This window comes from Uloborus diversus, chromosome 1 (genome assembly GCF_026930045.1).
Source record: "Uloborus diversus isolate 005 chromosome 1, Udiv.v.3.1, whole genome shotgun sequence".
Classification (NCBI taxonomy): domain Eukaryota; kingdom Metazoa; phylum Arthropoda; class Arachnida; order Araneae; family Uloboridae; genus Uloborus; species Uloborus diversus.
Window position 1 is genome coordinate 79,489,353 of NC_072731.1, and position 72,089 is coordinate 79,561,441.

General features: G+C 31.5%; 1 protein-coding gene across 1 annotated transcript; it reads left to right on the top strand.

Moving 5' to 3' along the window:
- Positions 1 to 16,669: 16,669 nt before the first annotated feature.
- Positions 16,670 to 60,235, top strand: LOC129234672 (basigin-like). The gene is made up of 8 exons (XM_054868715.1): positions 16,670 to 16,898; positions 19,472 to 19,774; positions 29,864 to 29,978; positions 30,977 to 31,143; positions 34,095 to 34,208; positions 39,500 to 39,673; positions 42,088 to 42,223; positions 58,042 to 60,235. The coding sequence occupies exons 1-8, from the start codon at positions 16,829 to 16,831 to the stop codon at positions 58,094 to 58,096; spliced, it is 1,134 nt and encodes a 377-aa protein (XP_054724690.1). The 5' UTR covers positions 16,670 to 16,828; the 3' UTR covers positions 58,097 to 60,235.
- The last annotated feature ends 11,854 nt before the right edge of the window (positions 60,236 to 72,089 follow it).

A 72,089-nucleotide genomic window follows, 5' to 3' on the forward strand; every position in this document is an offset into this window, starting at 1 on the left:
GAACGGCATTTTCATTTTGTACCGTTTTTTCTATACATTAGTACATATTAAGTTCAGTTTCGTGACATTTCCGGCATTTGTTGACATTTTTGTCACATAGTGCACATACGTGACAGACTGTCAAGAGTAACGTTTAACACTAGATAATTTATTTCTATGACTATATGATTGGATATCAAAAGAAATCATGCATTTAATTCATTCGTCATGGAAATGATTTACCTGTTATGCGAAATCTTATCAAGATACATTATTCTTTCACATAATTTTAAAACCATAACCCTATAAACAGATTTTTGGCGAACTTTTATTTTTTAGTGTTCAAATTCTTAACGTTCTTTCTGGATTTTTCGATCTGTTCTGCAATAAATATTTTCAAGAAAATTTATTTGCATACTGTCTATTTCAGTAGGATACTGTAGTAACAAAGGTTATTTAAATCATTTATGTGGAATTAGGTTAAGGAAAAGTGTCCAGTCAATGTTGTTAAGTTCGTTTTTTTTTTTTTTTTCATCGAATTGAAAAACTGATATTTATTCAAATTCACTCAGAACAAGATAAATAAAATGTGTACTCACAGTTTATATCAGATATTTTTGATGTTACGCTGTTGCGGATGACGATTCCAAATGATGAATTACGCAAATAAAAAAAATACACATAACAAACTATTTGTTTTGCCCAAAATGAACACATGGAACGCAATGTTTTAGTTTTGTCGGCAGTTTTGTAAATCTCCGCAAGGTAGCGTATTCGAGCGTTGGAGTTGCGAATAATTTTCATTGTCGAAAAAAAAAATCGTCCGCGCATATCTTTATGTAGAAACATAAAGGATTTATCTGCCAAAAAATGAATACATAAATTAAAACTTTAGCTTGAAAATAAAATCAAAATATATTTAAATCAATTATTTCACAGTAAAAACCATGGCTGTGGAGTCCATCTGATTTTGGGACAAAAGAGTTAGATTCGAGAGCCGAAAGTTTTAAATTCAAAGACTCGGAGTTGAAATCGGTCATTTCCCCAAAAAGTCCGCAAGTCTACCAATATTTGCAGAGACGGAGTAGGACTTATTATTTGATACAGGAGTTGGAGTCAGAGTCGAATTTCCAAGAGTCGAAGTCAGCCATTTTTCCTCCGTGCATAAATTTTTATCAAAGCTACGAAGTCAGATTCAAAGTCGGGAAGTCAGAGTCCGAGTAATTTTCGGGTACAGGACCACAGGAGTCGGAGTCTGGAGCACCAAAATTATCGGAGTCGGAGTCGGGAGTAGGTCGTCAAGAGCTATTTCCAACAAAGTTTGTTTGAATTAAATCCGCCTTTAAGTTCGGAATCTATATTGACTTTCAGTTTCCCGTAGGCGCTAATGTTAAGAGATTTGAACTGTTCAAAATTGAACGAAAACTTGTTCAAATCAAAAAGATATTTACGATACATGTTTTTCATCAAAAGCTTTTCCCGACAAACTTTGTTTGGAGCCACTTCGCCTCTAAGTTCAAGATTTATTTTTGCTTTGAATTTCCCCGTAGGCGATAATGTGAAGTTCTTTTGAACTGTTCAAAATTGAACAAAAAATTGTTCAAATCAAAAAAATGAATTATGGGAATGAGATGTCCTCGCCGAGATCTTTCTAACAAAAAAAAAAAAAAAAATTTGTTCGAATCGGACTATTCATTCAAAAGTCATTAGGGGGGGGGGGGAGGACAGACAGACAGACAGACCGACAGAAATTTTTCCCCATCTCAATACCTTACTTTCCAATTTTTAATTTTTCAATATTTATCTAACTATTTTATTTATTTTTGACTTTTTTTTGTTTTTCGGGATATTTTTAAGATGCATTAAGCCTTCTTTCATGCTTTTTTCTTCTTTCTCTGACTTTTACCGGGAAAGTAAGCAAAAAATACAATAATCCAGGAGAAAAGATCGTTTGCACAACGTATATTTTGCGTTGAACATAACAAAATACAAGCTGTTTTGCTCTGAAAATGTTAGTCAGTTACTTGTGGTAATTGCCCAGTAACACATTTAATACTAGAGCCACTATAGTACATATCTATGTAATGGCCTTATTTAATACTAATTGAGGTGTGATGATATTTTGAGAGGGATTTTTTCCGAAGAAAAATTTCACCTAAATTGCTGAAATCAATACGTCTTCTCCTATCTTAAGACCTTGAACTTTTAGAACAGCTTGCTTTTGAGTAAATTATCGGATCGATGACGACCGGACTAGCATAAAAATATTTAATTTAGGATTATTTCCTCTTTTTCGTTAAATTCTGATATGTGAGAATTCGGTACTATGCGTCAGCACCGTAGGAATTTTTATGAGTCTCGAAACTGGAGAGTTTATTAAATGTATGGGTATATGAAAGTATTTATCAATATCTTCTCTGAGTTTTTGCTCGTATTTTTTCTACGTATCTTTTCTCTTTTTCTATATTTATGCATACAACCGTTGTTTAAAAATTTATGCTTTCGAAATTATTACATAAAATCTTAAATTAACTGATGGCTGAAATTTTTAAAAATATCCCAAGTTCTTTTCCTTTTTGTCAGACTACTGTTTAGTGTGAACCTTTTGTTTCGAGACAAATATTCAACTGTACAAAATGCATGGAACGTATTGGGTTACAATTTATATTTCTTGTAAAACAAAAAGTGCATACATTACATATTTGTAACTGAAAAAAAAAAAAAGGAAAAAGGTCTTGGTATATTTATTTAAGTTTCGTGTTTTAATTATTTTAATGTATGTAGCAGTTTCGAAAAAAAAAAAGCCTTTTAAAAATTTATTCATTTTTTGTACTAACCTCATGGTCTGTCTGGAAAATAATGTCAGTGAGTCGATTAGAAGACATTTTTTGACCTGACAGTTACAATACATTAAAAGGTTTCAAAACAGACTCCAGCTCAGTTCATATATAGCTTCCAGCGAGATTTCCGGGCATTAAAAGAGTCACGGTTGGTATTTTTCAAATGTTGGTCAGAACCTTCGTGCAAGTCTCTTTGACTTAGTCTAACGTCTCTCAATGATCGAAATGATGTTCTTTCATGATAATTTTCAAGTGGAGTCACACCTTTTTTCAACATTTTTGACCTAAACATAATCTAAAAAATATATGTGACGTCACGATTCTCTTTGCCCCCCTCTCTTCCCTCTTGTCATAAACTGTCACAATTTCAGCCCCCCCCCCCCCTTCCCCCTCTCCCTCTCAAAACGTCACACGTGGACAGCCTCAGTTGAGAGTTTATTTTGGAGTTTTTGAAGAAATAGAATGCGATTGAACTAGGATTACTCATTTCTGATCATTCCAGCCATTTGTCCGCTTACTCATTCCTGCAATCATACCGACTGAAGTCTTCTGTTTCCGACTTCAGTTGACTCGCCATCTCTTGCTAGCGCAACTTGCAACTATATCATATTTAAACTGGAAAGACAAAGCAAAAAAAAAAAAAAAAAACGATAAGAAAAAAAAAATACGATTCAATAATATTCATAGATTTTTCAGGGAATTGAGCAAAAAAGAAAAGGAATGAGACTAAAAGGTAAAGTGTAGGGATTTTTTTTTTCGTCATATTTGTTAGTTTGTCGCATATTTGTTGGTTCTCTCTGTTTTTCTTTTTATAGACGACGCTTTTTTCTTTTTTGTAAACCAAAAAAAGTAACTAACCAGAAAATTATTTTTTAGATTATACTACTAAAACATAAAAATTACTGTTGAAGTAAAGGTTAACGACGTAGCTGATCAGTAACGGATTTACCATGCCGCAGCTATCGTAATTGCAGGGGGCCCCACTGGTGTCCCTAAGAGGATTATTATACCTGTTTGTCAAATTCTTTTATTTCAAAAGTGATTTTCTGTGAGCCTCCCAATCCAAACCCCGTAAACACGCCACTATAACTAATTAATAACAATAACGTTTATCAGTAACTCAAGGGGATATTAGGGAAAGAGCCAATTTAGTGGCAAATGATACTGATATTTTTAGTAGCCATGTGTTTAATTCGAACGAGTACTGAAGTTTGACTTTTATTACAAGAGATAAGAAGCTAACGTTGGAGTGTGATTTTAGGAAAAATAATCAAGCATTTGAAATGGCGTGGCGTTGATCTGGCTTTGCAGCTGGAAGAAATAACGAATAAAATTTTAGTATTTTCTTGATATCAAGCGTTCTACAAAACGTCCCTAGTCAAGATATCTGTCGAGCAGTCGAGTTAAAGGAATAATTTGCTGAAGTTAAATGGAATCAATAGTAAGAGGCATGGAAGATGCTACAGATTACCTTCACCTATAAATAAACGCTGATAATAGAGATATTTTCCGGAGATTAAAGCAAAAATCAATACCATCTTTACCATTCACACAATATAATTTTATGACTGAAGATTAAGTACGCTAGAGCTTGATTTCAGACTGATGGAGCAGCAAGGGCTTACTGAATTGGGCTGAATTGCTTACTGAAAACAATTATCTGCACTTCTTTTCTATATATATTATTATTAACTACATATAAGAGTTTTACTAATGGAGAAGGTGAGATTGCGTTTTCTTTGTTTGTTTTTCTAATATAGTATGATAAATTTGATGTAGGATGTTGCCGGGTCGGAAATGTTTGACGTTGAGAGAAATTTCCATTCCGCTGCTTCAAGTTGGAGCCCTTACTTCAGTGCAAAAACTAATTAAAGGGCTAGAATTGTTTCACATTTTTGTCCCCTTCAGGCTCGGGACCGTGTCAACAGGTGTCCCTTCTCCCCTCCCCCTCCTTCACACGCCCCTGCATGTACTACATACACGTCTATCGGGATTATGCTTTTTTTCCTTCTTTTTTTTCTACATTGAAAAAAAAAAAAGGTTTTATCTATAAACTAAATCAATGGTGGTACGCCTCAACCGGTGGTACGTATTCCCTTATGAGTACGCGAAAATCAGTTACGAATCCGCGATTAACAGCGAAAAAATATTAAAAATTTTATTGATAATACTAGAATTTAATTGTAACAAAGATCAAGTAATGTCGTGTGACCCTACTTTGAAACAAAAACAGTGGCGCAGCAGTGAGAGGAGAGGGAGGGGGGAATTTCGGGGTTATACCTCCCCTAGAACTCTTGCCTTCAACACATATTGCCAATCCTAATACGGTAGTTTATATACACATACGGGTAATGATGGTCAAAAACCCCATCCAGAAGTATTTTCTGGCTCCGCTTCAAAACACAAGTTCTGCAATAGCTCGTTAATTAATGTCTACACTGGTATTGAAAAAGAATACAAAGAATAAGCAAACATTGTTGTGAAGTATTTCATGAAGTTTATAGCAATTAACCAGCTCATACAAATTTTCGGGTTTAATTTACTTGGTGACTAAGCATGGAAACAAGCTTAGTGTGGAGGATTTGCAGCAGTATTCGCGTGTTTAGTTTGATGCCTATTGTTCAAAAGGGTTGCTAATCTCTGCCCTGAACACGTATCCGCAATATTTTTGAAAATGTGTGCTTTAATAGCGTTAGTTTTATTATTTACCCGTTCTTTACTAAGACTTACTGCGCAGAAGGCTACTACTTAGCAGTAATAAGCCTTCTGCGCGATGTCGCAGAACAAAGATTCTTGACTTGATTTACGGGGGTGCTTGTTCATCAAAGAACTGCGGGGTTTTGAAGCAAAAATGTTGCATTCAATCAAAAAACTAGGTTAATGCCATGCATATGTACGTAAAAGTTAATTTATCAAGATTTTTACCATTTAGTAAGATTTCAATTTGTGCCCAGTTTGTGTCACGGCATACATCCAAACGGTATTCAACCCTTTTTCCTCCCTCAGCTAAGGAGTGATGTTTGTCACACAAGTGATTATCGTAGTATTGAAGCAGTAAACTGAAACTGGTGTGCATTAATTTGGACGATTTACTGATTTCTTCAAAATTCCATGACCTTATGTACTGTCCAACCACGGATTGCAACGAATTTTCAAACGTCCAGATAAGACGAATCTTTGTGGGGGGAAGTAAAAATTTGATGTGCGTATTCCGCTCATTTGAATGGAGACTCTGCTTCTGCAAAAGCTGACATCGGTAAAAAAATAATTGATTCGTCCATTTCCGGCTGTAAAACGGATGTTTGTCTTTCCATACAATCCGTGGTCAGACAGTAGTTCATACTGTAAACTCGATGTGATTTTTTACAGTGCCGGATTTCTTTTATGGACATACTGTGATGTGTGTTTAAAATATTGCCCATTTCAACATTAAAGGGATTTTTTCCTTTTTAGGTCCAGCTCAGATAATCGATTTTCCAGATGCGGTCGATGTCATTAAAGGCCGTTCCTTGACTCTACACTGCCAAGCTCAAGGCTTCCCGCAGCCCAAAATAACGTGGCTTATTGGTAAGTGAAAATGCGTTTGCAATCAACGAGCCGCTCATAATGGCCCAATTTCGAGTAGAATTGAGCAGTTTTATTAAGGTAATCGACCATGTAGTATGTGGAAAGAAACGGCTTCTGACTTACAAGAGGCAAAAGTAACTGATGAAGCAGAGAAACATGAAATATTCACACCATTTCTTCCGCACAGCGAATACAGTGTCTCCCCCCCCCCCCGCATATTGTTTCATGTGCTATAAGATTGATTTATCCCCAAACGTGCGTCGTGAAACAAATTGGATGTTTTTACCCAACGAACCAAACAAGAGGTCATCTGTCATCTGTAACGGATTAAGCGCAAGTCGAGTTTTGGACAAAAATGCTTTTCAATACCATCGGAGATCGAATGCAGTAGAAACTCTCACTGAGGGCAGTGATTTTCCCATAAATTTTTCTGGGGATATATTCCCAGTAATCCATTATGCACAATACATGTATGCAATCCCATACATAATATGTCCAGAAATTCTTGAGGGTATAACCCAAGGGTGACAGAGTTTCGAGTTTTCAAGGAGAAGAAAAAAAATGGTAAAATTGAAGTTTCTAATTTTTCTTATGTTGTGGGAAAATGTAATTAACATAAATGTATTATTTTTGGTTTAGAAAAATTTGTTGATAGAATCTGAATTACAAATGAAACTTTTTGAAGCATGAAGGTATAGGCTATAAGTCTAAAAAATACTTGAGAGTATACGGCGCATATGGAGTATATACACTATGGGAACACCCCTGACTAAGGGTATTGGACATTTTGTCCCTTAAATAGAGGAGTCCCTTCTTCTGAGGTATATGAATTAATGCATGCAGCGTTTTGACTCAGTATAATTTTGAACAAAACGTAAACTGTAACGATTTAAGATTGGACAATGAAAATTTTTTATACATATATTGTACTAAATAAAATTCAGAATTATTCAAAGTTTAAAAAGTTATTATTTAAAATTTTGAAATCAAATTTTGTAGCGTGCATTTTAACTTGCACGAATTATTTCGAAGTAATTTGCTACGTGGATTTGTTTGATGTCGTGGTCATGTAATTTACAATTCAATATAATTAAAATGTAATTAGCACATTTCAAGTTTTCTATACATAGCTTGTCATGAGCAGTCTGCTATCTATCTGCGCTGATTTCACGTAAATATTATAAATAACTGAGAAGAAAAGGTTTCAGCTTAAAATTTGAAATTTTTTGGAATTTTCGGAAAAAAAAAGATTCTTGATTTCTTGTAAAGTAAAGGTTTCTTATTCACTTATACATTCATTTTTGTTATTTTTCTCTGGGATTGTCCCTTAAACCGAGTAGTATCCTTTAATCAGAGGAAAATGCATGGAGGTTCCTGATTCAAAAGGACCGGGACCAGAAGAAATGTCCCTTAAATAGTGGTGTTTCTTTTTCGGAGACGTCCTTAAAATGAGACACTGACAGGCTAGACGTTTCAAATTTTTCTGGAGGGGGGGGGGGAGTTATACTCAATGTTCAACTGGAATTTCTTATGAGTTGCCAAATGTACTGCCCAAGTAATTTTGAAAGTTATAAATTGCTATCTTTCGCGCATTTCAGTGAGAAATTAATTGCTTTAACTTTTCATTTTTCACCAAATTTTCGGAATTGTTATTTTTCAAATTTTAGTATAATGATTCTCGTGTATGCTATCTCGTTTTCTGAAGTTTTGGTAAATCAAAACGGAAAACTCTGCCCGTTATAAATCAAAAACATGCGAGTTAAAATTTAATATTTTTGAAAGAAATGCTTATTTCTTCGCGAATATAAGTGGTACTTTCACAAAAATGTATAAAATTATTTTAAAAAGTCAAAAAAAAAAAAAAAAAAAAATGCTGAAAATCTGAGAAAAAACGCATGATATATAACACACATTTAAACAGCACAATATTATTATAGGAAAAAATAATAATAAACTTCAGTTTTTTCTCAAGTTTGAAAAATAACATGTAACCGATCGCACTCACTCTCTCTCTCTCTCTTACTGTAAAATGCATGTATAACTCTAATATTGTTTTTAAAGTATTGACATATACTTCCTTCAAGGCCTGAACCTTTTTTTTTTTAGGTGTTTTTTTTTTAATTAATATTAAAATTTTGGGAGAAAATATTTTTTAAATTGATTTTTTACTAAGTTTGAAGTTTATATCATATAACTAAGCCAGGCAAACAAACATGAAAAGTTTTATGAAAATATGTAAATAACTTTTTGAGATATCATGCGCACAGCGAAAAACAGATTTCTGCGAAAACGAGGTTTTAACAGCGGCTGTTAAAAGAAATTCCAATGCGGATAGTTGACTTTTTTTTACGATAACTCGTAAAGGTTTTCCGTTCGATAATAAACAAGGAATAAAATTGTTTAGAATTAAATAATGCATAGCATTTATTTTTTTCCAGAAAATCGAAAATTTTGAAGGTTAAAGGTCCTCCTCAGACCTCTGAAAGCAGTAACGTTCAGAAAAAATAAATAACCAAATTTTGTACAACATAAAATCATGGTCGTAAAACATAACATTATAACTGTTTTTTGACAAAAAAAATTAATGAAAGAGTTGTGAATGGATGTATGTTTCAGTATTTAACTAAATCATTGAGTAATAAATATTGAGTTAAAATTTACTGAAAGCCGTGGAAATCTATTATTTAGAATAGAAACACGATTTTCTGTATTTTAGAATTTGATTTTTAGTGAAGGTCGCAATATAGTTTCAGCATCAAAATGCTCAAAATATATTTTAATTTATGTTGGCATTTTATGAGGAGATCAAGAGGGGGCGCGATGAAAATTATGATTGAAAACTAGATCGCGAGTACTGAAAGATTGGGAACCGCTGATTTAGACTGCTAGCTATAGATATTTCCCTTCAATATTTCACGATCACTGATTCATGATCATATCTACACTTTCACAAACGTAATCATTAATCTTTTTTAATGATATTTTTTGCTTAATCGTATATCGATATCGAAAAACATCTGTTCCAAAAACATCGATGGAAGGAAAATATCGATCCTAAATGCCAATGAGAAAAATATTAATATTATAGAAAGTTGGTAAAAACATCGATGTTTCGAACTTGTTGACTTCGATGTCACATCTCCACCTTCGACAGTTTTCTTGAACAAATTTGAATAATGCTTTAAATTTCCAAAAAACATAAATGCGCACACACATTAAAATAATCTGAAACTGTCCAATAGCTCTTTTGTATATTTTTTCAGCACATCTTAATATACAAAAATCTTCTGTGCGGATGTTTGTCAACATAAGACTTTTAAATCTCACTGGATCGATTTTTATCAATTTTTTTGTGTGTATAATTAAGTTGTGGCAAGCATGGTTTCGAAGCGCAATGGATCGAATAGGAAACGTTTTTGTTAAATAATTAATTTAAACATTGGATTCTTATATCTCCCAAATGATTCATATTTATTTTAACTTATTGTTGAGCGAGAACTGAAATAAACATTTAACCCGTTTTCAAAGGACAATAAGAAAGCTTGCTCTGCTTTTTGTAATGAAATTTCCTACTGTGATATGTCAAATGAGAATAGATAAAACGTAGAGAGAGAGAGAGAGAGAGAGAGTGTGTGTGCATCCTTCACATTTCTTGAAAGCAACGATTTTAGGTGCCGTGATATATTTTGAAGTAAAGTACTGGAAGGTGTATTCTGTCGTAGTAGTTGCACCATGTGACCGGATCGGTGCTTTAGGTTTTCCTAACCAAATGATCAGAAAGTACCGTACCTAGCAACATTTGTTTCTCAGCTGAAATCTATCTGAGTTTTGGCACCAATGTCAAGAATACTTTAAGGATTATCTAACTAATCAGTACATTATTAAAGGAAAAGATGATGGAATTTAAAGACGAAAATTTTATTTTCGTTCAGATAAATTACAACAGGTTAGATCTGTACACAGAAGATCAGTGCAGTGGAAGATCTTTATCTTTGGTGGAAAGAACAAACTATGGAATATATGAAGTTTAAAAAGTTTTCGTTCAAAAGATCGGACAGCTAATCAGTCGGAGTTGGCGTCGCTCACTGATCGGCTGGATTACAGTAACGTGGTGGCTTGGCGACTCTGACTATAAACAATAGAGTTGCGTGATCATTTGTCTACATTTTAAAGCTACTATTTATTGTATTTTTTGTTTATTTGGCGAAATATTTCAAATTGCAAAGAATTGTTTTTCGTTTTTAAAGAGTTTTTAGTCATTTTAATTGAAGAATGTGTTTATTTTACATCGGGAGGTAGGAGGGATCAGTAATTTTCGCTTATTCAGAGAACTGTTTTTACCTTGATCATTTTTCTAAACGATATCCTTTCGATTGTTTTATTCTTTTTCACATGGGGGATGTTGCAGCGGGATTTCTCGTTTGTTCTAGATGGGTAGTTAGATTTTTACACTTAATATCTGAGGACGCTTTTTATTCTTTGAGTATGGCTGAAGGAACAAACCATCAAGTACGGGAGAAAAAATGGTTAATAATACAACTGCTCTGTGGGCAGATAATTCCAGTTGTAATAAATATACGCATTCTAACACCATAGCAGTGTAAAAAATTTTGTTTAAAAAATTTTTTCGGTAGAATGGAGTTCAAACACTTGATAGTTTATTGAAATTTTTTAACTTTTTAACTCACAAGGTTTGAACAGAACAACGTCTGTCGGGTCCTATAGTAATTTATTAAAAATTTAAGCTACTATATCAAATTAAATAAACAGGTACCTTGTTTATGTATTTATATAAATTTAACTACATGGTATTTGTTTATTGGTATCAGTCGCTTAATGTTATCGAAATCTTAAATTCTAAACTTCCGATGACGATGCACTCTCAGTAGAGTGTACATAAATGAATATTCCAACTTTGCAGTGCTAAATGTGAAAGAAAAAGCACACAATACAATTTTATTGTTAATCAGAAATTTAGGGGGAAAAAAACAGCATAAAGTTCCGAAAATATCGTTTAACAAAATATTCGGCCCATTCTTCTTCCATGGTATGACTTATAATTTTACGGCAGTTTAGGTATAAATATTTCGCAACTTAATGCGTATCTTATTACTTATCTGTTAGAAGGTGTAGAGATGAATATTTATTTGCAAAGAATGAAGAAATACTTCCCTCTGCTGTGCAATTCCTGCTACGTCTCGGAGGTCGGCAATAAAAACAGTTTTACAGAAAGTGTCGGTAGCGAATTTTCGCTTAATTTCCATAATGGGTTTAATTTCGGCGAGAAAACAAGGCCTCTTTTTTTTTATTGCGTCAAGTTTACCGAAATGTCGATAAAATTCATCCTGTGTGGCAACTGCTAGTACATTTTAGAACAGAAATATTCAACTGAGGCCCGCCTGTGTAGATTTTAATGGTTCGTCTAACCAGTGTTGCCAGATGGTCAAATCCAGATTTCCCCAATTCCCTTCCAATTTTTTCCCAAAAAGCGATGTTTTCTACCAGAATTCCCCAAATTCAAAAATTATTTTTCCACTAATATTTTCAGAAAATTAATCGACTTCCTCTAATATTTTTGTCTCTTGAAATTTTTTTCTCTCTCCAAATAGCCAAATTTTCTTATAAAATTCCCCAACTTTTTTTTTCCTTCCCATTTTCGCTTTTTTTTTTTTTTTTGGTCTTCTTTATCTTTATCTTTCTTTATTTGTATTAATAATAAAGCTGAAAGTATCTCTGTCTGACAGGATCTCTGTGACGCACATAGCGCCTAGACTATGTGCGTTTTTCATGAAATTTGGCAAAGAATTAGTTTGTAGCATGGGAGTGTGCACCTTTAAGCGATTTTTCGAAAATTCGATTTTGTTCTTTTTCTATTCCAATTTTAAGAACATTTTCCAGAGCAAAATTATCATAAGATGGACAAGTAAATTACCAAGCTATCATAACGTGAGCAAGCCAATTGGCGAGAAATTCATCATGCATTATTTGTAAATATACAGGGGAACCAAAAGACCTTTTACTTTTCTACTACGGACAAAGCCGTGCGGGTGCCACTAGTCATAAATACAAGCGCCTGAAAGATAAGAAATAGCCAAATGTTTTTTTTTTTTTTTCTACTCTACTCTGCTTCTGTATGTACATTTAAACTATGATTTTTGTATATATTTATCCAAGAACATTCTTTATCACACTTATTTTTACTCGTTTCACGTATCAACTAGTTACTCACACAGAACATTAATGCGAATTCCGTAGCATAATATTCCACATAATGCGAAATGCGAATTCCATAAAGTTGAGCAAAGATAAAACCAACGCTGTTTGATACAAACAATGTAACTACTACTTCTTGATGCGAATCTAAATACGAAAAAAAATTTTTTTTTCCTTGAAGTTTTTTTCCCCCAAGTTTTCCCCAAGAAAAATTTTTTTCCCCGAAGAATTCCCCTCAAAACCCATTTCCCCAAAATTTCCCCAGAGAGCACCAGATTTCCCCAAAATGGGGAAATTTTCCCCAATCTGGCAACACTGCGTCTAACAATTTAGTTTGAATAATTTTTTTTCCATATTTGTTGGCATTTCGATACCCACTACTAGTGTATCAAATGGAACTTATTGCGCTTCAATTTAATAACGATTTACAGGAGAAATTTTAAAAATTTAGACTATTAGATTTTTATTCATTGTTTGTTTAAAAAGATAAGTTTCCACCAATCAAATCTCATGTGCTGTTCACAACATCCCTTTTTGGCAGTACTTGGATCTGTGAGGAGTTATTCTCCAAAATGAAGAATATAAAGTCAAAACTGAGTAATCGTGTTTCCAACACTCATCTCGAGAATTCACTTAAAATTGCTTCATCACGTATAAAAGTCAATGCTGACAGATTAGTCAAAGAGAAAGTGTTAAATTTCTCAGAGCTAAAAGAAAAAAACCTTTTTGATCATTTTAATTTAGTTTTGTGTTATGTAACAGATTTCAGGGATTTTTTTTTTTAATCATGTTTGCTATTGACATCACATTTCGTGTGTAAATAGATACTTGACAACGTTTTAGCTTGAAGGAGACTTTTTTTACAGGATTTTAGAGTGTAAAAAATTTTGGGCAAGACTCATTCAAACGCTTTTTGACTTTGTAGTTCTACTGCAAAAAATAACTATTTAATGAATTACAGTTGCAGAGCTGAAATATTAATTCTGTAAAAGATATTGTCATCCAAAGTGGCTATGAAAATAATACACCTCAACAGCAACAAATTTGCCTGCCATCTTTTTTTTTTCTTTTTTTTTTTTCTGTTAGCACCCATTAGAAAGATCATACTTTTTCGTATCAGAATATTTTTTTTTTTTCGATGGTGTTCTTTCAGATAAGGATGAAAAACCGAGAGTGAAATTCTGTCAACAGTTCTCATAACGATTTGCCATGTTTAAGCTAAACTTGCAGAAAAATTGTTAACATGGAGAAGTGAAATTTCTAGAAAGTTTTTTTTAATTTGTTATTACATTCTAGTATTACCTTGGGTGTAAGCTTATGAATTTTTGTGTAACAGACATGCAAATTCTTGGCAAAACTGGGTGGTGACATTTTTTCCTGAATTTTAGGTTGTCATAAATTGTGAACAACTCTGTGTAATCGTAAAACTTTTCTGTAATGTTGCAACTTTTATTTTGAGATAATCTAAGACCCGTTAGCTGATTAAGCTGTGGATGCGATGCATGTGTATCACACTTCTTAGAAACTTTTTAAACCAGTATAATTGATTATTTTCTTAGGAAATCTACTGGCTGCAGACCTTAAAGAATCGGACGTCCGCATTACAATTTATTCAACAGACGGCGGAATGGTCAACTCATACTTGTTGATCAGAGATGTAACTATGATGGATAGAGGTCTGTATACATGTAGAGCAGAGAACTCCATCAACTCTGGATCAACCATGGAATACGACGAAGAGTCCGTCTTTGTTTATACCAGGGGTGAGTTAAAACAGCATGAATCACATAATGATCGCATTTACAAAGAGAATGCTAGGACCGAGGTGCCCTGGTTGCAGCTGGACAGTTCCGGGCTCGATGCCAGCCGGTTGAAGATCCTCCGCGTTCACTAATGATGAGTGGGGCATGTTAAACATGTCCTGGTCATGAAACATTCCACATGAATCAATACCTTGGGGGTGCTGAACCAGGAATTGTTCGGCTTCTGAGTCGATTCTAAATTTCGACTTGTTGATAGATGATGTCTGCTGTCTATCGCGTGCTGTCTGAGCCTAAATGGTGCTCGTGAAAACGGAAGCCGTTTCTCACTGCCTTAAATCGAATAGCAATCGTTATTTGGGCTCGGTGATCCGAGAGTGGTATTAGTGGTATCGAAGGTCCTGGACAGTTATGCAACAAAGTTATCTTATCGGCCGACCGATGAATTTACAGACACACACAGTAAAACATCAAATTACTCACAGCATAAGTTTGCAGAATTTTTTTTTTTTTAAATTTTGTAATAATTACTTTTCTAGCAGCGATTTTCGTATAGGTCGTTAAGAAATATACCAGGTTATTACAATATTTTCAGAGATAATTAAATGTTTTGTTTGCTTTTGTAAGGAAAAAAATGAAAAGAAAAATCAGGGTTTTTTTTTTTTTTTTTGTACTATTCAATTGAAAGATTTAATGCGGCCCAAACAGAGGCGGCCCACCGGGCATTTGTCCAGCTGCCCGCCGGCCCCATCCGCCACTGTATATTAGGGTTTAAATATGGGGCAAAGTCGGCAAAATGAAATGGTGAAGTATTACTCTGCTGTTATAACATATCCAGTCGGGGGGGGCGGGGGGGGGGGGAGGGTTACCGCCGACGGTTTAAGCATGTGATACTGCAGGCAATTTTCAAAAACTGATGCTCATTATGTAATATTTTGTTGTAAGTCAAAAATTATTTTTGTTATTACAAAATGATGAATTTTTTGTTATCAACATTTTAAGTGTTAATTGAGACCATATAATATTCGGTGCAGCATTTATTTAGCTAATAAAAAGCTTATTTGTATGTTAATTATTTTGTACAATTAGTCAAATGCATGCGGAGAAAAGTAGATGAGACAAGTGAAACAGTTTATTTCGTTTACTCCCCCCCCCCCCCACTCAATCATTTACTATATCACTTCAAGTAATCATTTATTAATTAATTCATTTACATTCCTTCATTTAGTAATTCACTTATTAATTCATTCATTAACTTATTTTCGTATACATTCCCTGTTTTACTCACACATTAATTTTTCTGCATATATTATTATTAATTAATTTATTAAATTATTCGTTTATTGTGTCATTATCTTTTGTTTTATTCATGATTTATTCAGTTCTTTCTTTTTTCAGCTGAACTTTTTGTTCTTTTGATTGATTCAGTTTCATTTTATTTACTGATTTATTTGATAAAAAATAATTTTTATGATCGAGAAAAAAATATTTTGATTTTTTTTTTTTTTTTTTTTCACTTTGCCCATGCAAAAAAAAGAGGGATGGAACTTTTTTTTTTTTTTAATTTTTTAAGGCGAAGCAAATTTACTGCCAAAAATAAAAAATAATGTTTCAGTACAAATTCTATTACAAAATTGTGTTCTTTTTCTTTATGTACTGTAATTTTCAAAACAAATTTATTTGTTTATTTTGTAAAAGCTCCAGCCATCTTAACTTTGCCCGACATTCCCCTATACATTATTAAATAGAAAAAAGTGGTTGGTATAATTAGTGACGAAAAAATAATAAGTGACAATAGCTTTTATTTATAAAAGGTTCCCCCCCCCCCCCTTCTTTTTTAAATGTTCAATTATCAGAATTGATTTTGTACAGGAAACGACTTTTTTTCTCCTCCCCTTCTCCCCTCCACACCTTTTCACATTTTCTTGACTTTCAATTTTTACAAAGAACGAATTTTCTTCATCCCTTCATGAAATATTACTTTGTTGTAGGCAGAAAACATCGAAGAATATTATCCCCCCCCCCCCCCGTTCTTTATGAAACCCAATCAAATCTAAGAATTTTTTTCAAAACATTTTTTGCTGCAGATTACAGCTTCATTGAAAGATGAGTTTCTTTGGGATGGATCCAAAATTTTCGTGTCTCTGTCTCTGAAGTAACGTAGGTAAAAATCACTTTGGAAATATTCTAAAAATAATCATCTGTTCAAAGCCGTTCAGTAAAACCACTTTTCCAGCGGAGGTTTATCTGGCAATGCGCACACCTTGTCGAAATGTAGGTCGTGTGCGCAGCAGGGTGCTTTCCGTGCGCAGTGTTGTGTTGTAGGTAAATCCTCTTTATGTTTGTTGTTTGTGTTTGTGTTATTGCTGTTTTGTTGTAATGGTAATGAACGCTGAACTTGAAACGATGTTTCCGTGAAGATCTCTTCTTCCTATTGATGCTGTTGCAAGCGTTTTCGTTGCATCTAAAATGGAGGAATTATTATTTATAAAACAGCTCGTACCTTCAATCATCTGTGGCCTTCTATGTTTTATATCAGGTATGTATATTATTACTTTCAAATTATAATTTTATAAAATTTCAGAACCATTCTTCAATATTTTAATTGAGCTCATTTATTTGTTCTAAGTTGCAATTGTGACAGAAAGTTCATTTCAAAACTTTCATTCAGTGTAAATAAACGTGGTGTTTCAAGAAATTTTTTTCCTAATATTCGGCTTTTTTCAAAAAAAAAAAAAAAAACATTATCTTTTTGTCAGATTTTGCTCTACGAGACTCTTCTCTTTATATAGTATTCTTGGTAGTTTCAAATACTAAGAGAGAAAAGGAAATATTGAAAGTGTATTTGCTAACTATTTTTAATTGTTCGTTTATGTTTCAAGGGTTGGCGAACGTCAACCTTTAGTACAAGAACCGAAAACCTATCGTTTGCTTTATATTTTAGTATTAGTATTCTGAAGTTGAGGTATTTTTGCACAAAAGCCTCATAGCTTCATTGTTTAAAAGGAGATATATATTTCGATTATTATTATTATTTGGAAATTAAGTATATGTAACACAATATACTACTATAAAATCAAGTTTTGGTCAAACTAACCAATCTTGCTAAAAGCTTAGGAACTCATCATCATTTTGAGTAATATATATATTTGAAGTGCAGTTTTAGTTAGCAAATTGACTTGTCCTGTATGTTTTACTTTCAAGTTTATTGCAATTTTTTCTTGCTATTATTTTTAACATGTATTATACTTTAACTTTGGGGAGCACAATTTTGTTTAATTCAGTTGAAAAATGTTTCATCAAAAATGGTGTTTTTGTTTCTTTTTGTTTTTATTTTTACAACATAAATTATTTTTATGCAATGAAAATGTAAGGGAAGGAGCATAGGAACTTTTTTGTTGCTTTCTAAAAACTCACTGTTGGTCCCTGGGCTAAAAAATTGCCACTTAACTATTGAATTTTTTAGCTTTTAAAATAAATTTAAGTTGAAATTGCTTCAATAAGTTTTATCAAATGAAAAGTTCATCAACCTTAAAAATAAATTTTATAACATGTTCACCTTTTAGGGAAAACATAGAATTGCATTTAGTGCAAGCTCTTGTCATGATAAATTGATTTCAGACAGTTCATGTGGTATTTCATAAGAACCTTTAAATTTTCTATTTGCCTAAAATATTTTCTGTATCTGAAACATTAACACTTTTAGTAATTAAATGAAGAATGCTTTTAAAATATCTTTATCATTTTACATTATTCAGCATTAAATTTGCAAAAAAAATTGCTTTTGTTTCAACCCCAATTTTGTGCATCATGGATACCTAGGTGCCATCAGAATGAACCTGTTAAAATCTTTAAAATGAAACTACCTTACACATTCAAAGCTTGAAAATGAATTTAAATTTTTAATTTTTTATTTCATAGATTTTTAAAAAGGAAGAAAATGTTAAGATATAGTTTTATGAGTTTATAATAAATATTTTTTTTTTTAATTTAACCATTTCAAATGAGGTTTGTCATTTTCCCAGGACAGCTGCAAAACCTGCAAAATTGGCTCGATTTTAAAAATGTATAAGGAACACTATAATTTTGTACATGATACAACTGAAATTTAAATCAAAATGGACAATTTTGAGACTTAATTTGGTTTTTCAATAAACTAGTTGATTAAAAATAGTTTGAAGTAACTTGAACAAAACTGGAAAAAGTTCAGAAATTGATAACATTTCAAAACTTGCTTTTTGTAATGCAATGTTAAAAGGAAACATATAGAAGGGTGTTCTGATATCAGCGGTGAAAGTTTTTAGTTTTTTGATGGATTTCCGGCTTTTTGAAAAGAAATGGAAACGGATTGAGACAAAAAAAAAGATAAAAGCTAAAATATAATAAATAATCTGAATGATTTAACAACAGAGAAAATTCACACAAATTATGAGCTTTTTTTTAAAATTGGATTTGTATGATGATTTATAAAGAAGAAGAAGAATAAATTTCCTTTTTGAGAACTTTTGCAACTTTGATCCCTGTCTAAGAGACTCTGTGGAATTTGAATGAAATCAAACTGTTCTATGTGTTTTTTTTTTTTTTTTTTCATATTGATCATAGTTTATTAGTCATAGTAAAATTATTCTGATAACATAGCCTAAATGGTATTACCACTCTTTTAAAAATTAACTATAATATAAGAAATGGTCATTTAATAGAGTTATTGCTGTTGTTTAATAGTTTAAACCAAAGTGAGTGAGTTATGTTATTGTTTTTTTTTTACTCTCCACTCATAGGGTTAACCAAAAAAAAAAAAAAAATGCATTTTACTTATACAGTAAAAGCAGTTAAATTACTGTTTGAGTGATGTAATAAATAGTAAAATGTTAAAAAACATAAAAATAAGTACATTAAACTTAAAATTACTTTTAAAAAAGAACTAACTAAATCTGATCCTTGTAGATAAAGCATATCTATTTTTGCCACTGGCTAATATTAGCAAAAGTGTATTTTTGCCAGGAAGGTTTCTTCCACCTTTGGCAAAAATGTGTCAACCCTAATTTCATAAGTATCTTTAATGTTTCATTTTGTTTCTTCAAGTTCTCTAATAAATTTTCAATTTCTTTGCAGCTGTTTCTAGTCTCAATTCAACATCTAATAGTACAACCTATGTTCAAAAGGGTGGAAAATTCATTCTTGCTTGTGAAGTTGCAGGACTGGATTTACACCTTTGGTACAAAGATGGAAAACCAGTTGTGCCAAATAATATCAATAAATTTCATTTGGAAACAGACTCTCCCACTTATTCCCCGTCTGAAGGTAAATACTACACAACCATGCGACTTATAGTAAACAGTGCAGATGCTGTTCATACGGGTAAATATAAGTGTAACAGTGATGGTTTACATCCTCAAAATGTCATCGTTATAACTGGTAAGGCATTATTTTATATTTTCCTATATTTGGGCAAATATGTAAAATTAATTATAATAGCTTATCAATTTTTGTACTTGTTAAAGTCTGTGTGTTACGAGAGATATACTGCCGTGCTAAGCACAAAAGTCGTATCTGCAAATTTTATCAAAATTAAACTTTAGTCACCAAGTGATTCTTTGTCATATATTTTACCTAAATACAATGTTTTATGGTCATTAATGAATGGGAAGTATTTTTTTTTTTAAATCTGAAAAAGTTGCATTTTTATCAAATACGTGGAGGCACACAACTTTAAAGCAACAATTTCTCATTTTTAACTCGGATGCAGATACAACATTTGCATTGAGCAAGGCAGTATAGCTAGGCTCTCTTTCAAGGCAGGAAACACTCCTCCTCGTTTTTTAGACGTGAAATTAATTCTGGAGGAGGAAAATATAAGAAAACAGTCAAGATAGACAATAATAACATGGAAGTATCAACCTATTAAGTTTTCCTATTTTGACTACTAGATATTGTTAAGAGACTTACAAAACTCAAAAGTTTACCATTGCCAAATTCAGAAATTGATTTTTAAATAAATCAAAGGGCGAACCAATTACCTTCCAAAGGAGTCAGCAATCATGGGAAAGTAATGATTGGAAAGTAATTTGGGATTATTACTTCCACTCAGTAAGTTAGTTAAAACCTACTCCTTTCAGAAAAGCTTAAATACTATTTTGTCTATTAATTTGTAGAAACCACTTATTTGTAGAACGAATCAAAATATTTTTTAAATTTTTAATATGTATTGTTTATTTATGAAAGATTAGACGCTTTAAAACGTTACAATTTGATAGTTTTAATATATGTATTTGAATATTGAAAAAAAAAGTGAACTGAATGATTTAGAATTTACGGTGTTTTTTATTGCTCAGTTAATTTTGTGCAGTTACTTTGTAAACAAAAAAATGAACTAAATTCGGTTTTCGTCAATTTAAATGCAGTCGTCACTGCCATATCTAATGCTAAATTTCAGACACACAAATACTAAAAGGCAGAATATAATTGTAATAAATAGTTTCCGAAATCATGATGCTTTTGAAACGAATTAAAGAGAATTTTTAAAAAAGACTCTAAGCCTTGTGTAGATTTAAAAGCCTCATAGAGATTCAACATGCCTTACAGATTGCCTGAAAAGTTTGTGACTGCCAATGTTAATAGCAATCAAAATACTTGCAATATTTAAAAGGAAAAACATGGGGTGCATGCACTACATGACTATAAGAAGTATAAAGAGTACATACACATACATATTTTCACGAAAAGAAAGCTCAGTGATTTTGCATTTTGAATATTTTATGAATTTACTATTAGCAGAATCAAAATTGGAATATAATATATAAAGTTGAAACATTTTGCGAGTCTTAAATTTTCTCTATTAAGACGGCTCGTGAAAATCAGTGCTTTTCAGTATTTAAATTGACCTTAGATAAATCATTTAAGTGGAGGGGGGCGGCATGAAGCTAAATTCAGCCCTGCTTTAGAACATCCGAATGCAACCAACCGGGGTGGTGCATAACTAGACCCCACTAGGAGTCTAGGTGCCAAATTTCAACTTTCTAGGACATACCGTTTTTGAGTTATGTGAGATACATACGGACGTCACGAGAAAAGTCATTGTAATTAATTCGGAGATCGGCAAAATGGATAATTTGGGTGTCTCTACGGTCTGAGGCATATATCCACATGTGGCTTCTTTTCCACTTTGTTTTCCAATTAGTTAAATTCTTATTAAAATACAAGGCTTAAAAACATACTTGATTAAATTTTTGAGAAATATTTCAGATTTTCAATGCGTTAAAATACTCTTGTTGAGGCATAAAAATATCTTTGTGCGGGACTGATAATTTTTAATATATGGGCACCTCAGAGCAACACTAAGACATCAAATCCCAGGAATAATGCTAAGGTATCCACCGTTGCTCTGACGGGACTATATGTCAGTTTTTAAATATAGCATAGTTTTCTTAATTTTGAATTCTGTGTGTAAACTTTGGCTTAGTTACTTAACTTTTTTTATCAGTAAAGTTAAGATGTATCTAGTCTTATTTTCAAAAGTATGTTATACCAATCATTTTTGTTGTCTTTGATAATTGAATCCTCTCTCTTTTTAAAAATAATTTAGAGCACTTTTAATATGGGATCAAGCATTGTTTTTCTGTGCTACCTATAGATTCACTCAATTTTCATATTTATTTTGTTTTCATTAAATGATCAACAACTTATGAAATTTTACAAAAAAAAGATCAACTTTTTACTGCACAGCATTTTTTCTTTTTTTTTTTCTTTTTTTGATTAATGCATTAAATTGCCATTTCAGTAATGTGTCAAATATGTAAGTTATTTTGTTTTTTTTTATAGGTAAAAATGTAATTCATTGTAAAATAAAATGTTTTTAAATTTTAGTGCTGACTTTCTTTTCCAAACTTTCATGTTTATTGTGTATCTTCTCTTGAAAATTGTGACAGGTAGTTCAATAGTATCATTTAAACAGCACTGTAACTCTAAATTTACCCTGAATATCACGTAAAGGTGCTACAATGTTGGCCTATCTGAATGTTGTAATCTCATGATGTACTAAAAATTGCAACTGAAATGTATAGTTCATTGCTAATGATTTGAGTTGAGTTGTTAGGTTATGGTTTATGCACTAGGTTGGTAACAGAATTGTGAGGAAAAAAGTAATTAATTCTGGTCAAACTATTATAAAGGGATTTCTATCATAAGGCATCATACTCTGCTTTTTAACCTACTTTCCCAGTAAAAGTCAGAAAAAGAAGAAAAAAAGCATGAAAGAAGGCTTAACGCATCTTAAAAATATTGTGAAAACAAAAAAAAAAAGTCAAAAATAAATAAAATAATTAAATAAATATTGAAAAATTAAAAATTGGAAAGTAGGGTATTGAGATGGGGAAAAATGTCTGTCGGTCTGTCTGTCTGTCCCCCCTAATAACATTTGAAGAAATAGTCCGATTCGAAAAAACTTTTTTTTGTTCAAAAGATCTCGGCAAGGACACCTCATTCCCATATTTCACTTTTTGATTTGAACTATTTTTTGTTCAATTTTGAACAGTTCAAAAAAACTTAACGTTAGCACCTACAGAGAAATTCAAGGCAATTCCGAACTGTGAGGCGAACTTGCTTCAAACAAACTTTGTAGGAAAAAGCTTTTGATGAAAAACTTGTATACAAAATATCTTTTTGATTTGAACAATTTTCCGTTCAATTTTGAACAGTTCAAATCCCTTAACATTAGCGCCTACGGGGAAACTGAAAGTCAATGTAGATTCCGTACTTGAAGGCGGATTTACTTCAAACAAATTTTGTTGGAAATAGCTCTTGACGCCAAACTCCAGACTTCAACTCCAAGAATTTAGGGGCACTTGTCTCTGACTCCGGTGCCCGACAATTAATCGGACTCCGACTCCCCGGCTTCTACTCCGACTTCGTAGCTTTGGCAAAAATTTATACACGGAGGACAAATGACTGACTCCGATTCTTAGATATTCGACTCCGATTCCTTTACCCCAAAATGAGATTGACTCCGACTCCGCAGCTATGGTTTTGACTGTGAAATAATTATTATTGATTTGATTTGTTTTTATTTTTACGCTAAAGATTTAATTTAGGTATTCAGTTTTCGGCGAATAAACTCGAAGTCATTTATGTTTCTACATAAAGATATGCGCAGACATTTTTTTTTTTTGACAATGAAAATTATTTTTTTAAGTTGACATTTTATTGTTTTCATTTATTTTGATATGTGCATTAATTCATTTAAAAAATTGTTTTTAGCAACAGGGGAAAAAGAAACGTTTTTTTTTTTATGTATTTACTTTAATGAGCTTATTAATTTTAATTATTATTTTTTCGTTTTGAAAGCTGTTAAAGATTTTTTAATGGAAAAAAGTGTATTAGCTGCTTTGTTTAAAAGTTGCTGTTTTTCTTTTTTTGAAAAATATTTGCGATTTTAGCTATTTTTGAGAATATTGATCAGGTACTAGAAAGTAGTATGGGTATTCGGGAAAGTAGGCTCTTCTAGTTCTAGACAGAACTTCTTGTTGAACTTGATTAAAAGAATTTTACATGCTAGTTTTACCATGAAAAAGCAGAGTGTGTTTGATTTTGTACAAATTTTCTAAAATTTAGTTAATTTTCTGTAGCTACTCCATAGTTGACTTATGTACCTGATACGAATGATATTTTGTAAATTTGAAGCATGCTGGTATTCATTTGTTGTTTACAATCCAAAATGTACGTTGTGTTTCCAAATGTATGTTGTCGTGGAAGGCAATAGCATGAACTTTTTCAATTTAAAAGAACATGACTACCTGGAGTAAAATGATTACCTTTCTGCAAAAAAATGAATGAACATGACAGTAGTATAACATGGAAACTAAACAGTGGATACTTGCTACAGAGTAACAAAGAACCCTTTTTTACCCCGACTGCGCATACGCGACGCAAAGGAGGGTAATGTGTTTATCAGTCTATGTATGTATGTCCGTTTCTATGTGGCGTTTTACAGGCTAAACACCTTGGCCAATTTTGGTTATTCTTATGTCAATCGATTTGTCTCAACCTTGAGAGTGTCACTAAACACATGACAGTAATCAAAAGTACGATTTTAAAAAGCAGTTGCCATTTTGTCAGTTTGGGATCGGTGCACGCTGGGTGTCGCACACTATGTCGCACGCCACCTGCGTGCGGCAAATGCAGGTAGTTTTCGCTGCCTGAATTTTTACCCGACTGTGCGTGCGGGATGCAAAGGAGGGCAATGTGTTTTTAAGTCTATGTATGTATGTCCGTTTCTATGTGGCATTCTGCAGGCTAAACGCCTTGGCCAATTTTGGTAATTCTTATGTCATTCGATTTGTCGTAACCTTGGGAGTGTCACTAAACACATGACAGTTAATCAAAATTCACCATATCAACAACCAGTTGCCATATTTTGTCAGTTTGGGATAGGCGCACGTTGGGTGTTGTCGCACTATGTTGCACGCTACCTGCGTGCGACACAGGTAGGTTTCGCTGTCTGAAATTTTTTGTTTACTAAGGCTACTAATTGGGGTCTCATTGGCCCAGTGGTCAAAGCGATTGCTTCTCCCACTTGAGGCGTTGGGTCAAGACACCCTCGCTCCGAATGTACTTCCCCCTCTTTCTGATGTAAATTCTTTCATGTGTTCTTTATATTTATTCTGTACTGTAATAAAAAGTATAATATGCGTAACAGAGGCGAGACACTCAGATTGTAGTCCTCATGAAAATAAACTTGTGCAATAAGCACCAAAAGAGAGTCTACTAATTCGATTTTCATTTCTAACATGTTGCATTTGTTTTTTGCCTTGATTCAAGGGACTGAGTTTCGTGACGTGTACTTTCTTGAGAGGCTTTTTTAGTTTTGCGAGAAAGACTTATACAAATACAAATACAAAAGTGACGACCAGCAACAGGCTCTGGGCCCAGCTAAACTGGTCCTAGTCAATTTACAATCCCCAGTGAAGATCAATGGCCCTCTTAAAACTGTCTACTCCTTTGCTCATTACCACCTCTTCTGGTAAGCTGTTCTAAGGTTCCACTACCCTGCTAAAATAATTTTTCCTAATATCCATGTTAGCCTGAGATTTAAATAGCTTAAAACAATGACCCCTTGTCCTGTTTTCAGTGCTAAACTTTAGCCCCGTAACATCTTTCGTTTTAATAAATTTAAACTGCTGAATCATGTCCCCTCGGTCTCTTCTTTGCTCAAGACTGTACATTTTTAGCCTTCTAAGCCTGGAATCATAATCTAAGTGGGAAAGTCCACTTATTAGCCTTGTAGCCCGCCTTTGAACCCTTTCCAAGACCAAGACCTTCCTTTCCAAGACCTTCCTTTCCCTTTCCAAGACTTGACTGACAATGTTTCCAATTTCGCGTCATCATGAGTTACACAGACTGTTTATATAGCTGTACTGTGGTTGACTTAAGTTCGCACATTTTTGTCGAAGGTCAAGCCCATGTAGCTTTAAGCCGAGTTAGGTCCCTACAGGGAGTAATTATCAGTAGTTTAGACCACCGCAAGTTACTTAATAAACCTCAAAATACAAACAAACTCTCCCAATGAAATGACAAGTTTGCGAAATGTACCGTCTTATAATTATAATAACTAAGTCAATGAAAGTTAACTAAAAAGTGTAAAATAAAAAATTATTAAATTTAAACAAAAAACCCGACTGCGTAAAAACCAAAAAAACTAAAAAGAAAAATGTATAAATCCAGTAGTTTAGAATGTTATTAAGTACTACTGAATAACTACACCGTTGAAATAGTTTTAAAACCGTACACAGATAAGGCAAATCATAAATTCAAAAGCAGAATAGAAGGATCAACAGTTGGGACCATTCAAATCTTACGGGGTTTGAATCAGAAAGGAATGGGCCCCGACTGTTGATCCTTCTATTCTGCTTTTGAATTTATGATTTGCCTTACCTGTGTACGGTTATAAAACTATTTCAACGGTGTAGTTATTCAGTAGTACTTAATAACATTCTAAACTACTGGATTTATACATTTTTCTTTTTAGTTTTTTTGGTTTTTACGCAGTCGGGGTTTTTTGTTTTCATTTAATAATTTTTTATTTAACCCTGAAGATATGAGCCTATGAATGACAAGATACCAGTGGTGAGCGCACGGGGGTCACCAGGGGTACCGTGGTACTCCCACTCATTCCTCAAAAAAAAAAGAAGAAAGAACCAACGAGGTTATAAGTCCAAAACACCATAATGTTTTGTTGTAGTGTGCAGGTGGCTGAAATGAAACTGAGGTAGCTGTGGCTGACTGGCAAGGAAGCTTCTTCTAAAATACGCATTACATTTATGTTATGATAGTATTAACAAAATGTTTTCATAAAACGGTTCTGCAGAGAGGAAGAACTTCATATTCGTGAAATCAAGTCAGGTTCTAAATTTGAATGGGATTTCTTTTTGACACCCTTCAATTGCATTTTTACTCCCCCCCCCCCCCTTTTTACACAAATGAAGTTCATAACATTTTAACACTTAGTAAAAATATCAAGGAATATCTTGCTTTTCATGAAAGAAAAATAAAGATGCTGGTGTGAAAATTTAAGGTGCTCAGTGGCGTACCTATGGGGCCTAGCGTTCCTAATGAACTTTAAGGATGTCGCACTCGCCTCATATACCATTTCATAGAAATTAATTAATGGAAATAACATTAACGCTTCATTATGAAATATTAGAATCTTATTGTAAATAAAATATTCTTTCAGAAGTAGGAGGATACAGTTATCTCTCTCCTAGAAAAGTCTCGAAGTTGTAGTTGTAAAAAGTTTTAAACTATTTTTCATTATGTTAGGTCTTGGGGAAGAAGAGGTTTGGGTTCCCTCCTCGACAAATTTTGAAATTGAATTTATAAAAACGCAATTGTAGATTACCTATGACTATTTTGGAGAGGGGACTAAATGGTGTTTCCCCAGTAATTTTAGAAATTATAATTCTCAGAACGCAGTTTTAAAACGATTCTATGTAATTAGAGGGAGGAAAGATTCCAGACCCTCTCTGGAAACTTTTCGAAATTGAAGCTCAAAAAATGTTATTTTATCCGACCTTCGATAATGTTAGGGTAGGAGTGTCTGAGACTCTCACTCTAAACATCTACAAAATTGAAGCGAAAATTTAAGACAATCTTGAATGTTTTCGAGAAGAAACAAAGAGACACTCCCTCAGAAATTTGTTCTCGGTTTAAAACCCAGCTTTAGTCGATGTTTTGTATTATTTGTGGGAGGAGTTCGCACCTCTTTTAATTCAATAATATTGTACCTTATTTAAATAAAATTTCAAAATATTTCTTTTCCCATTGAGAGTTGAAATCTCACCTCCATTTCAAAAAAGAGAGTTTATCCTAGGTGGAAAACCATTCCACTCCCCTCCCAGATACTTCACTGCAGTGTAGAAGTATTAAGCAGACCCAGGAAATGTGTCATGCATGCAAAAAAAAAAAATTGGGGGAAGGGGGCATTAGGGATTGTCAATTTTTTTCCTTCTAGCTTCATTTTAACTGATTTTCTTCGAAAAAAATTAAACTCATGATATTTTTTCGAAATAATCTTGGCAAATTTCAACCCCTTCTTCTGTTGCCCCCCCTGGCGAGAGCCACTCCTGTATCACTAAAAGGTACCTCATCTGTCTAAAATGTTAAAAGTATTTTTGCTAAGACCGCAAACGCTTGAATTTCAAACAAATAAAATTCAGGCTAGAAATTGAAACTTTCACTATTGAAAATTAAAACAGTCAAATGGTTTTGGAAAAGAAGTTTCGGAAAGAGGTTTCTGTAATATTTTTATCAATAATTAAAACAAAAAAGAAGATAGGGACATAGCAAAGGAAGGGAGGGGAGACCGCAAAACTTATCCCTTCATTTTACGTTACCAAAGGTAGCCTCAAAGAGTGTTTTTGAAACTTTTATTTTGAAATAATTTTGAAAGAGAGTTTCAAGCCCCATCCTTTCCACTATCTTCATTACATCATTATCTTCATTAGGCTTACAATTACATATTTAGATTTTCAGTTCCGAAAAGCTTCAAGGATAGCGCTGCCACTCAAATCCTCGAGAAACACCCAACCTAAAACCGGGAGAAACACACCCTATTCATGATTAATTATTGTCTAAAATTCCGTTTTTCGTACTTCAATTTGTAAATTTTTCCGGGGATCCCCGAACCACCCCGCTTTTTAATATTATCAAAGATATTCCACAATTTTTATTTTAGAGCTTCAATCGCAAAGAAATTTCTGGGGGATTGCACCCAAACTCCCTGATAACGTCATTGAAGATCATCTACAATTGCATTTCTGGAATTTCAATTTTGGAAAATACGGAGGAGGGTCAGCAAACTTTTCCGCCCACTAACATTACCAAAGATCCAGTTAAAACTTGGTTTTGAAAGCTAACTTGGAACTTTTTGTATGAGAGCACCCCCCTCTCGCCAACATCTTTGAATTTCGTCTTAAACTTCGTTTTGAGTTCTTCGATGAATTTTGAAAACATTCAGAGGAAGAGCTCCCGAATCTCTCCTCTCCACATCATCAAAGATCATCAAAAACTGCATTGTTAGAACTAAAATTTCAAGCGATTTCTGAGGGAAGAGCCTTTGATCTCCCCCACTTCTGAATACAATCAGAGATAACAATCACGTTTTTAAAAGTTTCAATTTAGAAAAGTGAACGGGGGAAGCATCCCTGAACCTCCTCTATCTTCCCCAACAGTACCAAAGATAATCTAAAATGCAAATCCCATTTCTGAATGAATATTATGCTTACGATTAGATTCATGCTCCTAATACCCAGATCTAGATTTAACTCGCTGACTTCATATTAAACCAGAAGCTAAATCCTCTCTCAATACTTAAGATAATTTTGAAAAAAAATCAGATGTCACCAATTTCATACACTCACTTAATTTTTTTGATCTCGTCCTTTTTTTTTAACTTAAATACGCCATCCCTTTGTACATATTCAACAATGTTAAATTTCACAAATTATGGGATAAAGTATGTGAAAATTTATGTCCCCCCTCACCAGGCTCCCTGGTATAGTTGTACCCCCATTACTGAAGCTCTGCGACTACCCCTGCAAGATACCTTACAAGAACCTAAGTTTTATTGTTTGTGTTTACATCCATTGTAAGTTCACTTTGTTTCAACGAAAAAGAGATTCTTTGCAACTATGAAACACCTCTGCAATTTAATTTGCATGCATGTTCATTATAATAGTGTTATTACTTAGTAAGGGACAATTGATTTGAAGAGTATTTGCAGTGATAAATGGCTTATGCCTGGGGTGCCCTGCCCACAGTGGAGAAGCATTGACCATTGCCCTTGAGGAGGGTGGGAATAGATACCCCTGCTTACACTCTACAAAGGCTGATGACAAAATTCATGCACAAAATAAGAGCATAATATTTAAATTTAGTTTCTTGAAATTTTTTAGTGTTTTAAGATAGTTTTTGAATATTCTTTGTTAATTTTAGTTCCTATATTTTTTTTTATAGAAAATATGATAAAAACAAATGAAGACGAGCCTGGTATGGGCATTGTATTTATCCCCGGACAGCCATTAGTTTTACAGTGCAACACTTCTGAGTGCCCTCAATGTACAGTGCAATGGTAAGTTGACTTTTCATTTCATTCAATATATTGCTTTTATACCATGTTTTGTTTTCATTTACTAATATTGTTGATTTAACAAACATAGCAGTTATGTAACGCTTATGTTTGGTGATATTTTAAAAGATAGTTAATTTCATAAAATTACATGGCTGAGAAAAACTTCTATTTCTTTTATTTTTCATTAATCTTCACTGTTTGCCATGTATATAAATTTGTAAAGCAGACGGTCAGTAAGTTGTTCCTCTAACAAGCTTACTTAGATATTGAAAAAGATTTACTTTGTCCTTTGTGCATTTCAAATTTAATCCCCCAGTATTTATTTCTAATTCGATCGGGATTAAGAAATTTAAAGTATCTAATGTACAGCTTAATATTGTTCTATAAATTGCTTATTATTAATATGAAATCAAATGTCAAAATTGAGTTGTGAAATCAAGGCCAAAACTTTCATGAATTGAAATTTTTTTCTTTATTTTTTTCCTGGTATAAATACTGGTTCAAATAACAGCATTGTATACCATCTGGGCCCTATTTAGGGGAGGACAGGCGGGGCTACTGCCCCATGGCCTCCACAACAAAGAGGCCCCCACAATAAAATGTTTACAAAATATTCTAACTTTCACGAGTCGAAAATATCGGACATATACATATATATCAAAATGTTCGGATATATATCAAAGTATCCGATATTTTCGAAAATATGATGATCTTTTCGAATCCTGATAAGGGGCCTCCACTCCTTCGTTGCCCTGGGGCCTCCACACTTCCAAATCCGGCCCTGTATACCATTAAATTAAGAAGTTCCAATTTAGTTAAAATATGTTGGTAAACAGCTGTACTATTTGTAAAGTACTTAGTAAAATAGTTGTATATTGGTTGAGTTATCTACCAGCTGAATTTACATAAAAATTATCTATAATCGTGCATGTATGACAGAAAAAATCTGATAACATTTCTGATGCATTATGTGAAATTTTCGTTTCTAATTCTCCTAGGTTTAAAGAGGGAGCTCCTCTAAATTTCACAGAACGTATCACAAGACATGCTAAAAATAATTCTATTATTATTAAGGATACAACATATGATGATGGAGGAACATACATGTGTGCAATTGACAGGAAGCAGCTGGATATTGCCTTAAATGCTACTATTGTTGTACAATGTAAGTTTTGAAACTGCATATTACATTTAAAAACTTGCTGTGATGCTTACATTGTTTTAAACTTTTTTAGGGCCATTTCCAAGGAAAACAGAAATTTTGTCCCACATGTTGATGCATCATATATTTTATTTAAAATAATAATTTAAAAGGGTAAAATTCTATTGCTTAACAAATTACAGACAAATGTGTGATTCCTTAAGCAAAAGTTTTCGTCATTACTTTTTTAAATAATTACATTTTAATGAAATATATAAACCGTCACATGTGGGACAAAGTGACTATTTTTTCGTGGAATGGCCCAATGCATAATTTTTCAATGGTTTAAACTATTGTTTCTCAACAAATGAAATATGTTTAATATGCATTGGAACCTTTGCTCTAAAAATCTACAATTTATTTTAACATTAATATATTAATAGAGCAAAAATATTAACTAATTCATAAGCAAGTTACAAGAGATTGACTTTTAATGTACCGAACGTGAGGCATGCAAATAAATTTAATTTTAAGTAATAAAATTGTTTAATGAAAATCTAGCTGTGTCAGGAGTATCTTTGTATGAAATGTAAAGATTAAAAAATTTGTCTACCCCTGTTTCGTTATGATAATAAGAGATATGACAACATGTTAATAAAATTTGAGTGTCTATTTGTCCCGCACATGATGCGATGGTGGAATGACCCTTTAGAGCTTTTTTTTTTACTTGTTCGACAGTGCATCTTACTGTGATGATAATTTATTGAACTTTATTAAGACATAGTCTTTCATACTCACAGATTTTAGGGGTTATTTATATTAGTTTCATACACATTACTTAGGAACATTTTAATAAACAATGAAGCATTAAATACAGTGGAATTTTATCTCTGCGAATGCAATTAAACAAAAAATAGTGTCATTAAACATCCATAAATTTTTGATCCTTCAATGCTTATAACAGCAATTTTCAAATAACAGAAATTTTGTCTGAAAATTCCATTACAATGGAAAGTTTACAAAGTAAACTCACTTTCGTCCCAGGGGGAGGGGGGGAAATTTGGGTATAAGTTATATTTCCTTACATAATTTAAAAACTAATTATTTGATAGTCTACAAAAATTCAGTCATTAAACGTCATCCTTACCTATGAGTATATGCTGAAAAAAATTGCGAACTCTAGAATTGAAATTGATTAGAAATAAGTTCAGCTTTCTAGAGATGGCAATACAAGGCAAACCAACTACTTCCAAATAGTACTGCTAATTAACCTGGTGCTCTGTGTTTTCCAAATTGAAGTATGTAAACATTACATATGTTTAATTTGTCATTGAATCATTTATCATAATTAGTTTTCATGTAATTAATTATTTAAACTCATGGGGTAATTTGGGTATACATTATATTTCACTTATTAAAAGGACAAAATAATAATAACTTTATTGGACTACTAAAATAGACATTTATATGCATCCTCACTACCGATGGTTATATATTAGGGTGGGTCGAAAAACATTTTTTTTCCTAATCAATTTCTAATAGCGCCGAAAACTTGCGCATTGGTATCCTCAAAACGGGTAATATAATTTTAAAAAATTATAAAAAATATTTGAATCGCACAAGAGTCCTAAAGAGTGAAAAAATAGAAAAAATCGGCAATATTTAAAGACATATATGTTTTTTAAAAAAAAATTTACTTCATTTCTAATAGTATAAAACATTCAATTTGTAGTTTCCAAAATATATAGAAAAAACTTGTTGGCACATTGTCGATCATTTGAATTCCCGCAGAAAAAAGTAAAAGTCATATTATTTCAAAAATTCTTAAGCTGACAAAAAGCTATAAAAATATATTATTAAACATCCGTTTTACTGTTTTAAATACTTTTATCTTATGATGAAATGACTGAGGACTCACCATCATTCCGAATTTTTCCGGGGGGGGGGGGGGGGCGGGTCAAAGAGTGCCAATTCAATGGAAACTTCAACGGAAAACAGCAAAACTCACGCCCACCCAAATGTAAATACATTTATTTCTCAAAGCCGTAGTGTGCAGGGGAGGGGGGCAATGAACCACTTGCTGACCCCCTAAATGATGGGCCCAATCACATGGTGGTGGCAGCAAGTCAAGTCCCACCCACCACCCTACCCAATCAACCAATTTGGATGTCATTCATTATAATGAAGTTCTTTAAATTCTGAGTTCGTATCAATCGTTCTTTATCTGATTGTTAACTATTTACTATGAAAACCTTTTCTGTGATGGCAGAAAATGTAACACGAGGGGCTATTCACTCCTATGGATAACACTATCTTCTTCATCACTTTTCTCGACTTTTTATTTTATGGAGTTAATCGATTTGGCAAGTGAGGCATCCATACAAGGGCGCCTATATAGGGGGGCAAGGGGGGGTCGAGCCCCCCCCCCCTCCCTTAGAAATGAGAGCATCCTTGTTTTTAGTGCTTTTTTCTTTGCAAAAAGGAATAAAAATTTCTTTTCCAGCCATTAATGAACAAGTTATTAAAAATGTCAAATTTTAATATCTCTAATCTGAACTGGAATCGGTTTCCATGGGGAGAATATTCTGCTAAACCATGGGGGAAAATTTTGAGCCCCCCTTAAAATTTTGCATATGGGCACCCTTGCATCCATATAGCAAATGTCTGCAGAATATGAAAAATGCATATTGGTGTTATTTTCTGTGACTTCTAAACCATTGTAATATTTAATAATGTTTAATTTTATAAGTAAAGATATTTAATTAATGATGTTTGGTTTTCAAAATCAGATATTTTGCTTTAGTGAAGTTTTTAATGTGCCATCAATATCTTCGTTGATAGATGAATTAACTTCAATTCAAATTCCTAGTGATTTTTTTTTTAATTTTAATATTTTAAAAATTAAACATTTTATGATTAGTTGCTTATGACTTTAGTAATGTATATTAATTATGCTATAAATTTTATTTTGACAGCTAAAATAAAATTAGATAGATTTGATCAATCTGCTGTTGTGGTCCAAGGTAGTGCATTAGAACTTTATTGTGTAGCTAAAGGAGCTCCTACACCATATATCAAATGGTTTATAGGTAATTATTTTTAAATGTATTTGATATCTTTTGCTTTTATATTCCACTCGCTGTACCCGCACAGTGATGCCTGTGCTAAGAATTTAAAGGAATTCCATTGAATAAAAAAAATCCGCGCCCTCCCCCCCGGTTTTTACGTTAAGTTCACCGCCTAAGGCGGCTGTTTCAATAAATTTGGCAACGGTATTAATTAATCGACATCTATCTTTTCTGTATTTTCTATGCCTAATTCCAGTTGCATTTTGTGTCATTCATCTGTTTACGCCAAAATTGCATACTTAAATATGTAACATAAGATAGATACAGCGAAACATCCGGTGGAAGCGGCCGCGCTACAATAACTCACCCAATTAGAGAGCAAAAAGAACTTTGGCTGATAAGCAATTGCAGTTAAAAAGCACGGTACGCCTAGGACAAAAAGAAAATCCCGTATCCTGTACGAAAAAGGATTCAACTCCTCAGCAGAAAAACAACACAATTAAAAAACATGGTACATCTAGGACAAAAAGGAAATCCTGTACCTCCTATGAAAAATTTAACAATAAAAAAGCTAACGTTTGAGAAAAAGAAAAAAAAACCTCTAGAATTTAAAAAAAATATCCCCCCCCCCCTTCTGATGTCAAATAATCAGTAATCATATTTTTTAACTAGAATACGTGAACACCCTTTTTTTACAAAAATGTAATCCTTTGCAATCTAAAATATTTTACGAAATAAACAAATAATCCCCAACTACATTGTTTATTGCCAAATCCCCCAAGAAACCTTCAAATTTAAAAGAAAATCAATTAACATTCGCTTAATGAATTTTACAAAAATGACAACAGCGCAACCACCAGTTCTACTATTCAAACGCAACCGTATACTGAAGATGACGTCACTGCAAACACATTTAATCCGTATACCGAAGATAACGTCATTGCAGAAACAAAAATCAAGTTTAGCCTTGAAGACTGGCTCAATTAGAATCGCCCATATCTCCTGTTCTATTTAATTGCGAGAAATGGAACAAACATCATCTTGTTCAGAAAGGAAAGCTCTTTCCAACGACATATGTTAAGAAGTTGGGGGATTTTTTATCCCCTAATTATGCAAAAAAAACATTAAATTTCAGCTTAATTATTTAATTATGAAAAACCAATTAGGAATTTAGAATTCAGGCTCTGAGGTGCCGTCCCCCGGGGTACGTTTGAATTTTGTGCCAAGTTTTAGGGCTGTAGGTGCTATGAGGTCTTCTGGCCATCGGGTGCAAGCAAAGAAAGAAATATACAAAGAAACACCGTCACCTTTATATATATAGATTAATTTTGGGAACCAAGTTAATATTTATGAGTCACCTTCAACTTCTTGGTAAAAATCCCACTAAACCTATTATTTTTTGAATTAAGGGTAGAAAATCCTTTATATAGAAGAATGAAAAACAGGGGAAAAACAACGTAATTAATACAGAGATTTAAATTTTTTAAAAAAGAAGGAAAAATATAAAAGCAAAAAGTTGCTTCAAACCATCAAACGCTCTGTCATCAGTTCTATGCTACAATGACCAGAAAGCATAAAGAGTAGGCTCAAATAATCTGAAAACTTGAAGAGTAGGGGCAAGTACCAGAAAGATACTTTTTTTTTAAGTAGACTCTAGTACTTAGAGGAATTTTAGAAAAATATAAGCTTATATAGCATAGCCAGCTTGCTTTTAAGCCAAAGATAACACTCTTTCATTGCCCATGGGAGTTTAATTTTGCATTTAATCTTATATAAAAAAAACTTAGCTTATGTATCTATGTAGTCATCCAATTTGATCATATTTATTATCCAAGTAAAATTTGAAGAGTTTTTTTTCTTGCTAAGATCCTTCATATACATTATTATATAAATCTCTCAAAGAAACCAATTCTGTTAAGTCCTATAAAAAGGAGAGAGAAAATGAATGATTTTATTGCATCAATTTTTGAAATTTTGGGCTTCATAATTTGATTAGAAAAATGTATGATATTATATACTTTTCTAAGATGATTAATTAAAGAAAACTAGACTTAGCTGTTTTAGATTCTGTGATATATAAGTTCACATACAGTGATTCCCAAAAGTGTTCATACACCTTGAAATTTTGTAGTAAAACCAAAATAACTCAAAACTGAATTCGAAAATGAAATCTTTTTTTTTTTCTTTTTTTTCACATCATTCCTATGCCATTCTAAATTAAACTCTGTAGTTTTTTTCAAAACACTGCCTGATTTTATTTTTGAAATTTGTCAAAAAACAAAGAGACAGAGAAAAAATACATCACAAAAGTCATCATACACTGAAATATTTTTGTATAAACTCATGGTTAAAATTATCACGTGTCGTTTTTTTTTTACATTATTTTTGCATTGTGTTGACACTGTAAAGCCATTTGGCTTTAATTTTTTGTTTATTTATTCTCTAACGTTCTGCTTATTATTTTTAAGTGGCTGTTATTCGTAAAAGACAACCAATGCCATTCGAAATTTGATTTTTTTCCCTCACAGTAGTGGTAAATCGGTTTGAAATATCTCTCATTTAGTGAATTTATACCATTCTATAGTGAAGTGCTTGATAAAATGCTTTAAATAAATGAATCGGATCAGAAACAAGGTAAGAAAAGGTCAACCGGCGAAATTAACGTAGCGTGATCAGAGATTTGCAGTTAAAAAAATAATGAAAATACACATTTGAGTGCTGGAAAAAGTCTGAAGAATTTAATGAAACATTTTAAGTTTAATTTTCATCTAAAACTGTTATCCAAGCTCTCTGATTAGCTGGATTAAATGTGACCTCCTCCCGCAGAAACTTTCTTATTCGAGTGAAAAACTGAAAGGTTATGCTTTTCGTCACAAAATCAATAATAAGCAATCTCGAAACGTTTTGGAATGACGTCTTACTTACACACGAAAATAAATCCAACATTTTTGGTTAAATTGTTGGATAATTGTAAATAGAAGAAAAAATGAGGAATTTTTAATCTTAAGAACTTAGTTGGGATCAGTTAATCAGGACAGTGAAGGTGTTCTTGTATGAGAGTACACAGGGGCGGCAAATAGGGGGAGCAAGAGGGGGCGGTTGCACCCCCAAATATTTTGCGCAGAATATTAAGAAATCAGGAAATTCAATTTACCTAACGCGCAAATCAGTTATCATGTGCAATAGGAAGTTAAAAAAAAAAAAAATCTGCAGATGATCTTTAGTAAAAGTTGATGAAACTCGAGACCTGTCCAGCCACGAGCAAGTGTTTTACGCTATTTGGATAAAAACTTTGAAATTCATGAATCATTTTCAGAACTTTCATAATAAAAAAATAGATGGAGAATAAGTTTGTTTCAACTAAAGAAGAAATTTCCTCATATGGTTTAAATGCCTCATACTTGTAAGTGCAGTGTTAAGATGATGCATCTGCTTCCAATGTGAAAGGGCAGTGCAGTGTGACTGGCCCGATTTTTACGAGAAGTTTCTTGGTATTTTGAGTTCATTGTTGCGCTCATATTTTAAATATACGTTCAGTTAGTGAGTGAACATTGATTCCTCCTGTTAAGAGGCATATTTGAGCAGTTCAATACATTATATACTTTCATGGAAACTTCTTACAAAAGACACGCTATTTTTGAAAAAAATTCGTGCATCAACAAATACTTTTGCTGGATGAGGCACAAAATGGTCTTCAAAAGTTAAAGCTAGAACTCTTGATCGAGCTCCTATTAAGAGCTTTTTGTCAATTTGGATTTATTAGACATATTAAAAAAATAAATAAATAAAAAAGTGACAAAAATCCACATGATGATGCAAAGTCAAATGATTGACTAAATATTTTGTATCAAATAATAGATTCATTCAGTTTCTAATGAAATTAACGCAAGATTTAGTGATAAATCTAAGTTCAATATTATATGTGCAGGTTATTGAACAAGATAAATAAAATATTTCAGTTACAAGTAAAAGTTGTTGAACGAAGCAAAAAGAATTGTTTTGCGAAGAGCCAGTGTACTTCAATGATGAAAAATGAAGACTAGAGCACAAATTTGAAACTTGCATGGTTTTTTTTAAAGAGAAAAATTTTAAAGATGCGTTTTCTAACATAACTTTGTAGCTTAAATTATTTTTTCACCGATTTCAATCAACTCAGCTAACTGTGAAAGATCATTTTCGTATCTCAGAAGGTTTGAGATTTTTTTTTTTTTTGGTGCATGATGGGATAAGCGAGACTTTCATCTTCAGCTATACTGCCAAGAGCATGCCGCTGGATATTGACGGAATATAGTTTCAAGATTTCCCTTTCTTCTGGATTCCAAAAATCGTGCATTAAAAATTTACTTTAGAAACGGTAGTATCAAGATCGTTTCTGTTATAGCTGACTGTAAAATAAATTAAAAGTGTGGATATTAAAATTTGAATTTCTTTAATGACCTTACTTAAAAAAAAATGTACTCGTATTTAATTCCACATTGAGAAAATTCATGTTTAAAAAAACTCGACCCCCCAAATGAAATGTTGAAATGCCGCCCCTGAGAGTACATATCAGCATCAGAACTTGGTAGTTTTGATTTTTTGTTGAAATGATGAATCATGCTGTTTATTTAAATATTTTGAAAAACTTTTTTAAACTATTAGTACAAAATTTGGTTATCCAAAAGAACTTTGTTTTCAATCAAAATAATTATAAGAAACTCACAGTTTTCAACGTTTGCGTCTGGTGCCTCAAAATTTGTCCTTAAGCTTAGAAATATCTCCTATATTGCCAGATTTAAACTTAGTGTGACATACATGAAATACACATATTTAGAGATATCTGGAGGCTAGATTACGAAAACACTGCTTTGAAACGAAAAGAGAGCTAGAAATAGTAAGACTTAAGTGTGTTTTGAACACTTACTCAGAAATTATACAAAAAAAAAGAAAAAAAAAACCATTGAACTCTATATGCAGACGTTCAAATGTTGTTGTGGATGTTGAATGATATTCTACTAAATAAGAACTTAATAAAAAAAGTTTGATTATTCAATAATATATGGACATTTTTTAATGTGTACAAACACTTTTGTGAAAAAATTTCTGGCACTTTTTCGTCTTTGATTTTTTAAAAATTAAGTTTTAATATGTTATTAAAAAATTTTATGTAGTTTTGTTAAAAATAGATCATAGATCTTATTATTAAATACCTATTCCAAAATATTAATTTTAACCAATGGTTATCGACCTATTTCATTGAAAGTCGTAGGTGTACAAACACTTTTGGGAGCCACTGTATGTCACTATAAATATTAATGTGCCTATATTTGCAGGGGAAGAGGAAATTAAAGAAGATGATGAGCGAGTTAAATTACTAGATTTTGAAGGGTTAAAAAATGCCAAATTAGTTATTGAAGAAGCAGATTTTTCTGATAGAAATCATTATACTTGTGAAGCTTTCAATCAGTTTGATTCGTGCAATACTACAGTTTTTATAAGAATAAAAGGTATGATAATGTTTTAAACATTAAATTATTGATTATTATTCATGTTTTACCTGAGAAAAGTGCTTTTTTTATGTAGAAATACAAAAGTGACAACGAGCACTGGACCCAGTTAGGCTGGTATTTATCAATCCCCAGTGAAGATCAATAGCCTTTTCAAAACTATCTATCCCCTTTGCTTTTTATATCTTATATTGCTAAGTTATTTTAAGTGCTTACAATCCTATTGAAGTACAGTCTTAGGTCATTATAGTGCACACCTTGGGCCGAGGTTGTGTGTCAAAGTATAGTTTTTTGGCATCATATAGATAATTTCACGAATTTAAAAAATAGTATCCAGAGTATGTCAAATATATTTGCAAATCAAAATTAATTTTAACTGTAATGAGTATTAAATCTGAAATTATGCAATTCCACTAGTGCTCACAAATTTGTTTCACAATAAAAAGAAAATGTATTAAATGTCTTTGGAAAACTTCACACCAGAGCAGCTTTCTTTCTATCTGCTTAGACAAAGTTTTATTGCAGAGCTCTGTAGAACAAGTGGATATCATCAACTTCGTAAATGTACCATAAAATTCCCAATGTTAAATTATTTTATTCTAGAAATGTAATTTTTTATTCCTAAAGTAATTTGTCCACAAAAAAGATTATGTCAGTGTAAATGACTCTCAAAATAGTGAAGATGTCTCTATGAGAGAGGTTTCTAATACGTTAGACTGTCGGGAATTAAAAACTGCTTGCATAAGATTGGTGTCAGATCCTTTTTACTGTAAATTGATATTTATATGAATACATAATTTTTATAAATGATGCCTATATTATTTCCAGTAAGAAAGTTGTTTTCAAGAGAATTGTTGATGCATTGTTATTGATTTTAGAATTATTATTCATAATGCACTTTAAATTAATGGAACAATATTTGGTTAAATGAAACAAACTAAAGAATTTGCTTTCATTATTCAATGCCCATATCTAGTTCTTTTTTGTTGAGTTTGTAAGATTATGACCTTAAATGCATGTGTATAAATATGAAGATGTAAATTAAAAGTTGATAACCTTATGCTTTGATATGAAAGGATCAGTTTTCTAATGTGTCAAAACACTTTAAAAAATTAATTTTTTTACATTGATTCATCTGTGTAAAGAATGTACTTACAATCGAATAATACAGATGTAGTTGATTCAATAATGCTTTTAGTTCCTAATTTATGCTAAACTAGCTTTTATTGGTTTACTTTTGTAGACTTTTGTTTTTAACTCAAAGATTTACGGTCAAAATACTGTATCAGCAAAAATGGATGTTTGAAGGTAGGGTTGTAATGTAATTTATAAAACTTCATGGTATGTGTGTCTCGAAAACATCAAATACAGTAAAATCTCAGTAAGGGCTACTGAAGAGACCGCACGCTTTGTCCTTTAAATAGAAGTTTCCTTTCTTCGGTGGTAAATGAACAGATGCATCCATGTACTTAACTCAGGGTAGATGAATAGATGTTATGTCATGTACTTAACTCAGTAGTCAGTATAACTTCATAATAAACATAGACTATTAGCATTAAAGGTTAAATATTGAAAATATTTCAGATGTACTAAAAATTAAAAATTTTTAAAACTGAAAAAAAATATTGTTTTAAAAAATTAAATTTAAATTAGTAAGACCAAAGTTTTGTAATTCATTGAAATTATTTTGAAGAAATTTGTTATATAGATTTTTTTTCTGATGTCAAGTAAATTACAATGTTATACAATGCAAATACCAGTGGGGTCACCATTCAAGTTTTTTATACAACTTTTGTCATGGGCGGTGCAATATTTGTTGGAGCTGAGACCATATAAATAAATTGCTGAGAGGGAAAAGCATGAATGTATGCCTCAGCAAGAATTTTAGAATACATGCAGAAATTTACTTTTCATAATGTCGAGGCAGACTTTTACTTCTTAACTTTTGGTCAAAAAGTGAACCTTGAATTCTAATAAGTTTAGTGTTTCTCTTATATTATACTAATATTTAGTATTTCTCTAAGGTCCATTGATGAGAGGCAAATACATGGAAGTCCCTATTTAAAGGAAATGGGACCGTAAATAACGTCCCTTAAAGGACATACATCTGTATTATGAACTGACCAGTTGTTTTAATTGTATTTATCAAAACATTTCTGTTTGTGTGGAAGCTAGTTTTTGTTGACTTCTGAAGAAAAAAAAACTTTTGATGATGATATTTACCTTCAAAATGTGAAAACTTCGTAATTCTTGTGTTGAGATATTAGTACAAACTCTGCAACGGCAGTGGATGACCATTCTGATATGCTAGGGAATACTTTTTCCTTTCTTTTTCATAAAGATCTGGATTATTTTGTGCTCAAAAAATTTAAATTTATTAATGTATACTATTAAATACAAATAATCTCTTTCAGACAAGCTTGCTGCTCTGTGGCCTTTCCTTGGAATATGTGCTGAAGTAGCAATATTATGTACCATAATTTTTGTATATGAAAGAAATAAAAGTAGGACACAGTTAGACGAACCTGAAACTGATCTTCCAACTGAAAAGTATGTTCTTCCATTTTATTGTGTCTGTTTAAAATAATTTTTATACGTAAACAAAGCAAGTTCTTCACTACGAGAAGTGTAGCTATAAGAATAGCAAAATGGCTGTTATGTATTAGGATTATTTAAGGTCAAAACTTAAAACATTTGTACACCTCGTGAAAATGCTTTACTTAGGTAATTTGTTAAGCAAAAAAGCTTTTTCTTAATTTTTTTAAATGAAATATTGATGTCACGGGGTGCGCATTCGGACATGGGTTTTACTCTTCTCCATTATAGGTAAAAATTCCTCCAACTCGATTGAATTCATGCAATTTTTTAAACAGAAAATTGGATTTCTTACTATTAATTGTTTACTGTGTTATCTTGTTAAAAAGAACAAATATCAGCCTCATGACTTTTTAGTGGCTGTCACGTGTGGGACATTCATGTCACATATAAGACACTTAGCAATTTTCGGGAAAAATCCTTTTAGTTGTGTGCCCTGGATAAAACTTGAATTCATAATTAACAGCAACCCATTTTATGCATTTTAGTTCTTCGTTGGGAATTAATTCTGTTGAATTTTTAGATTCTCGTATTTGAACCTCTCTCTAAAGGCAGTAGGTTCTACTTATTATGTCCCTTTTGCACTGAATTGTATGGAAGCATGATAATTTCATTAATGGTTCGTACTTTTTCCCAGTAGCTTTTACTGTCTTTCTTCAATTTCCTCTTTTCAAATGTTGAATACTTTTGTGCTTAGTGTGAGTAGCTAAGTTAGCAAAATCTTTGGCATATTGAACTGTGTGCTTTTTGTTCTTAATCGTTTAAGGATCAATTCTCTTGATGTTTTCCTGCATGTTGTCAACAACTTCTTTTGCTTGAAAAATAACAAAATACATCCAAGTAAAAAGGCTCTGTATATTTTTCTGTTAACCCGTTCAGGACGAATGAGGCGTTTTTGCATCAGAGCTAGGTGGTTCTTCAGAGACAAAAAACACATCCGTGCGTTACGGTAAGTAGTAAGCAGCCGGCCTAACGACACTGTTCTGCGTTTTAGATTTGGAACGAAATGTTTACTATTAGATGGCGTTACTTATCCATGTTCTGTCCAAATGATTGCTCTCCTGCATTAGTATTTCTCTGTCTGATGTTAGAATGGGGTCTGTCAAGTGTCTGTGATTTATTGGATTTCGTGAAAAAAAATGTAAACATGTGCTCGCAAGTGAGAAGGGATACGTATACTCATTTTGAAGTGGATCTTTCTAGTTTCGGTTCCATTTATATTGGGATTGGAGCGGAGATATTCTAGCAAGGGGTTTTACTTTTATGTTCATTTGGTAGCCATGGTGAACACGTTTTATCTTTCCGAGGAAGAAATATCTTAATTTATGACTGATCCATCTATGGATCTTTTGGGTCACATTGAAACAACTATAAATTTTTTTTGTTGTTGTTCTTCATACAGTAGTTACTTTCGAAAATGATATGCTGAAAAAGAAGGCAAAGAACTTAGACGGAGATGTGTAATTTGCTAAAAGCAGAATAAAAGACATAACACTACGTATGAGTGTAAAATGCTCAATGCGCATTTATCTGTGCTTTGAAATTTTTCCTGCGGCTTTAAAATATTAATTGTTACAATATTCTTCAAGTATTTCATAATATTAAGCTTAAATATTTTCCCTGTTTCGTAGAAAATATATTGTTTAATTTTGGTACTTTTAATTATTGTAAAAAACAATATATTTTGCATTTTTATTGTTAAATATCAATTATTTTCATCCATTTTTTGTTATGATTGAAATTTTGATATATTTAATCATATATTAAAAAAATGGTTTCATTTCTGCTTAAAGTATACATTTTATCCATTATTATGTATGCGTACTTTCCGAAATTGCGTATTAGGCTTAGCTGGAAAAATTGTCTCGGCCTGTGCGCACAGTTCGCGTATAACAGCTGCCGTCCTGAGGGAGCGCTATCTTCTGCGAACTGCCGTCCCGAACGGGTTAAAGTTAAAATTTACAATGTACTCAGAGCAAGGTTTTTTAGTCCATGTAACTTCTTTCTTTGGGATTTCTCCCGCATTAATTCTTTTTCTGTCATGCTCATGTTTAAAGGAAAATTTTCAGAATTTTCTGTGTTGTCTGCTGCTGCTTCTTTTTCTTCAGCACAGATATTGTTTTACTATCCTCCTTATGAAAGTTTGGTTTTCCTCTTGTCTACTAGAACTTGTTGACAATATTTTGTGTTCTAAAAGCTAAATAAAGTGAAAATGTGAAGCTGAAGAAAAGAGGCTTCTTTTTCTTCATCACAGATATTGTTTTACTATCCTCCTTATGAAAGTTTGGTTTTCCTCTTCTCTACTAGAACTTGTTGACAATATTTTGTGTTCTAAAAGCTAAATACAGTGAAAATGTGAAGCTGAAGAAAGTACTTATACAAACTCTGATATTAAAAAGTAAACGTTGATAAAATAACTATTGCCACCATTTAATTCCTATTTAATAACATTTTTTAAAAATGTTTTTGTGAAAGGTATTTTTATTTTCATAACTATGAAAATTCCTCTTCTAACAAATCTAAAGATTGCAAATAAAAACGAAGTAGCATTTATTTATTTTCATAAAGTGATACTTTTGTTTGAAATGCCATGAACGCAGCATCACATGTAGAACAACATTGATTATCTCATAACGAATTACGGACTTGACATTTTTTAAAAATATTCTCGGAAACCTTTATACATATTAAGATTACTTAATCAGCCATCATTATTTCAAGCTTCAAATCCCAGTTGAATACTACCCAGTTGAATCTAACTTACTTTTATTCTGTCATGTGTATGACATGAATTCGTGATAATTTTTTAATTTGTTATAAAGTAATTTATACTGCAACACTATTCTTAAAATTATGCATAAAATGAAAAAAATGCATATATTTTTTAAATTCTAGCTGCAGAAATATATTAGGAGAAGAGATAGAGCTCATTGGCTCTCCTTATTTATTTATTTATTTATTTTTTGAAAATGAAAACTTTTTTAAAGCTCCAAATTCAGATGACCTTAATTTTTTGAAAATTAAAGTCCTAAAACACAATTGTGAACCATCTTTAATGATGGTAACCCTTTATGACCCAAATTCCTTTACATTTTGAAAAAAGAGTTAGAAACTTATTTTTTACATATATTATTACATTAGAAACACTTCTTTATTTTTCTTAATTAAAAAATGGGAGGAGAGAAAGAAGTTTAAGGTGAGATATATTATTTTGGCATGAAAAAGTCCTAATTACTGAATATTTAGGCATTTTTATGGGATTTTTTTTTTTTTTTTTTTTTTTTTTTTTTGGGTTCCACTGGACCATAAAGGGTTAAGAAAAGGAATTGGTTCCAGAACTCTCTTCAAAAAAATTTTTTTTTAATTGAAGTGCCAGAAACAGTTTTAGGTGCTCATTGGTGATGTTCGGTCTTCTCCTTGACAGTTTTCAAAATTTGTTTTATTTTGATGTTTCAAAAGCATCAAAATGGATGTTGCAGCCTTAAATTGTGACATTTGGCTTGTAATACATTTGAAAAAAACAGAAAAAAGTTAATGGTCTAAATTTTAGAACTTCAAAGCTTTTTATTATTATTATTATTATTGCAAAATTTTACTATTATAAAGCTGAAGAATTTGCCTGACTTAGGTAATTGAACTAATGCATAAATGTTGGACATTTGATGTTTGATAAGTTTACAATTCAATGTTAATAGTAAATTTAAAGTGCTCTAGAATTGTGTAGAAAATTTTCGGGGGAACACTTTTTGAAATAACTGTACTACTATTTTTCACATTAAAGTTTAAAATTATTTCAGAAGCGTCTTTAGTTTAGTAGTTTGATTCAAATTCTGTTTTGAATAGTTTGTTTTTTTAATTAAAAGTTTTTAAAAGTTTATTTTGCTAAAATAGTCCCAGCATTACTAAAAAATAGTTATATTAGTTACCCTTACCTAAAAAAAAGTGTATAGTTTTTAACACCCATATCGATTTTACTGGAATTAAAATGGTTCTTGTGGTATTTCTTTGAAGATGAGATATTTCTTTTTCATTAACTTTGACATAGTTTCAGGGGTCACTCTTGTACCAAACAGCATCAAACCGAAAAATCAGCTACTAAAGTTATTTTGAAGTGTTTTATGCCCCAAAATGAAAATGTTATTTATTTATAATTAATATTATTATTGGCTTTTATTTATTTATTTACTTATTTTTTGTAATATATTATTTTGAAGATGATATAGCTTCCAACTTTTATCCTTTACGCTTAAAATTTACGCATTTTGGACATTATTACATGTTTACGGTACACAATGCAGGCTCGATTTTCTATGCATTTAGAAATTCCTTTATATTTTCCTCTAACACTTAATCATTTCTGTCTGCTAAGTAATTCAATTGCCTAGCCATTAATAACTCTCTGTTGATGCTTGTTTTCTACCCTCATTATATTGTATCTTCTACTCAGGATTAGCACTTGTGCATTGTTTCGCCATGCACATTTGGAAATTTCAATCCAGTTGCCTACAGGTTAGTTCAAGTAGGAACAATTACGATAAAATTTTATTACATTTTAGAAAGTTTTTAACAAAATTAGTGTAGAGGTGCGACATCGATGGCAAAACATCAAAGTTAGAAATTAAACCGATGATATTGATACATCAAACCAAAAAACATTGATGTTTTAAAACATGGATCTTTTTATCAATGTATAACATACAGTTTTGAGTATACTACACTAATTTAAGCAATACAAAAGAATAAGTACCCAACGAATATATTGAAAATACTGAACCTCAAATCATGAATATAATTTAATAAGAATAATTTCGCAACATCTTGGTGCTATAGTAGGGCAAGAATTGATAATATAAGACAAGCACCAAAATATTTTCAAACTGAGTGAAACTAAAAGTAAATTTATATCAAAAAAGGATCTAAGAAAAAATGTATCAAAGTACTTACCGTCAGTTGAATGATGAGAAAAAGTTGTGCTTATTATTTTAAAAATATAAAATTAATTCTAACAATAATTTTCAAAGGCAAGAAAACTGTTAGTTAATAATTAAACACAAATTGTAAGTAATAGAGGGACAACTTGTTGGGGGAAATCGATAAGTAACCCCAAATATTGGTGTTGACAGTTTGGAAAAAAAGTTTGTTTACTTTGTTCCCCAGAAGCGCATTTCTCTTTTCGCAGACTATCCCACCAGTCAGAGAAACATCTCTTTCCGATGGAACAGAAGTTGCCATCACTATCAAATACTTTAAAGCATTTTTTACCAGCTCTGAATTTTCAAAGTTATAATTTTTGAAGTAGTAACATATAAGTTTTTTCTTTAATTTAAGAACTGGAGCCTTGAAATAGACTGCAAGTTCTGGCACCAGACTACCAGTGTCAGGTTCTTTCAATAGCTTTGACCTCTTCCTCACTCTCTAGTTAATCTTCTTCTATCTTGTAGTGATCTCTTCCCAAAAATCATCCTCTACATAGCAAAACTGATCTCATAAAATGGGTGCAGAAAAATGATTTTTTTTTTGGCAACTCCATAAGTAAATGTAATTACCTAGTGAAAAAATTGGAGAAAGTTTTATGGTAATTTTCAATTAAAATGCAAAAACATCAACAACGAAACCAAAACATTGATGGTCCAAAAGCATTGATTTTTCCAAAACATTGACATCAATGTCGCACCTGTAGTGTAAAGTGATGAGTGTCACAGGGTTATTGAGAAACCAAAACCAAAAAATTGGAGTTGGAATTTGAGATTGAATGTCAAGCAGGTTTATTTTCTTGGTCAGAGATAAAAACTTTTAACTTTTTCAATTTTTTTCTGCCACAAAACTTTGTTTTTCCTTCTACAAAAGTTTTTATCTGTTCCAAAACTTGATTTTTGCTTGCTACAAAAGTTTTATCTGTTATAAAACTTGATTTTAACTGCTAGGAAGGTGGTCATTATTTTCCCTGCTACAAATATGGCTGAGTGTGACCTCTGATTTAGAACAATGCATTTTCTAAAATAGAAATACTTTTCTTTTTTTTTTTAAACTACAAAATGCTTTAAATTTTGCTTGTATTAAGTGTACGTTGATTCGTGAATTCATGTGTGTCAGAAAGCTTGTTTTTTTGAGTATGACTTAGTAAAGAATATTTCAGTTCTCTATTTAGGCATTAGTCACCTTGTTCTTTCCTTTTCAAGATAAAAATCAATTTCAATTAAATATTAAAAAAATAATAAAAATAATAGTGGTATGAAACAATTTAAAGGCAATAATTTCCTATTCTGTAAGTTAATACCAATGAATTGACATTTATCATCAGTAATATTTCTAATAAAATGACAGTCTGCAATCAACAATTATTCGATTTTGTATTTGGTACTACGCCAATCGCCTGATTTTTTTAACATTTCACGAATTAAAAAAGTTGACTTATACACCAAATAATACCAGGTTTGCAGAGTTTCTTTTTTTTTTTTTTTTTAATTTTTTCAACTCCTATTAAAATACTTTTTAAATTTCCCTTCAAAAGTACTTATTTTGATACTTCCATCCTGCCCAATTATATTATATTTGGATTAATCAAAAGCAATAAACTATTCAGAAATAAATAAAAAATGATTCCATAAGGACTTTGCAAATTGTAGACCTAAAAGTCTAGTTCTTTGAGTTATTAAGATTTTATGTCTTTCTAATTTTTCTCTACTTATTATAAAAGGATCGCGCAAAGGAAACAGTGTATGTGTGCAAGTCAGTGGCGTAGCTACAATTTGTGCGACCCAGAATGCCAGGAAAAGGAGCTAAATACGAACAATAGTGCTGCCCTCAAGGAAAGCAGATGTTCTCACTCAGGGTAATTTTATTCTCATAGTAAAACCAAAGAATATATTTTTGACAACAGGTCCCCCCTTCCCCCACTCTTAAAAGTCTCATTGTAGATTATAATATATATCTTGTTGGGATTATGCAGAGGGCCCATTTATAGAAAGATTACATTTTCTGAGGTTCCCTTTTTAACAAAGAAGATCAAGTTTCATGCATGGAGTTATCTTATACATGTATTGAAGTAGACTTTTTTTATCTAGCATGTTCTTTTTCTTTTACTTTCTTCAAATTTAATTCAGGAAATAATTTTGCAAACATGAAATAATTACAGAAAAAAGAAATTAACATCTGAAACATGCACGATATTCCAACCTTTCTTTGAAATGGTAATCCACAAGAAAGGGAAAAGATTTTTGACCTGCGTTTCTTCACTTTGTTATTTGCTCAATGCATCAGTTTCCTTTGCCGCCCTTTTGTTGACATTTTTTTATTGATTTTAATAGAAGTTTTTGTTACCATATAAGTTTGTTGATTTAGTTACTATTTTTTATTTTAATTCCATAACTTTATTTCAAACTTTGTTATTTCAATTTTGATTTCCCTAATATAGATTTTTTTTAGTTTTATAAAAGTTTTATTGCCAGAGTGCTTTTTGAACTGTACCTCAGAAAAACAAGCCTATGGAGTGTTCTTCCAGTACACCTTTTAATTTATTTTAACGCCCTCCTCTACAAAAATCAGCCATTTTGCCGCTTGCTCAAACTCTGCCTCAGAGCATGATCAAGTTTAGATTTTGACAATGTTCACACTATTACTGAAGTGCTTGGAATGTCTTCGAACCAGATCCTAATATTTTGGTAGTTAAGAGCATGTTAGATGGAAATAGAACTTCTCATAAGTCAAGAAGAATCTCTCTTAGCTCTGACTTGCAAACCCGTCTCACAAACTTTTAGCATCTTTGGAGTCACACAAGGTCTTCATCAGTGAAAAGCTGAAATTGGCTGCACTGATTGGTAGGGGCAGATACAGAATACCATTTTCGGGGGAGGGGGGGGGGTCATGCTGAAGAATGATCCCCCCTGCTTGAGTGTCAATAAAAAGCACCAAATTAGCCAGAAATAAGGCACTTAATAGGACACAATAGTTATATCATAAAAATTATTTTTATTTGCAATGATAAGAAATAAAATTTTAAATATTTACTTACAAAAATAATTCATGAATTGAAAAAACTGAAAAATCATTTACATTTCATTCATAAAGAGTTTGAACACAGCATCGATGCATACTATTCTTGACACGCGGGGGGCGGGGGGGGGGGGCATGACCACCATGACCCTCCTCTTGTATCCACCACTGCTGGTTGGTCTCTTATTCTTACTCCATGTGCATTCTTTCTCTTGGATTTTGTTAAACTCCCTTTTCAATGATCTTACAATTATTAGAAGCATTTTTGCATTTTTGACCACTTCATCGATGTTGAAATCATTGCTAACCTCTGTAAAATAGCAGATTGCATCACACATTGATTGCATCATTGCCAAGACATATTAAACAAATGAACAATTTCAAACTGTTGTTCTCTGAAGCAGCAGTTCTTTTGATTGACATTGTAAAAAAGACACATTCCATAAACTAAAGAACTGTGTAATAAAATATTTTGTATTTAAAGTGGTCGAAAAAAAAATTAATGAACGTACAAGTTAAAATATCTTATATTCTATGATGCAATAATAATGAAATAACTTTGCATTATTAACATAAGTAAAAAACGAGTTTGGAGCAAAAAAGTCAGTTGTCATGATTTTCATTTTTGAACTTTTGCTCAGTTTATAATTTTTCTTCTAATTTCAATTTTATATTAGTTAGATAATTACCAATAAAAATCTCTTGTTAAAGCTTTTTTTTTTTCCATTTTAATCCTTTGAATTTAAAAACTGCTGTGACTTTTTGTTACAATACTTTAAATTTCTTCAGGCCTGTCATTTCAATTTTTTGGCGAAGGGTGCGAGGAATATACAGAGGAGTCTTCTTGAATTGCACCAGGGATGTGTTTTTTCCAATTTCAGAAACTTGAATTTTGTCAGTGAATGTGGCATTTTTTCACATTTTGCTCTGCAATTGTTTACGTATATTTTTTAAAAAGTCTGCCAGATTTATGATGGTTGTGACTCTTATGAAACTATTACTTTTCATCAATGTATAAAGTAAATACTTTTTTTTGCTCGTCAGTTCTTTCCATCACAATTGCTTGAAATCAAAAAAATGTGTCCTTAACTTTTGAATCAAAACACATGGCAAACTTTCTGAAATTTTTACTAAAGAAATTTTTTTTCGCGTAGTGAGTAACATTGACAGCTTCAGCATTTTGAAAACCACGTGAATAAGGACAAACTGATGTTGTTGCCAAATGCAGATCTAGTGGAGGAGAGGGAATCATCCCCTCACCCTAAGCATACAATTTTGCCTAAACTGTTTTTTGAGGGGATTCATTTCAGTCCTCGAAAATTGTTCTTCACCCCCCCCCCATCCCCCCCACTTTGGTAGTGGTTTCTTTTCAGAACCAGAAACTGCCCTTGGCTGTTGCTTCCAATAAACTGCATAGTGTGCTTTGATAAACTGAGATATGACCTTTACAATATTTACTTTATTTTGACATAATAGGAAAGAGTAATTGGAGCTGAGTTGAGTTGACTTTTGCAGTAGTTTTACAAAAGTATTAAAACTCAAATCTGCATCAATAACATCAGTTTTTTTCTCTGAATGTCCCCAAAACAGATAAAACATTGTAAAGGTCATTGCTCAAATTATCAGAGACACATTATAATATCTTGTAGCATGCAATGGTGGCGATTGAGACTTATAGTGGTGGGGGGGGGGGGCAAAAAAAACTAAAAGCAATGAGACTTTTAACGGCAGGAAAAACTGAAAGAAGAATACAAAATTTTTTGGTGGGGGGGTGGTTTTGAGAACATTAAAGCAGATTAGTGGAAATTGATGTGAGTCTAACAAATTAACTCACGTTTTTTCTTAGGATTTTGATAAATTTTGTACACACTAACTTTCCCTGAAGAAACACTTAAACATGAGTTAGACTTACATTATTTAGCCCGAAGTGTAGGGAATCCTCCAAGGTAGTGAGCGAAGCCACAGGGCTTCGCTACTGTAACAAAAATCTAGAACAACATTGGTGACATCATGGGACAGGAGCTTGGATGTGGCTGGCGAGAGATCAGAAAGGTGTAATGGACAGAGAGAGCTGGGGCGGTGTGTTTTGTAGAATGAATCGGGGGGGGAGGGTAATTTTCTTGTTTGATGTCAGAGTATTTTAAGTTACTTGTGATTTTATGTGGTGATTCTTTTGCAAATGTGAGATGTTGAACATTTTCCCCCATTAAAGAGTTAAAGCCATCAAGTTGTCATATCTTCATATCAAAATAACTTAATCTTTTCAGGTGTTACAAACACTTGGTAATAACTTTATTAAACAAGTATGGCTTGTTTAAGTAAAACAATTGATTTACTAATATCTATAGTGCCTAGAAAGAGTAGTGTGCCAATCGACAGAGAAAAAGTGAGGTCAGATCTGAAGAAAAATCCAGATGGCGCTGCGCCATCTGGATTTTTGGGAGAGCACGTTATGTTTCTCAATCAGACTCGTTTTAAATCGGCGATTACATGCTAATTTCGCTGCTTAAAAGCCCCGTTTTTTGGATCGAACTTATTTCATCTTAAAAGATAGATTCTGGAACAATTTTTATGTTTGGCAGGGGTGTTTATTTATTTTTCAAAGCTACACGACCATTACTTGACCCCTCTTTGATGAATATATTACAATATAAGCTTTTAAAGCATTTTTAAGAAAAAAATTTATTGAAATTTTAGCACTAGTTTGTTATCAATAATGGTTTCGTATTTTACTTTATTTCGTCAGATATTTCATTAGCAAATGGCGTGACCTTTCATCATTCTTGGAATGATAAAAGGAAACGGTCATTCCATAGAAATGTCAACCTCAACCTTAGAAATTGTTTTCCCACAAAGTCTTAATTGTGACCTATCATTTCATTCAGCATACTTTCTAGTACATAAATCCAGTAACAGTTTGCAAAAATTTCATTCGGTGTTTTTCTTCTGGCTCTAAATGTGCGAGGTTGTAGAAAAGGCTTAGCATGTGCAAAAAACATACGTTTACGTTTTCTTGTGTAATGTAAAAATTTTTGCAAATTTTTAAAAGAACTGTGTTTATTCTAAATGATTAGATGTTGGCCCAATAAAATTGACTTTTATTTTTGCATACATTATAAGATAAGTATTTTAATTAGTTTGATTATTTCACTGAAAATATTTACGTTACGTTAGTCACGAAAATGTACTATTTTCTGCTTAAAAACTAAACCAGATGATTGAACCAAACAGAACTTTTTATTTTCTTCCATCTGTGTCATATCTACATAAAAAGTGCAAAATATTTATTTCAGTATCAGTAGATATAAAATAATTAGTGTGACTAACGTAACATTTGAGCTGTGACTAACGTAACAGTTTGCATGTTACTAACGTAACATTTTAAAAAATGACTGCTGGTATTAAAAATTTATTTAATTTAATGTACAATTTTATGAACAATTTTGAATATGTAGCGATTCTATATTGATTAAAAATATAAAGTGTGAAAAATACCAGTAACATTGTGGACCTTCTGTTTACTTAAAAAAATACTTTTTTAAAGGTCTTTATAAAGTACTTCCAATTTAAAGAATTATTTTTTAAAAAAAAAGTGAGTAAATCAAAATGAGTACTCTGCTGAATGTGCATTCAACACAAGAATCCAAGCTTAAGAATTAAGATAGTAGAAATACAGTCTTAACAAAGGAGACCGTCTTTATTTTTTAGAAAATACATCTCCACCCATTATTAAAATGAAGTAATGGCTGCTCGTTGGAAAACATTTGAAGATGTTACATGATACAGTGACAATAAGCGCTGCTGCCATATATTTCGGAAAATGCAAGAATGATCATTTAGAAATTCAAACATTTGCGGTGATATCTGGAATTAAAATGCATTCTGCAAAAACGTTCGATTTTTTTTTTTTTTTTCAATATTACATTTTAGTTCAAAAGGATGCACAACACTATTCATTCGATGAATCAGTAAACCTTAAAAATAATATGCCTTGAAAAGTACTACAGAGTTTCTGATAACGATAACTAGTATATCAGCGGAATACCAGAATTCGGTGAAACTATCAACTTGGATAAAGTTAATTTTTTTAAAAGAGAGATATTCAGAATTTAATTAGTCGAAGAATGATGTTATTCAGTTTGAAAAAGCAGTTTTTTATCTGTTTATTTTTTTTTCACACATTCAATTTGAGTTAATTGAATTGAATCCTTCCATTCAATTTCTTACACTAATATAGAAAAAAAAGTAAAGAACGAACCATAATGCAACACAAAGAAGGTTCCTAAAATATGTAAAAGTAATATAAGAGCAAGAAATTAATTTTAAAAAGTGTTTTATATGCATTCATTGCTTGTTATTCGATGGTTACGTTAGTCACGTTACGTTAGTCACACAGTTTTTTCGTAAAAGTACCATTAAGGGCCAAAAAGGATTCATCTGTAACAAATCTGTAGTACATCTTTAAAAATAGATTGTTTACCTCTTACAAATATATCGACTAATTTTAAATGCCTGCGTAAGTTTCAGAAAAATTTGCCTCATAACATAAGCATTGTTTCTCAGGGGTTGTAAAAATGTTACGTTAGTCACGATGCCTTTTTTTGGTGAAAAAAACATCTGCCAGCGCTTATTTTGCTTCAAATTCTTGATAGAAATGAAAAATAGTCACCTTGTACATTTTAAATCTGCATATTAAACCAAAACACATTTATTTTTACTCCAGGTGTAAGTAAAAAGAGTTTGAAAATCAGCTGTGAATGTTACGTTAGTCACTATGGAATGACCCGAAACTGGATAGTAAAATTTGTCAAAATAAATTTTTGAAGTACTGAGTGTCTCTTATTTAATTATTAAACCTGCTTCTGAATTATTTCAGCTAATTAAAATACCATTTGCTAAAATATGCATTCCAAATTTGGAAATGTGATACAAAATAGAGAAGTTAGTAAATTTAGAATTTAATTTTATGATTTAAAAACAAAAGAATAGTTTATAGAAGTTGTGTTTTAAAGGATTTTGTCTCATTATGAGGGTCACGTTTTGGGGGGTGTTTGGTAAAATTTCAGGGGGGAGGAGCATGACTTTTGGGGGGTGGGTACCTGTTGCTAAAATTACTGCATTCTACTTGGTAAATAAATGTTCCGGTAATTTATTCAAATTATAATTAGCTAAATCAGGGGGTGCCATCGGGGGGAGAGGAAGTGGGGGGAGGGCTCGTGATGGAGACTACACTAGCTCAAATATCAAAAGAATGCATTTAAAAAGAATTCCAGTCTCAATTTAAGTTGGAAATTGGTGTTGCATTTCAAGCGCAAAATTTCCTCCACCTTATGCTGACTGGGTATAGAATAGCTATAAGAGTGTTAAACAGCAAAAAAGAAATAATAAATTCCTTACTTTATTTTTTATTCAAAAGTTTAATTTGCATGAATAAAATTTGAATAATAGAAGTCTAACATAGTTATTTTTCTGTTGTGCTTTGTTGTAGCCATATGATAGTTTTCTCTTTTTCATGGATACTTTTTAGTAAACATTTTACTAATTGGTTATTTGCAAGACTCATTTTTCCATTTGCATTCTATCTGATCATATGGAATTTTATACAGTGGCCAGTTTACCATGGTATGGATTTATTTAATAACTTCACCCTTGTGTTATAAGCATTATGACAATGTTCCTAATTAAAGCCGTTCATTTTATAGTATCTCGGTGACATTATATTGGTAATAGTATTTGCTTGAAATGTTATTTTACGTCCACATTCAAAGCATATTTTTGCATAATACGAACTTACCAAAAAATAGATTAATTGGCCTTAAGTGATTCTAAAAAAAAATTTTAAAATAAAGTCATGAAAACTTTTGTATGAAACATATTGTATGGGGGGGGGGTCAAGGCACTATTCAATTTCTGGGCCCCCTCCAAAAGTTATTTCTGTATCCGCCCCTGTGCAATCGTAACTAGTGATGTGCCGAAAAGTAGATCCGCGGATACGGGTATGGATCATTAGTATCAAGATCCGCATATGCAGATACAGATCTCAAGATTTTTGTACCCAACACAACTATCCAAGTGTAAAATTTCTTACGGAAGGTATTCCCGTCAGGGTTATGGCACTGTCTCTTCAAAAAATGTCATCTACGGCAAAAATATAATCAAGATTATGATTTACTCTTTAAAGAAATGTATCAGTCAAAATTGAGGAAGAGTTGGAAGGAATGGGTGCACAACTAGACCCCATTAGGAGTCTACATACCAAATTTCAACTTTCTAGGACATACTGTTCTTGAGTTACGTGACATACATAGACACATACATACATACAGACGTCACGAGAAAACTCGTTGTAATTAACTCGGGAACTGTCAAAATGGATATTTTGCATGTCTATACGTTCTTAGGCACTTATCCACGTGTGGTCTAGTTGAAAAAAAAACTCTACATTCATTCCGGGGTGAGTAAAATGGAAATAAATATTGATTTTGGAGTGAAAATTTTTTCGTGAATACAATGCTTCCTTTTTTGTAAAAGGAAGTAAAAGAGGACATGTCCCAGAGGAAAGACCTCATATTAAGATGAATTTTGCAGGTCAGAACACACATTGTTAACAAATATGAACTGACAGCAGACAGAAATTTTAAATCATTGAGCTTTTTCTCCTTATCTTCCGATTATGAAATTGTTACCAATATCTCGTATAAAGGCTTGAAACTGCATTTAAAATTTACTTAACAAGAATATAGCTCCTAATATAACTTGGAAGTTCCAAATAAATATCAAATGCAGAAAACTTTGTTCTTTCAATCAGGGCCATTATTTTTAACTGTTAAATTTTTACTACCATAATTGTGAAAAACGTTAAGTCAGTTTTTAAGTAATATCTTCCGTAATTTAAATTCTACAAAAAGGAAGGCCAAGCTAAGAACACTTTCAATCAAGTCACCTTTGTAACAAAAATAGAACTATCAAAATTGGTTCATCTGTTTAAGAGCTACGATGCCACAAATAGACACACAGATACACACTTTAAAAACTTATTACCCCCTTCCTTTTTGCGACGGATGTACGAATTTTCTTCTGAAGTGATATCTTAATATTTAAATAGGGAATAAAACTGAATTTAAACAGAATTTAAGAATCTTTTATTCAAATAGTTAAGAATTTTTAGAATAGAAAAGATCCGTTTAAGATCCGCCAAAGAAGTAACGGATACATATCTTTATTTTCCCTCGGATATCCGAAACATTACTAATCATAACTGTACAGTACTTTCTTCAATTGTATAATTCAAAAGGACACCTGCAGATTTGTCGGACCTTCTGTCCCAAATATTTCTAAATCAGGCCATGAACATTTCTGCATCTATCTAAGAATTTTTGCAAAAGTTTTGTGTTCAATATTAATCCTTGCTAGAAAGAAGATCAATAGTTTAACTGTAATTTTCCAAAAGAACTGTTAAGTTAGTAATCTTCTTTTTCTTGATTTTTAGGTTAGTCTTCAGTAGATTTGCATGTTATTCTTCAGTTGATTTTAAAGTTATTCTTTAGTCAATATTGGGGAAGTTTTAATAAATGCAATTTTTTCTTTACAAATACTAATTTATTCTGGTTTTGAAGCGCATCAATCTATCAGCAAAAAGATTTCTATGTTCTTATTTTTGCTTCGTGTTTTAAAGTTATGTAGAATTTTATCATCTGATAATCAATTGAGGTGATTTTGTAAAATGTAATTTGATGTGTGTAATGAAGTTGAAAACATAATTTACTCTATTTGTTTTCTAGCAAGCATCATCGTGACCAAAAGGCAAAGGGGCAGGACATAAGACAAAGAAAGTAGCCTTTCTTTGAGTCAACCTATTCAGCCGTGATACAAATAATTGTTTTGTGTTCTCATTGAAAATTTTGTGTTTAATTTGTTTGCCTTCTTCATATCTTGATTCGCGTAAAATATGTTGATCTTGAATTTGATTGTTACCTAAAATCATTTTAAAGTGATAAAGCATTTATATTTATCATTTCTTGTATTTATCAATTTTCATGTGAGAAGTCATATATGCATCCAAGAATGCATAGCTACAACGAGAACATTAGCAATGTCAGTTAAATGTTGTACAAGTTTTAGTAGATGTTTGTGTGTAGTGTGCCAGGACCTATGGAACTCCTACTAGTATTCTTGTTCATGCGTGTTAATGTCTACTGCAATAAATAATTCCTCTAATGTGCTCACTTCTGAAAAGAATATTTTCATAAGGCAAGATGTTCTTGTGTTTGTGAATTATCCTGCATATGATAGCCTTATGTGATGTTGCACTTTTCTGTTCTCTTTTTTAGATCTGAAGCAGATAATTTTTATACTCAAGATGATAATCATAGAACGTATTTCCTTTTCCCTCAATGAGAGGAACATATTTTCATGTGTGTTATACCTACATGAATGTTTTAAGTTGATGTTTTTGTACTATATTCGAAAGCAATCAGAGCTTCAAAACGCAAAATGATATTTTTGAAGAGCCATGTTAAAATTTAACATAAAGTTAACGTTAACATTAAAAGCATTTGCTAAATGCTTTGAAAATATTTCATTTCATTCTTAAAACAAGGAACTGACAACTTCATTTTGCTTTTGAAACCTTAAAAAAAGCGTTTGGATTCAAAAAAAAATCATTCTTTAAGAAGCAGTATTTTCTGAAAATTTTCTTTTGATTCTTGAATATTTTCTAATTTACAGGTCCATCATACAAAATTATCTAAGATGACAATAAAGAAGACTCCCTTTTGCTCCAATAAAAGCTTTGTACTAAATTAATTTTACACAAATAAATTGTTTCATCTTCATATTTTTGAACTGGAATTGAAAAATTTATTTTAAAAACTTTGTATTTTAAAACTAATATTGAAGTCAGTGCAGTAGTAGTGATGTGGGGAGGGGGAGGGCACAGTTTCCCCAAAATATTTGTTCTATTACAGTATTAATAATGCAAATTAAATGTGAATTGGTTACAAACCAAAAAACTCTTTTTTTTTATTTAAATATTTTTTTAAAAAGATCAATTTTTTTAAAGAATTAAAATGCTTACTTCCTATATTTAAAATTGGCATAAGTTATCTAAGCTGACTTTTTTTTTTCAGCCTAACAAAATTGGCAAACCATGAAATATATCCTGTTAAAAGGTGTGTTCCTGCGGATATTCCCCCCTCCCCAACTGCAGCACTGATTGAAATTTACAGAATATGAAAACTAACTTTTTAAAGCCATAATAAATTTAGCATCCAAAAATTTCAAATTTTTTGAAATAATACTGCCAATATATTGATAGTTATTTCAGGAAATTCAATCAAAATTTTGTTGTCACCTTTATTGCAAAGTTCAACAAACAACTTTTAATATTCAGCTTTAACTTTTTTTTTTTTTTTCAAGTTATTTTATTACTTCAATTATAAATGTGTAGTGGTAAGAAAAAGGCTCTTCATTTAAAAAAAAAAAAAAAAAAAGGGACTTTGATGCTCTGATATGAACTTAGATGAGAGTTCAAACTCATTTGTAGACTTTTAATTTTCATTATTTTTTAGGTGTTGAATTGTTCTATGTAGATTAATATTTGTCTTTTGAACATTCTCTCTTAAGCTTTCTTGATTCTTGTGTTTCAGTTATAGTCTTCATACATGAAAAGCTAGTCAGTATTTTAAACATAGTCAAAGACATTATGTTGTATTAAATAACATTCTTGTTTAATGTATAAATTTTTTTCATTATCAATTTTTATCCTTTATTATTGTGTATTTTATTGGAGAGAAAAAAGGATCTCATTGCATATAGTCAGACCTTCAGATAAGAAAGCAGACTAAAATAATGTTTAAAGCAATTATATCTGTTCATGGTTTTGTAGTATCCATCTCAGTTTTATATATATATATATTCTGAATTAATGTCACACATTATTTTGTATAATTACCTTGTTTATTAATTGTAAAAAAAATTCTAAAAAATGTGTTGGGAAACATGATTGAAATATGGTTGCTTTAAAATAAGAATTTCAAAATTCAATTTTTATTATTAAATACTTTTGCTGTAAATATCTATTTAGGATTGAAAATGCTTACAAAATTATTTATTGTTTTAATGCTTTAATCACTAGTACCAAAAATGGTTTTAATTGATTTCTCAATCAATTAAAATCATTTTATTTTGCATTTAAAGAGATATATTTCTGAGTGCATTGATTTTAAATGAGTCTTGAAATTCTGAAATAACCTGCTCATTCCAAAATGTATAGAAGATATTATTATCATATATTATTAAAAAAAGTTCAGTGATAATCTTCTGTAGTTCGTTTTTGCATGATGTTTATGTATATGATTAGTTGACTAAGCTTAACTAACTAAATCATAAAAACAAATCTTTTCTGTTCAGTTGTTGATATGTATTCTAACCACCAACGCAGGGTTGGGTTTCTTGTGGGAGAAACTGGAAGAAATTAATACAGCTAGTTGAAACAAACAAGAAACAAAACAGTTGTTAAAAGTTCAAATATAGAGTATGACCCTTATTTAACAATTGTCAAGGGACTGAAAAAAGTTATCTTTAAATCGAGGATATCGTTAAAGCGACATTGACATTCAATGCAGTCAAATCTGGACCTGTGAAATGTATGGTTAACTTTGTGGAAATTTTCAATCCAGTATTGTTAAATTGATTGTTAAACTATATTTAAATTAGCACTAATAAATTCTTATAATAACCTCATCAAACATTAAGTAGATGACATGATTAATATTACAATGTTATTTTTGAGAACTAGAACTACTTTTTTTAACAGCAAACTTTAAATGGGGCAAGTATCTATCTATAGGCAATGTTTATTACATCTTTAGGAAGGCGCATTTTTAGTTTTGTGGAGAAATGTTTTTCATTTCCTGTTGTGAAAAATACAATATATAGTGCTTTATATGATTTTGTTTAAATTTTTTTTATTAAAACTTAGGTATTTGTATCAGAATGCTCATTTTTAAGTACTACTGTTTTTTTTTTTTTTTTTTTTTTTTTTTTGAGCAATCACATTGCTTATTATTCTCATTTGACTGTTTTGAATTTCTATGATTTTAGAAGTTTAATAGATTATAGTTTAGTTTATTAAATTTCTTCCAATTGGAAGAAGCCTATTTCTTCCAGCCGGTACTTTCTCTTTTGGAGGAAACTTTCCAACCCTGCTTTAGTGTGGTTTCAAATTTTACTTAAAAATACTTAATGTTTATTCAGAAGTTAGACATAACATATCCTCTTTTTTGTTGTTATTGTTAAAATTAGCTTTTTTTTTTCAAGCAAAATGCTATTTGTATAAGTAAACATGCAAATGCTGACTATTTAAAAAAAAAATTGAGCTTACAGCATTTTCTTCAACTTGTCTTTAATATATATATATATAAATATATAATACATATGGATATTATTTCAAAGTAAATTTTTTAATGTTGTGATTTCAGATATAAAAATTAGAGTGTTGAAATGTTTATGCTTCAAATAACTTTAAAAAGAGGCTCTTTTCTCCGGATAGAGTATTACTTTTGCCATTGAGAATGCTTGGAGTTTTAAGCTTAAATAATTGATTTAGGAAATGGAATGATTTATGATTCATAAAAATCCTGATTAAAACTTCCTTTATAATCTCAACTCAAGTAGTCATATCATGAATCCTTTACTTCAGCAATAATGAGATGTGTTCATGAATAATTTTGATATTTTAATCATTTGATGTTTTTTAATGTGGTTGAGGAAACTGTCTGCTATGAAAAGGTAGACAGTTCACTGACCACAAAATCTAAAACACTGTTCATAACATGTTACATTTCAGTTGATGATCTATATCACTGGTAAAAACTGCATTTTAAGATGCAATGATTATTTAACCTTGATAACTTCAACTTTTTCGATGATTATTGTATTCCATAAGTAAAAATTCTCTGGTTATCATTTAATAATAATACATTTTTAATTTACAGAATATAATGTAAATTGAGAAACTTTGTAAATATGACTGAGAAATTATTTTATGCAGATTATTTATATATATATATCTATATATACATATGTATATGTACAGTACTTCGTCAATATGTCGCATAGTTTTAAAGTGTTTTGTACAAAAACAGTCTACAAGTGTTATTGACAATTTTGTTATGTGTTTTTATACATTTATGGTAATTTGTTGTTTTTAAGTAGAGTGTATTTGAAAAACTATTTTATTTGTTAGCACACTGTTTTAATTTTGTTGTCAATTCATTATTAGAATTATTAAAGGTGTCAAAAAGGTTTAATCTAATGACATTTCTAGTCGAAATTATTTGTTATGTTTCTAAAGTAAAGGCAGTTGATGTTACTTACATTTGTAAATTAAATGTGTTTTAAATATAAATATAAAATGGGTTCTGTTTGTGAAAGGAAATGAATATTTTGCTTATTTCATCCTTGTTTTTATTTTATTTTTCATGTGTTGACAAAATGTTTAAAATTGTTAGCTATAATTTTGCCTAAAGGATTTTTTCAAAAATTCATTTTAAAACTTATGGTCTGAATGAGACTAATATTAAGAGTGGTACTAAAACTTATTTATTTAGTGCAAATTGTGAACAGCTCTGGATTTCAAGTTAACACAAAAACAGTTTTAAACTCTGCTTGTATTAGCTTACATAGTTTATATTTATGCACACAGTTGTTAATAATTGATCATTATTATTAAAAGTAAATATTTTTGAAATTCCATTTTCAATTAGTGGTTAATTTTGTTTTCCTGACTGTGTAACCTCCTCAGATCTGAAACCAACTTTGAATAATATATATTTTATGTATATATATAAATAGTTTAATTGGTTCAGAACACATTGAGAAGTACAGAAATAGTTTTTTTTTCCCCTCATCTTTATTTTTTATTATTTATTTATTTATTTATTTATTTTAAGAAAATTAATGTTTCTTGTGAGAGCAACACTAAAATAAGGTTCTAACTTGAAATATTTCAGTTTGAAATAAATAATCCTACATTAAAGCCATAACATTTAAAGAATTCATACACATGTTAAAAGTTTTCTACTATAAAACTAATTAAAGTAAGAACGTTTTCTAATGCACATTCGGGGCAGATACAAGAAAAGAGCCACGGGGTCATGGCACACTTAAACAATCAACAGTATTATTCATCCATCTTTACTGTATATGATCATGATTTAATCGTTGCATGTTGAATGGGTGTATCAATGCAAATACATTATTACACATTGTGCTCAAATTCTTTATGAATGAAATGTTAGTGTTTGATGTAACCTTTTTAATTTTTAATTATTTGCTTAAAGTAAATATTTGAAATAATGCTTTTTTTCATTACATCTGAAATTAATTAGGTAATAAAGTTCATGCTCTACTAGTCAACTTTTTTCTGGCCAATTTGACGCTTTTTATTTATTCCCAAAAGGTTCCAGAGATTTTTTGTACCCAAGTTTTTCCGACATGACGACCCCCCCCCCCCACACACACACAGAAAACACTTTTTATTGAACTAAACAAATTATAAATACAAATCTCTCAACAAAATACCCTTTTTTCAGTACTATCATCTACTCACTGGGAAATTCGCTAATACAGTGAAACCTTTGTAAGTTGACCACTTGCGGTTCACTACTTTGGTGGTTAGCTTACAGAGGTTGATTATTGATTTATATGGTAATGGTTAATTCCGTGCCTGAAAAAAGGAGTCAACTTAGACAGGTGTTCAACTTCACAGGTTTTACTGTACTGTGCTTTGCAGCATTAGCGCATTGTATTTTATTTACGTAGGCAGCATTTTTTGTTGGTGATGCCAGGACTGAGGAGGAAAATAATTATTACTGGTATTTTTTTAAGTGTCATAATAGATGTTACATTAAATAATTTTCCTCTATTTGATACTTACTATGTATACATGTGTATAACTCGAGGTATTTTGGACAAAATTAAGATGTTTGTGGAATATAGCAACTTATAGCACACTTTAGTAAGAAAAAAATGTTTTCACAGAATGATCAATGTTCAAGCAGCAAATTATTATGTGTCAACAAGAATTCTAAAAACCATTGTTTTCTTTTAAAATTTTAAATGTATGACTCTGATTTATTAAATTAAAGCTTAGAAACTGAATGTCTGATTCCATGCTTATGAATAACCATTCATCAGAGTTTGAAATTTGATTTTGGAGAAATGAGAATGAGCCAAAAAGACTAGTAAATGAATAATTAACTATTTTCATCATTCTGCTAATGAAGTTAAGAGAATGACTTGTACACGAGTATACATGGTAATATTTTTTTTATTTAAATCATTTATTAATTGTAAAAATGCTTTTGTGTAAAATAATTTCTTGTGTATGAGTTCAAAATTTTTCTTGTGTTTTTAAAATTGGTTTCTGAAATTATATTGCTGGAATGAATTTTTTATTTTCTCAGTAGAATGTGTCTTACTAATCAGAATCAAATTTTGTGAGTGTGCAAGGTCTTTAGAATTGAAATTCTACTTTGAAATTGCCACGGAGAGAAAGAAGATAAAAATACTGGACCAAATGGTTATCAAACTTGGTAACTTGTTTACATAATGTCCTAATATTTTATTTTCATCACAAAAAAAAAAATCCTCACCTGCAGAAATTGGTTCTGTGTGTAAGTTAAAGCAAAATAAGACATGAAGACATAAGTATTTCAAATAAGGGTTCAATCCTTTGCTGCAGGTATGACATTTGTATGTATATATTTGCTCTTTAATTCTGAAACTTTAAATTTTTGCTTCTGATTTTTATTTAATCATTTTGTCTCTAAATATGATATATCAACTTTATAAAACCTTCTTTGTATTCAAAAATATGTATCAGCACATGTTGTTAGTGTGGCATAGAAATTCCCACTCGCACCTTATACAAGTAGGTATTTTCTAATTAAAATTTTTTTTTTAGAATTTTGATACTTAGTATTCAGATACATAATGGTTGCTCATATTCAAATATGTAAAACTGAAAGCCAAAGATTAAAATCCCTGGGTTGAACTGCAAGTATGTGCATACAAGTGTCATATCTGCAACAATTCATATGCGTGATGTGGCAACCATCATTTTCTGATTCACTACCCCAAGCTGTAGGCCTCAATCTCTGACTTATTGCCCTAGGCCTCAAAACCTGTGTTTAAAGTGGTAATACAAACAATTTTCATAGAATAAAATGTTTCAAATGCCAACAATTCTGTAACATTTATGTTTGTACTCAAAGAGCACATGGGTGCCCATATGCAAAATTTTAAGGGGGAGAGGCTCAGATATTTTCCCCATGGAAGCCGATTTCAGTTTATTAGTTATTAAAATTTGACATGTTAAATAGCTTATTCATTAATGGCTGGAGAAAAAATGCTTTACTTTTTTGTAAAGAAGAAAGTACTAAAAGCAAAGAAGTTCTAATGTCTAGGAGGCATGCCTAAGCCCCCCCCCCCCCATATGGGTGCCCATGTAAGAGCGCAGTAATTGCGTTGTCTCGCCCAGAGAGTTGTGAATGCCTCATTTAACAAGCTTTGTTTCACATTTTAGAAATGATTCAAATCATTTTAAACTTCTGTGACTGTCTTCTGTGCATTAACTAGTTGGATATATTTGGACTAATAGTTTTTTTTTTGTATGGCTTTTTTCAAAGTGATCTTTAATTAAAAGTCTTTATATTCTCCAAACTTGCATCTGATTTGTGAGACCATTTAATTAAGAACAGACAGCATATTTTAGCTCCTTTTACCACTCAAGCCATTTTTATTTGTTTGAAAAACTAATAATGCAAGTGCCACTTGTAGACAAGTACCCATTTCTTGTTATAATTTTTTGTGTTGTGTGTTTGAAAATGCTCTGAAGTCTGGATTGTAATCACAGATCTTCATTTCTATACTGAATTTTGTCTTTTAAATGTACTTGAAGGTGTATGTAATTGCTCTTTATGTCACATAAATGTAATGGAGTGGACGATGATAGATTCTTATGCTTGCAATATTTTTATGAATTGAAAGAAGGGGAAAATCATGTTTTTTGCATAGTCTGGCTTGTGTAATATGAAGTATCACAGATTGTTTTTCACGTAATTTTTTATTACTTAAAAAACAGGATATGCCTTTTAGCATGAAGATATTTTGTAACTTTGATAACAAATAGTCTTTTAAGAGAAAATAAGCATCCATTTTTAGCATGTTATTCAGAGCTGTGAAAACGTTTCATTTAGTAAGGTGGATAAATATATGGTGATCAGCTTCCAATTAAGTCAAAAAAGCGAGGGGAGAGGGGCATAATTTCTAAAGAGTAATTTTTTTCGCTTACATACGATTGTAACTCGGTAACCTAAATAAATAGTTTTGATTTCGTGAAACCGAAAATGTATTATTTTTTCTTTTAATTTGTTTGCTACTAAAAGTTAGGTAGATACTGTCTACTATGAAGATAGTATTTGCAAGTATTGATACGTAATTTATAGATACGCGCTTTGTTTTTTTGCATTACAAAAGAAGGCTGTAGGACGCAGATACAAAAAAATTTCTTTAATTTCCACTGCTGTCCCCCTCTTGTAGTTTAAGTCAACATATGGTTAATTGTTTCAGTAGTATCAAATTAGCTTCTGGTAAATTTTCTGAAGAAGATCGAGGAAGAAAAGTTTTTTTTTTTCTTTTTAAATTGAAATGCCAATTTAAATATTCAGTTGTTAAAAATCTATCATGTTTTGAAATGTTTTCCTGAACCATATGTAGATATGTTCAAAACAAATGTGCACTGATTGTTGTACTGAAATAGATTGATAAAAAACTTGCATCGTTTTTGTAATAACGTGCGTGCTGTACACCAGTCTGTTATTTACACCTGTATGCTGTTGTAAGTCAAATTTAAAGTGAAATGGCTCCCAACTGGTCTTTTTTTTCCGATAAAAGTCGCATTTTTAGTTTCAAGTCTTTTAAAGTACATTTTTCAAAATCTGGTTCTTTTTTTTTCCTCTGAAATTTCAGTTTGGTTTTAGATTTTCCTTGTAAACTTGTTTGCACATTTGTATTTCTTCCCCTACAAAATATGAATGTGTTGTTCACACCCCTACCACAATAGTTTGTAAATTTTTAATCAAATAGGACATGACAGCCATAGTTCAAAACTATTGGATAAAGTGTAATAAATTCTTGCAGCATAATTTCTTGTTCTAAGCAAAAGTAATTTTAATTAAAAAAAAATCAGGCAATTAATAAGTAAAAGTTGCCCCACTATAAAATAATAGACAAGCTGGCCGATTTTTGGTTACTGCAGATTAATCGTTGTATTTGCACATAAACCTTTAAAAGTTAAGATAAAGGTCCCTTTTTTTTTCAGAATTTAGGTCCCTTTTCTTTCTACGGGCAAGCTAAACGTCTGTTGGGAGCCCTGTGAATTTAGTAAATTTGTTGAGGTAACTCGAGAAAATATTTTATTAACTAATCTTAACAATTAAGAACAAAATCATGGGATACATAAAATACATCGCCAGCTCGGTTATTCTACTGGAATAACTGAGCTGGTGGTGTATTTTATGCATTTCTGCCTTAGCCCTGGCTTAGGGTGGTAACTTACTCCAAAAAACAAAATATTGAGAGCTAAGAAAAAGATCTAATTAATAAGAGGAAAATCGACATCTCGAGGCAATGAAAAATCTACTGGTGGGGATCCCTAAGGGTCTAAAACACGCTTCTCAGGACCTATTAAAAATCAACTGACCAAAAAAAAAAATTAAAAAACAAGATAGTAAAACTAATTGTGGTAAAGAAAATGTCTTTTCTAAACAAAAATTGTGTTCAACTTGTTGAGGAAGGAGCACCCCCGGATTTGTCATACGTCATGTTCTTGTCGTCAAGAATATGCATCAAAGTTTTGTACATTTTTTTAAATATTATTTTAAAAAAAAAAGACTGACAGACACCAAAAAGTAGTTCCAAGTACTAAATGAATTGGTTTAAAAAGTGATTACACTTGCTACTTGAATCAATGCAGTACTTATTATTAAGTTGGAGAGCTAACGATGGGTATAATTTTTAGTTCAGTTTTGCTTGCGGAATCATATAAATAAAGTACTGTATAGATCATTTTTAATTAAGTTTGGGTTGAATCTTGCAAAAGTAGATTTTTTGCAAATTTTCAATTGACATTTGGGATATTTTCTTATTAGGAAAAGCTCAAATTTTTATGCCTTCAACATGTATCGTTCTGTTATTCTCAAAAATGTGATATTCGAGCAAGGTGAGTAGCAAATGATACGTTTCAAGTTTAAGGAGTTGAAATTGTAAAGCTTTTAAATATTTGCAGTTGTTAAAGTAGTAGTGTTGACGTATGTTGTGCTGCTGAAATTTATTTTTGCGTTTTTGCAGTACAATAAGCACTAAAACTACTTAGCAATATTTTTCATTGTGTCTCAAAAGTTGAAATTTTTGAATGTTTTATCCTGTTCTGAATCTCATGGTAAATACTGTTTTTGTTCCTGATGTTAAGTTTTGAAAATTGTTTGCAATTTCCTTTTTATAAATTGCATAAATTCTAACTGTATCAACTAGTGTCCGCATTTAGTTATCCTGTATCTATTTTTTGATCTAAGAAACTAAGATTACAAAATAAAGAAGTTCGCGTTGCATTTTTGATTTCTTTTTTTCCCACAGCAGAAAATTACTACTTATTGAAGGATGCAAAATCACTCCGAAGAGTTATGGGGGTCTGGGAAGAGGTAAGGCAGAAAAATATCAGAATGAAATTTGCTAATTTTTCATGGATTTTTTTAACGTCACTCTAGAAACTAAAGAAATTCTACGCTTTCAGTGGCGTATACAGGTCATTCTTCAAAAAGTGTAACTTTTCTGTCACACGCCTTTTACAGTAAAAATTTTAAGAAGCAATTCATTTAACAATGATTTTTAATTTCATCAAAAATATATCTATTTAAACCTGCCAACAGTTTTTTTAATAATATTTTTTATTTTAGTATATTTTTGGTCCACAACATGTGTGAATTCTCACCTCCGTGGCATGTCACACACCTTGTGTGGCTGTTTATGTTGCTTAATAACTTGTTTAATTAAAAGTATATACTTATTTATTTATTATTCCCTTCACAAGTGTCTTAAATACTAATTATTGAAGTATATTTCAGTTTTCAATATTGTGTTTAAGTTTGTTTTAGAAGGACAAGGAGTCATGTGACGCAATAAATTCTCACCTAAGTTATCTAAACACAAAATGCCATTCCTCATTAATACGTTGCAGTAATGACATCTAATTTTATTTCCCGTAATACAAGGGAGCTCCCTTGTTTATTTCCAGCCGTAGTTGAAGTTGTGAGATTTTTGTCGAAAAACAAGAAGATAGATTTTGCTTTAAAAACTCAGTGTGGTTACTCTGACTTCTCACCTCCGTGAACTTGAATTTCAGGGATGTAAATCAATGTAAAAAAAGAAGTGAACATGTTTTCATATGCTTAACATGTGCAGATTGTAGCAACGAAGGAAAAAAAATTCCATGAAAAATGTATCTATTAGGCCTATATTAAGGGAAAGATCCTCACCTTCGTGACAGACCTTATCAATCTCATTATTTCTGAGGTGAAAATAACTGATAGAGGGGAAATACATCAATAATAGGCATTTTACCAAAATTATAAATTTCCAGTAGTATATCCACAAATTTGCTAAATACAATTTTTTAACATACATTTTAAGCTACTAATTAAGCCGTTCTTTAATTAAGAGAGCTTAATATTATATTCCCACTAATCATTAAAATAGCTGATTGTTTGCAAAATTAACAAAACTACTATTTGATATTGAACTGGCCTCGATCTTTAAGTATTAAGTTTTTTTTTTTTCTTTTTTTTAATTTTCGTAAACAAAGCATTTGGGGCATTCCATATCAAATCGATCAATAAAGTAAGATTTTCAAGTTGACCCCTTCCGATTTTTCTAAAATTTTATACAGAGGTAGTGCTTGGTAATAAAAGTTAAAACCCAAATTTTTAGATTTTTAGTACAAATATTCTTTGATAGAGAGTCATTACAAAAAATTGAGTTTTGGTAGACAGAGTTGCTTTTGAACACACATAACTTTTGTTCTAATTGCACTACATGCAAAAACTTGATACCGTTTTAAAGCCCTTAAAACACGCTTTAAGATGATATATTACATGATACAAAAATGCAATCTTAAATTTTGAAGGTCATTCCAAATTACCTTTGACCTTGAATAGTTCCAAAAGTTATAACTTTAAAAATCTGAAATATATATATATATATATATATATATATATATATATATATATATATTGTGTACACTATTATTTCCTTTATTTGTGCCAAGTTTAATGTTGGGACAAGCTGGGATCATGCATAATTTAACAATTTTTCATTTTGAAGTTCATTTGAAATTGACCCTTCACCTTGAGTATATCCAAAAGTTATAATTTAAAAATCTGAAAAAAATACATATTATACACACTATTGTGTTTTTTATTTGTGCCAAGTTTCATGTTGGGACAATTAGTTGATCGGCTATAATTTTATGTTTCATGCAACGGATGTTTGACGATAAATTGAAAAAGAATGATATAGTAACGTTTGGTAGACGATAAATTAGAAATGTAAAGAAATTCTCCCTCCTGTCCTTGTCCTTCCTTTGTGTGAATGTGTTCTTCTGCTGTGATTGGTTGCCTACCCTGTTAACGGGTTCCAATGGCATGTGTGTATTGTGAAAGAGGGACTTCACACCAAATTATGGCACAGTTCGAAAAGTGAAGCAGCGCACCCCAAATTGCCAGGGTAGCTGGCACAAGACAACAACAACAAGGTTCTTATCCCGATGAATTAAATCAACTTTTTAGTTGATTCAACTCTTAGGGACGTTGCCAAGCATTCACTTTACACACGAGTAAATTTGTTGAGTCAACTCGGTTCAGTTTTAACAACTTTGTGGGGTATTTTTAGAAGAAAAATTGAATCTACGAAGTTGCCTCGTGTGAAGACAGTGGAATACTCCAGTCAATGCAGGGGCGGATCTAGAGGGGGGCCATGGCCCCTCCCAAAGCCTTGTGATTGTAGGAATTTTTTTAAGAAAAAAAAATATTATGAAAAGATAACAAAATTTAACACGTGTTTTACTGAAAAAGAAGTATAGGCCTTAATTGGGAAATAAATTATATTCCTATCCTCAAAACAAAACTTTTATTTCCAAAATTTTTCTCCATCTTTTACATCATTTCTTTATTCCAACTACAGACACTTGGGCAATCTCTAAATGCTGCTGCTCAGAGTATACCTATTGTTCACAAGACAAAAGAGAGCTTAAATTTTCCTTTTTATGGCTTTAATTTCGAAACTAGGGGGAGGACCTCCTTTTCCCATGCCCTTTTATAAATGCCTTGATATGTAGCAAAAAATTGCATTTTAAGTCTTTTATTTGGAAAAAATGTCAACGGAAACTAGCTTATCTACACTTACTTGCTTATCTAGCTATATCTACACTTAACTTGCTTAAAAGCAACTTAAATGAAATTTTTCGGGACTTCAATTACAAACGGGCTTTGATATGACCCCCTAGTTTATATCGTGATAATAGCTTTAAAAGGAGGTTTTTGGAGGAGCTCACGAATCTTTCATCCCTTTCTAAAATATGCATAAGTATAGTTAAAAATCGAATTTTTCAAACCTTAAAGACAAAATATTTCCAGGAAGGAAGGAAGGATTCTAAGCATCTTCACACTTTCTTTAATGTAAGCAAACATTACTTAAAGATGCATTTTTAGGC

Excerpts from the sequence above, each read along its gene's own strand:
- LOC129234672 (XM_054868715.1), top strand. The coding sequence starts at position 16,829 with ATGGAGGAATTATTATTTATAAAACAGCTCGTACCTTCAATCATCTGT. Across the intron at positions 19,775-29,863 it reads AAATGTCATCGTTATAACTG|AAAATATGATAAAAACAAAT; the intron begins GTAAGGCATTAT and ends TTTTTTTTATAG. Across the intron at positions 31,144-34,094 it reads TGCTACTATTGTTGTACAAT|CTAAAATAAAATTAGATAGA; the intron begins GTAAGTTTTGAA and ends TTATTTTGACAG.